This window comes from Humulus lupulus, chromosome 5 (genome assembly GCF_963169125.1).
Source record: "Humulus lupulus chromosome 5, drHumLupu1.1, whole genome shotgun sequence".
NCBI classification, from domain to species: Eukaryota; Viridiplantae; Streptophyta; class Magnoliopsida; order Rosales; family Cannabaceae; genus Humulus; species Humulus lupulus.
This window is the reverse complement of record NC_084797.1, coordinates 229,466,078-229,538,166: the sequence shown is the minus strand read 5'-3', so window position 1 is coordinate 229,538,166 and position 72,089 is coordinate 229,466,078. Positions and strand designations below refer to the sequence as shown.

The window sequence follows — 72,089 nt, the reverse complement described above, 5'->3', positions numbered from 1 at the left end:
ACCAGACAATCTTAGCTCATGAATCTGGTTGTATCCAGACAACTTTAGCTCGCGTATACACTTATAACCTCTATGTCGGGTTAATGATCTAGACGTTATTAGTTTACGTGTATACTTAAAACTTTTATGTCGGGCTAATGATCCAGACATTTTGATTATATGTTATTTATTTTTTTGAACTTATGGTATGATTGTATACCACTGATACCCCCTTAATATCCTATGAGTGTGACCATAGGTTATTGAATTAAGAGAGTTTGCAAAAACTACAACATATAATAAGGAAAATATTGTTTGAGCAAAGTTTAACATTTTATTAACAAATTTCTGAAAATTAAACAAGCTTGGTTACAACAAAAACACCATTCCTACATTATTGATAATAAGGTTGTAGATGTTCACTGTTCCAAGCTCACGACACCAACTCTCTGTTTAGTCTCGCCAATTTATATACCCCAGGCCGGATGATAGACTTGATCTAGTAAGGTCCTTCCCAGCTAGATCCGAGTACTCCAACAGACGGATCTCGTGTAGCCAAAAATACACGTCTTAATACCAGATCTCCCAATTCGATTTTGTCATCTCGAACCCTCTTGTTGAAATACCTGGTAGCTCGTTGTTGATATGCAACATTTTTCAATTAAGCTTCATTCTGTCTTTCGCCAATGAGGTCTAGACTTTCTTCGAGTTGGGATTGGTTCGAGGCCTGATTGTAGGCATGTCTCTGTATTGTGGGTATTTCGACTCAATCGGCAACATGGCCTCGCATCCATATGCTAGGGAGAAGGGAGTATGCCATGTTGAAGTTCGAGCTGTGGTTCGATACACCCACAAATCCTGAGGTAACTCCTCGGGCCACCTCCCCTTAGCTTCCTCTAACCTTTTCTTTATGGAGCTTTTTAGGGTTTTATTGACTGCTTCAACTTGGCCATTTGATTGGGGATGGGTGACGGAGGAGAAGCTTTTTATTATTCCATTCTTCTCACAGAAATGGGTAAACAGGTCACTGTCGAACTGGGTACCATTGTCCAACACTCTCAATGAAAGCACCAAATTGTTGGTAGCAAGCCTATAAGATCGATTCCCCATACTGCACATGGCCATGGGGAGGTAAACATGGTAAGCTCAGTCGGTGGAGCTCGTGGAATTGAGGCAAATCGCTGGCACTTACCACATCTCTTGACATATTCGAACGCATCTTCCTTGACTGTGGGCCAGAAATATCCTTGTCTTGTCACCTTTTTGGATAGACTATGCCCCCCGGTGTGATCTCCACAAAATCCTTCTTGAATCTCTTCCATAATTTTCTTTGCCTCGGGCGGAGTTACACATCGGAGTAGTGGCATAGAATACCCTCTTCGATATAGCCTTCCTTCCACAATAGTATACCTCAGGATCTGATACATCCGTTTTTGAGCCTCGTTCTGTTCTGCTGGGAGAATTCCAGTTTCGAGGTAATCGACTATTAGGGTCATCCAGGTAGGTTGAGAATCGATCATGCATGCGTCTTCTTCGTCAGGCTCGTTGATACTGGGGGTTGACAGAAATTTTACCGGGACCACGTTCAATGTATCGGCCTCGCTGGTGGTAGTGAGTCTGGCCAACGTGTCTGAATTTGAATTTGGTTCTCGGGGAACTTTCTCTATAGTGTAGAATTCGAATTGTCCGAGTGCAGCCTTGGCTTTCTCTAGATACGCAACCATTTTTATGCCACGAGCTTGATATTCCCCTAAAACTTAGTTGACCACCAGTTGTGAGTTACTATAGCAGTGTATAGCCTTTGCTTGGAGTTCTTTGGCTATTCGAAGTCCTGCTAGTAATGCTTCGTATTCAGCCTCATTATTTGACGCTTCGAAGTTGAACCTTAAAGCATAATGGAATTGATTTCCTGCTGGGGTGATCAGTATAATGCCTGCCCCCGATCCATTTTCGTTGGAGGATCCGTCGACGTAAAGCTTCCATAGCTCGCGGGCTGGGGTTACAACTTCATTGTTAGATACTCAGTGAATATCTTTCCACATATTTCGAGGAGTTATGATACAAATCAATTAAATAAATGCAATTAAATTCATACAATTACTACGTACGCGTATATATCCCATGATATTTGAGATTTAATAACACATTACATCTGATCCCTTAAACAAAGGGATTTTACAACAATAAACACGTTCACACACAGCTTACAAGCTGGGACATTAGACTTTCACGCCTTCGAGACCGTTCACCCATTTCGAACTCGACACCTCGGTTCGCCTATATTCTCAACAAGTGATGTTATCGAGATCATCCTCTCCGAGCTCACAACGCTCGAGCTTGAACCGTATTGTCTGATGGTAGGAGATTTATACAAGTGTTTAACTATTGTCATTGTGGCTTCGAGCTTGACTTATAATCTCGGAACTCCTCCGAGACCACATAGTTTCCGAGCTCACCAATTCCGATGTTATCGCTTTTACTGCTTAGCGAGACTGTCCTTGACTTTCTTATTAATGTTGATTTTCAAAAGCAGTAGCCACATAAGATCTTAGGTTTTGGCTCTAAATATTCTTTTGTTGCCAAATTTTTGGTGCTCAAATATTTATATATATACTAGGTGAAAGTAGTATAAAGTCCCAAATTTGCTAATAAGGCTTAGTGCCTTAATTAGTCTGTCGGGAGGGTATAAATGGATTTATATGTGAAATTAATTGAACATATATGTGATTAAGTGGCATACATGATTTATATGGTAATATGAGTATATATGCATCTTTATGTGTATTAAATATGCACGTGGGCCCGTTTTTGTTAAAAATGACATATTTGTAATTTTGACCCGTTGAAGGTATAAATGTAATTATATGTGTTTTCTGAGTGTTTCTCAAGGTTTCCTAAGCCTATCCCTTAACACCAAAAGGACTAAAGGGCCCCTAGATCAACACCTTGCTCTTTAATGCCCCCAAGGGCAATACTGTCATTTGCCACATTTCCCGCTAGTCCTCAAATAGCACTATAGATTCCCAATTAATCTCGACATACCCAAATAGCCACCAAATAACTACCCATTGCCCGATAAACCCCGAATATGCACTAAATTTCCCAAAATACCCTTACTCATCCTGAGCTGGGTATTTAACCTCATTGTGACCTTTCAGCTAACCCGCTCACTAGGATCGCCTTGAGCAGAATATTGAAAATATATCCACATAATAATGTGATCGCAATCATATAACATATATTTACAATTATACCTTTAACGGGTCAAAATTATGAAAATGCCCTTCTAATAAGAAACGGGCCCGCATGCATATTTAATACACCTAAACATGCAAGCATAATCATATCATAATACAATTCACATAATTCACATAATAACATGCTCAAAACACATAAGCACTCAATTAATTCAATTATGGCCTCTCGACCCCCTAATCCAAGCATTAAGCCATATTAGGGAATTTGAGGCGTTACAACCCCTTTGTTTTTGTTGGTACTATGCATGGACCTCACATTCTAATGATATCAACATTGAGGGTTAGAGACCTATTACAATGAGGTTGTATATGATTCCTAGCTAGTGTGGTGGACACCACTAGGGTCATGCCAGTGGGACTAGAGGAGACCAGATTGGTATGTGAGTTCTTAGATATGTTCCCTGAGGATTACCGTGACTGGCACCGTACCAGGAGATTCAATTCGTCATTGAGTTGGCACCAGGTACAAAACCAGTGTCGAGGGCACCATACAGAATGGCTCTGGTACAGCAGAAGGAGTTGAAGGTACAGTTACAGGAGTTATTAGACCTAGGATTTATCAGACCTAGCTTTTCACTGTGGGGTGCTCCAATTTTGTTTATGAAGAAGAAGGATGGGACCCTAAGGATGTGTATAGATTATAGGGAGTTGGACAAGATGACTATCAAGAACAAGTACCCTCTACCAACCAAGGATAGACGACCTATTTGATCAATTGCAGAGTCAGATAGTGTTCTCAAAGATTGATCTTCGATCTAGTTATCACCAGCTGAGGATCAAGGATGATGATATTCCAAAGATGATCTTTCGCATGATGTATGGAATTTTGAGTTTCTTGTCATGTCATTTGGGTTGACCAATGCCCCAACAACATTTATGAATCTGATGAATAGGGTGTTCAAGGATTATCTAGATCAGTTCGTAATTGTCTTAATCGACGACATCATGGTTTACTCTCGCTCAAAGGTAAAGCATGAGCAAAATCTCCGGTTAGTATTACAGAGATTGTAGTAGCAACGATTGTATGCCAAGTTCAAAAAGTGCGAGTTTTGGTTATCGCATGTGACATTCCTTGAACACATTGTCAGTAGAGACGATATTAAGGTGGATCGACCAAAGTAGAAGTAGTTAGGGATTGGCTGAGGCCAAGGAACACCTCGGAGGTTAGGAGTTTCCTTGAGTTGGCGGGGTATTATAGATGATTCGTGGAAGGATTCTCAAAGATTGCTACACCATTGATGGAGTTGACATGGAAGAATCTGGAGTTCGTGTGGTCAGACAGATGTGATGATAACTTCCAGGAATTGAAGCGACGGTTAATTACTGCTCTGGTTCTCAGTCTCCCTTCAGACGGGGATAAGTTTTTGGTGTATTGTGACGCCTCGAGATTGGGGTTAGGATGTGTGTTGATGCAGGGTGGGAAAGTCATTGTCTACACATCGTGACAACTAAAGGAATATGAGTAGCGATACCCTGCTCATGATTTGGAGTTAGCTACAGTGGTATTTAAACTGAAAGTGTGGCGACACTATTTGTATGGAGAGAAGTGCGAGATATACACTGATCATAAGAGTTTGAAGTATTTCTTCACCCAGAAAGACTTAAACATTAAACAGAGACATTGGCTAGAGTTGATAAAGGATTGTGACTGTGAGGTCCTCTATCATCCAGGGAAAGCCAATGTAGTGGCAAACGCTTTGAGCCAGAGGGGCCCATGACAGTTGTTTAGTTCGAATAATATTTCAAAGGAATTGGTAGAAGACATGATCAGAGCAAAGATAGAGGTTGTAGTGGGCCAGTTGACCAATATTACTTTGCGGTCAACTCTCTTGGGGAGAATAGAGGAGGGCCAAATGGGTGATTCACAATTGATGAAGCTTAGAGATGATGTCCTAGCCAGAGTAGCTTAGAGGCAGGTTTGTTGAGATATAAGGATCTGATTTGTGTTCTGATGGGCATGGGTATTAGACAAGAAATCCTTGATGAATCTCATACCACACCATATTCAATACATCCAGGCACCACGAAGATGTATTAGGATCTAAGATCATTGTACTGGTGGCCTGGGATGAAGAAGGACATGGTCGACTATGTGGCAAAGTGTCTAACCTGTCAGCATGTGAAGGCTGAACACCAACGGCCATCGGGGTTGTTACAGCCTTTAGGTATTCCCCAGTGGAAACAGGAAGACATTACTATGGAATTTATAGGAGGCTTGCACGGGATAGTGGGGCAACATGACTCGGTGTAATGCCCCAAATTTCCTAATAAGGTTTAGGACCTTTATTAAGAGGCCGGGAGGGCCATAATTGATTTATTATAGTATTTAATGATTATATGCATGTTTTTGTGAATTATATTACTGTATGATGGTGAATGCATGCATATGGGCTCATATGTTAATTATGAGGGTATTTTAGTAATTTGGCCACTATGAGCGTAATTGTGTATCTTGGGTGCATGATTGTGATTAATTAATATAGCCACACTATAAGGTGGATTGGTTCGAGCTATCGACATGAGACGATCATGAGATGTAAGTGTTCGGTCTAGTCATAACGGGTTTAAGTTCGGGGCTCGGGGTGAGTCTCGGGGTGAATTTAATAATTAGAGCATTACCGGGAATTAAAGGGTAATGGGATATGGATTATTGGTGTTTGAGGTTATTGGGAATAACGGGAATTGGAGCGTGTTAACTGTGATTAATGAAATAGGTGCGAAAGGACGGTTTTGCCCTTGGTGGCTGTTAAGGTTTTATTTTAGACCTAAGGGTATTTAGGTCTTTTTACCCTAAGAGATATATATCAGCCATTAAGGCTATAGAAGAGTAACAAAAACAGAGTCTCTCCTCCTTCTCTCCCGATAGATTTTCTTCCTCTTTTCTCTTTGGATTTTCAAGCTCAGTTTGAGGAATTAAGCCAAGGAACCAAGCTTAGCCAAGCTAGGGTTATGCTCCACCGTTGAAGAGGGAGTGTTTATGGGATTAAGGTGAGTTTCTAGCCACTAGAACTCTTGATTTTTGCTCTGTTTTCTAAGTTAAGTTTCAGGTGGTTTTTGGGTTGGAAACTTGGGAATTGGTTGGAGTTTTAGCTAAGGTTCTTGGGGTTGTGGTCCCTAGGACATGTGGAGATGGTATTTGGGTTCATTTGGGAGTTAATTTGATGTTTGGAAGCTTTTGGATTGGGTTAGAAATGGTAGAGTCGAAAGAAGGAAAATCTGGGAATTGGCTGGCTGAAGGTAGCGCTACAGCGCCCAGTGTAGGGCGCTACAGCACTACCTGCAGGGAGGTTGGGCGGTTTGTGGTTCTGCCTTAAGCGCTGGGGCGCTAGAAGGGCAGCGCTGTAGCGCTACCCTGTTTCCTCATAACCCTGTTTTGGGTGTTTTTAAGGGCTTTTGTCTTGGGGTTTCAATCCTTAAGGCCCGGGATCGAATCTACTCACTATGTGGGAATGTTTCGAGGTCCCGAGAGTGGAGTTTAGGTTAAGACCCTATCTTTGGTAATTTTCATTAATTGGAGATTGTTTTGGTTATGACTAGGTGACCGCTAAAGGACTAAAAGTTGATCATTCTCAAGGGTCGTTCTTTTAATCGTTCTAGCTCGACTTTGAGGTAAGAAAACTGCACCCTGTGTATTTGTGACATGCATGGCTATTATTGATGCATGGCTATTCTTGATGCATGTTGGTTGACTATTAAACGTGACATGCATGGCCGTTATTGGTGCATGATGGACTTGTGGATATATTGCATATGATGCATAAGAAACATGTGATTAGGACATGCTTTGTATACTGGGTGTAATATCGTTCAGAGATTGGGCCTCTGTGCTAATGCATAGTCCTAATTGTACTAATATCTGTTAAGTAAGCATGCTGAATACCTTGTTTATGGATATTGGACATGTGATATATGTTTGGTGGCATGGCTTACCTGTGTATGGCGCTGACTTATTAGTCAGAATTGACAATGGTGTCAGATCCGTCTGTGAAGCTGTGACTTATTAGTTAAGTTCACCACGGGCTGAGCACTGGTCGTGTTTTACCGACCTAAGGGTCAGAGGTGGCAGTGCGTTGTGAACGCCGGGCCAAATAAAGATTAGATCTAATCAAGGTCGGCATTGAATGACTCATATGGGGTATTAATGCTGGACCGACCGGAAGGTCAATGAAAACTATAAGCGCTTTCCTGGTCTAAGACCAGATGATTTCAGCCAAGGTATATGACCCCGGTGACCGTTTGTCACATGGCTAAGGGACGTTGTCCATAGTTTCGACTCTAGAGTCGTGAGGAAGGTTATGCTGGTGACTAATCACCTTGCACCTGTCCTAACCGAGCTTATGAACGAAACACTTATCAGTTGAGCCATGGTGACCCTATCGTCACGTGGCTAGAGGGAGCGATGCTCATTATTGTGACTTTTGGCTATTGTCACCTAACTGGATGGACCATTGGTTCCGAATGGTTACTATGGTTATAGTTGATATTATATCATGTTATATTGTGTTTTCTTGCTGGGCTTTGGCTCACGGGTGCTACGTGGTGCAGGTAAAGGCAAGAGGAAGCTGGACCATCCTTGAGTTGGAGAGCTTAGGTGATGACGTGTACATATGCAGCTGCTCGTCCGCCAATGCCGAGGTTTAAAGTGGAACTAGGGTTGAACCTTGTTTTGCCGCTTAGAACGGTCTGTTGTAAATATTTTCTGTAATAAACTCTGAAACTTTATTTTTGGGATCCCAATGTTTATATTAAACGTTCTAGTGAAACGTTACATCTTAACCAAAATGTTTAAACCCTAAACCGCTAATCATACTTAGTTACACGTTTTGGCCAAATGACTCGATTAGCGAGATTAGCACTATTTACAAGGCACACCATAACGGTCCCTGGAGTTTGGGGCGTGACAACTTGGTATCAGAGCGAGCCAATGTTTATGGTTCCTGAAGACAAGCTGGGCATGTACACTAATCACTGAAGATAGCTTCACTCAAGGAATGGTAACTATTTCTGTAGCTATGTGCATAGTTGTTTGAATAAAATGTGAATGCTTTACCTGCATATTGTATTAGGGAGCATGAGATTGTGATAAAGCCTGGCTCTTGACTATATGATTATATGCTCCGTGAATATATATATATATGTATATATGACTGTGATCATATGGTTGCCTGCTCCATGAATATATATAATTGTGTTATTGCATGCTGGGATTAGAAGCATGGCGGAATGTTGGAAGAGCAGGGAATATGAGAAAAGTATGAATGCCATGGGCATGTTTGTAGCACTGCAGTGGGTTTATGATTGTGGTGTGGTAAGATTTATTCCGTGGGAAAAGCCCTTGATATGGTTATTGTGACTAATGGGTCAAGTTATTGACTGCAGATTGAATCAGCAGGTTTATATTCAAGGCGGATTATGAGGCCTGGTGATAATTATACAGGGGCTGGGAGTCATAGCCAGGGTATCAACGCTTCGTCTGCATCTCTGAATGTTCAGCAGACACTTACAGACTTGCAAGGGATAGACTTAGGAAACCTTGATAAACACTCAGAAAACACATAAACACACTTAGCCTCTTTTTCTCTCTGGTTTTCTCTCTCTCTCTCTCTCTTGGGGAGACTTTGGAAAAATGGAAAGGGGAAGCACTGAATCCTTGAATTTTGGGGTAAGGATTGCTGGGGAAATTGAAGCTCAATGGAGCTGGGAGCTTCTAAGCTTGAGGGAGCAGCTAGGATCGATTCAACCAGAGGTAATCTGAAGTTTAGGTTGTGAGTTTTTTTTTTTTTTTTAAGTTTTTAAGCTTTGAAAGCTCCACTGAATTTTAGTTTCTAGGAGGTTTTTGGTTAAGTTTTCAGATGTTTGTTCTGCTCTGAACTATCTTAACGTCGCGGCACTGGATAGGTCACGCTATGACGCGTGTCTAGGAAATGGACTTGGGAGGCTCTGTGACTTGTAGAGGGTCACAGTGCCTCTGAGGAGCGTCGTTGCTCAAATAGAGAATTTTAGCCTATTAGGGTTTTTGAACTCGAGAACTCAAACCTAAAGGCTCGGGAAGGGTTCTACTACCCAGTTTTGTAGAATTCGAGATCCCGAAGGCTAGAAATTTACCTTGACGCTCATAAATAGTCTAAATGATTGATGGTTATCCATTATTGCATTGTGACTAGGTTATACTGCTAGGGCTCGAGAATAGGGATCATTCTCAGGATCTCCTTATACTTTCTGCTCGGGACTCGAGGTAAGAATATTGCACCTTGGTTGTGGTCGGGGATCGGACCCTTGTTATTGGATATGACTGTGATTACTCATCTGAGCATGCTTGTATATGCTGCATTTGGTTGTGTGTTATGCAATCTATATGTTTGATTATGTCTAATCTGAAAGCTCAGCCTAAGGGAGTCGGGCCCAACAGCAAACGTGTGGAACGCAACTCACACTCAGATAGTCGGGTTTGACAATAAGACATGAGAACTCAGCCTAAGAGTGTCAGGCCTGAATGCCACTTAAATATTCAGAAGTGCCTATTGCACTTGTCTAACTCATTGATTGTTAAATTGGATTATGTGTTTGATTGAGCAGATTTCTACTGCTAAGTTTGTTGTTTATATATTGTTGTTTATTTGAATCTATTGATTTAAGTTTTCTTGTTGAGCATTGGTTCACAGATGCTATGTGGTGCAGGTAAGGGAAAGGGAAAGTTGGACCAGACATGAGTTGGAGAGCTTTAGGGCGGCGTGTACATTCGTAGTTGCTCGACCGCCACAGCCGTGGGATCAACAAGGAATAGAGCCAAAACTTTGATTTTGCCGCTAAGGCCGGCTTACGTTGTAATTATTTTTTGGAGTTGTTGATGCCTTGTAAACACTTATTTTTTAGATCCCATGTACAGACTCAAACTTTTTAATGAAAATAACTATTCCTATAATCAAAATTTTAAACCCTAATCTAGTAATTATACTTAGTTACACGTTTATACCCAAATGACTTGATTAGCAAGTCCAGTCTTATTTAAAATACACAGTGTAATGGTCTTCGCTATCCAGGGCGTTAGAAGCAACATGCAATGCAAATTTGTTTAGTTTTAAAGTCTTAAATATACATATTCAAACATGTATTTATTTTTAGGGATTACACATTTTTGGACCATATGTTTTGTCCCATTACTTGTTTGGACATTGTGATTTGACAAATTACTTTTTGGACCCTGTTGTTTAACCCAAAATTGGACATGATGACGTGGCATATGAAGAGTACACATGGCAATAAAAAGCATCGAAATTCCCAAGAGCTGGTCGAGATGAATAGGATACTCGAGTATGATCCATCACCATGAAGAAAGTCACGTGCCTTGCTGGTATTGAAGTTAAACAAAGCTTATTGCTCAAATAGGATGAAGCTGGTCGAAGAAACAATAACATCCTAAAGCTGCTCAAATCAAGACCTGCTCGAATGAGGATTTATTCAAACAAAAGGATTTGAATTTCATGAGATATTTATGTAATCGATATTTAAATGAATCTTTTGTATTATTTTAAACATGTATTAACAATCTCACACTACACATGTATTGCCTAGATCACGCTTGTACGAACCATAGCCCACTAAGAGACTTTATAAATAGAGATCTCTCAAAGTGATTGTTTTTAATGCACACTTTACATACATAATCATTATTGAATTGTATTCTCTCGCAGGCTTAGGAAACTCAGTTCAACCCTGTTCTTCATAATCTTGAGTCTAAGACCTTTTTTATTAATAAAAGTTCAAGTGGACGTAAGTCATTACAAACTATTGGGGTCAAACCACTATAAATCTCTTGTGTCGCTTTACTTTAATTTAGCACTTTAAATTATTTATTATTGTTCAATTTTCTCAGTGTCGTTGACAAAAACACTGGTCAACACCTGTGTTTTGTAAAATTGTTCAAATAGACCTCTAAACCTTATTTTGATCATAGTTTTTGGAACTAAAATCACAAATAATTCACCAAACTTATAACTAAGAACAAAAACATAAATATTCTGCCTAAAAATTGTGTTGTTATATTCAATATTAAGTTCATCAAAATTGAGTTTATAGTTCTATTTGAACTATTTTACAAAATGCAGGGTTCAAAAAGTAATTTGTCTAAACACAGGATCCAAAAATATATTATATATTTTAATTTTCATATGAATAAACAATGTCATAAAAAACAAATAAAAGATGTTTAATATAATGTATGAGCTAATCTAAGCCAATAATTTTTTTTTTAAAAAGTTGCTTCACTTTTTTTATAAAAATATAGGATGTTGATGCAATATGCTCTCAATCTTGTGTGACCGAGTGGAGAAGATAATGAAAGGTTTGTATTTTGTAGTGAAATAATGAAATTATCAATTATAGGGTTTTACATTAACTGTCCATTACTTGAGAGCAAGAATGAATTTTGGTGAAGCTGTCTACTGTGTTTTGATTACGATTTTGTTTATCATATCATCTTTCTATTTATTTTTCTATTATTCGATGAGAATGAATTTTTAATTATATGACGATGTTTAAATACAATAACGAACCAAAAATAATAAAACTTGATGTTTTCACACCAAGAAACCGCTGCACCTTAATAGATATACGTGTATAGCAGTTGAATTAATAATAATCATTTTGTACCACTCGTCATTTTATAATTTTTTTCATCCGAATTATATCAAACTCTTTACAATCTCATATTTATTAGTTCTTCTATTTTCAAAATAATACCTAAAATCTTAACCTTACACATTTTTAACATTATAATTTAGAGTGTTTCTATTTGGCACCGTATGGTTTGTTAGCAATATCCTATAACATTTATTAAATTTTAATGTGCGGGATTCGATAATAATTGGATTGCACCAATAGCGGTATGTCACATCCTTATAGTGTTGGCACCCGTAGTGCCCCTTAGCAGTTCTCTATAATTTTATTAAATTTATATTGTTTGCTTTTATTTATTTATTTTTCATTTGGTAAGTCATAATTATATAGATATCTAGTTATTATATAAATTATAATTAATCAAAATTTTATTTTAAATGAGATATTTCTAAAAAGTATATATATATATAAATCGAATTATATATGTTATATAAATTCTAGTTAATTAAAATTTTGTTTTAAATGAGATATTTTTAAACTAATTTATTTAATAAAAAAAAAGCAACAAAACGTTAAACTTAACAGTAAAAAATAAAATAAAAACTATTAAATTAAGAATCTGTTAGATACATGCTTTTTAAATATAAAGATGTCTCTCCTATATAAAAAATGTGTAATTAACTTTTTTAGTTTTAACGATTTTCTTGTTATCTTTAACGGAATATTCAAATAATTAACAGAATATACATTTGAAATCAATCAAAAAATGTGATACTATAAATATTTAGTAATTATATTAATATAAATTCAAATATTATAAAATATCATTATTATAATACTATTTTGTATAGTCGTGATTCTCTTACTGTGGATGAGGTTTACGATGCTTTAATTTCAAAGGAAAAGATGAAGCAGATTGTAAATAGTTATGAGGATCAAGCATAAGGCCTTACTGTTCGTGGACGAACTCAATGGAGAAATTTTAGTAGTGATACTAGAGGGAGATCGAAATCTAGTAAAGGAGAAATTTTTTGCAACTATTGCAAGAAAAAGAGGCATATTAAAACTGACTGTTATAAGCTTTGGTGCCAAAAAAACTAGTAAGTTTATAGTTAGCAAAGATGGTATTTTTTATGAAACTGCTATGCTTAATGATTTACCTCCTAAAGATTTATGTGATAAAGAACAACAGAGTTCTAGCTTGCAGAAGGAGTTACAGTTTGATTCAGAAACTGTTTCAGGAAGTTCTTCTCAATCCAATCCCAAGGTACAAAGTGATGATACGTCTCCACCAATTCAAGCACAACCACAAAATTATATAGCAAAAGACAGAGCTAGAAGAATTATTAAGCCTCCACAGAGATATGCTGAGCCAGATTTGGTGGCTTATGCTTTAAATGTGGCACACAATATTGATTCCAATGAAGAACCTTCTACTTATTCTAAGGCAGTTAGTTGTAAGGATGCTGACAGTTGGATTAGAGTTATGCATGAGGAGATGGAATCACTTCAAAAGATTGACACATGGGATTTAGTGCATTTACCTAAGGGTAAGAAAGTTAGTCGTTGTAAATGGGTGATTAAAAGAAAAGAAGGCACACCAAGAGTTGAAGAGCTCAGGTACAAGGCAAGGCTAGTTGCTAAAGGATACAAACAAATTCCACGTGTTGATTACAACAATGTATTTTCTCCTATTGTCAATCATAGTTCAATTCGCGCCTTACTTGGTATAGTAACATTGCATGACTTTGAGCTTGATAAGGTGGATGTGAAAACTGATTTTTTGCATGGAAAGCTTGAAGAAGATATTTATATGCAGCAACTAGAGGGCTTTACTATTTCAGGAAAAGAGGATTATGTGTGTTTTTTGAAAAATTATCTTTATGGCCTGAAACAATCACCAAGACAGTGGTACAAGAGGTTTGACTCATTTTTTACTAGTCGTGACTTTAGAAGAAGCAGTTATGATAGTTGTGTTTATTTCAAGAAGGGTGAAGATGGGTCTTTTGTGTATTTGCTCTTGTACGTGGATGATAAGTTGATAGCAGCCAAGAAAACTGAAGAGATTAGGAAGGTCAAGATACAACTTTCTAAGGAGATTGAGATGAAAGATTTAGGAGCTGCAAAGAAGATACTTGGTATTGAGATTCAGAGAGATAGAAAGACAGGTAAATTGTATCTGAGTCAGAGAGGATTTATTAAGAAAATTCTTAAGATGTTTAATATGCAAAATGTCAAACCTGTTAGTACTCCATTAACAACTCATTTCAAACTTTCATATCTCTTTCACCTCAATCAGATGAAGATGTTGATTATATGTCTAGAGCTCCATATTCTAGTGCAGTGGAATCTTTGATGTATGTTATGATTTGTTCACGCCCAAATTTATCATACGCAACTAGTGTTGTCAGTAGAATCATGGCCAACCTTGTAAGGAACATTGGAAAGCAGTTCAATGGATTATGAGATACTTGTGTGGGTGTATTGATGTTTGTTTGCATTTTGGAAGTATTAGAGATGGAGTTTTGGGATATGTTGATTCTAATTATGCTAGAGACCTTGATAAAAGAAGATCTCTTACAGGCTACGCTTTCACTGTTGGTGGTTGTGCTATTAGTTGGAAAGCTACTCTTCAGCCTACAGTAGCTGTGTCCACTACTGAAGCAGAGTATATGGAAATTACAGAGGCTTGTAAGGAAGCAATTTGGTTGAAAGGTTTTTTTTCAATGAGCTCAATGATGACTTGAAGATGTTCATAGTCTTTTGTGATAGTCAGAGTGTTATTTATCTTACAAAAGATCAGATGTTTCATGAGAGGACGAAGCATATTGATGTGCTCTTTCATTTTGTGTGTGATATCATTGATCGTGGGGACTTAGTTGTGAGCAAGATCAACACCGATGATAATCATGCTGATATGATGACCAAGACTTTACCTGTAGCCTAATTTGAGCAGTGCTTGAACTTGGTTGGTGTTTGTTGAGTTAGCCCTTTGGGGATTTATGAAAGAGGAGGATTTTGTGTATGTTGAAATCAGTTCTTATTCTGAGTATCAGAATTTGTGTCAAGGTGGAATTTGTTATGTTAGTAACCCAAATTCTAAAGGTCCAGTCCAATAATCTTTATTATATTAGAGTTTCTCTTTTATGTATACTCTCTGAGTGAGATGAATACTCTCTAAGTTGTATTGCTAAAACACTCTTCTATCATTATCTGACATAGTGAATTTCTTTCTGTTGCCCGTAGTTTTTTCCTTTCAGGGTTTCCACGTAGATTTGTGTGTCTTTATTGTTCTCTTCATTGTCTAGTATAATATTTTCTACAGTTGACATGGCATCAACCTCTGAAAAATACCCGAAACAATTAATTTTCCAATTAAAATTCTACATCATTAAAAAAAAGTATAGGTTTTGCTTCCTTTTTATGTTCAATTGAATTCTCACTTATTCATTATTTTATTTTTAAAAAATTATATTTTATATTTAACATTGTTATCCAATAAATTAGCATTTGTGACGTGGCAAATAATCTCTTGACACGTGGCTGACACCTGGAGCGTCTGCTGGAGTATCGACCAGGAGACACGCCAGAAGCAGGACAGACCTGTTTTACCACGACCAGACTGGTCGGTGGTTCCGCTGGCAAAGCAACATTTATGGAAAGATCTTATGTATCCCGAATTTATTTCATGCAATCTTCTGAATATCCCATGATTCAGGGGATAATATCTGTAACAATATTGGGCAACCCTCCATGAGCCTATAAAAAGCAGGAGATGGCTCATGGGAAGGGACCTTTTGGAGCCCGGAAATCATAGAAATATAGAAATTATCTGTGAAAACTAGTATTGTTTATGAGGAGTGTTGAAACTCATTGAGCCCAAGCTCTCTGATCACACTTTTGTTCCCATATCAATATCATTCTAAGTGGACGTAGGTCATTACCAGATTCTGGGGCCGAACCACTATAAATTACTGTGTTTTCTTTACTTTTGTCATTACGTTATTATCTATACATATTCGTCTATATCATTCATATTTTGACTCCGTGTCAGTTGGCTAAATCGAGGGTCAACAAACATCATAGACTACCTATAAGTTGACAAATACTTCTCATCCCTCAAAAGTTTATTTGCAATTAAATAAATAGAATAAATATTCCGTTGTTTACAGACATGTGTAATCTCCTTTATTAAAAAAAAAAAAAAGAAATTGCCAAATTATAAATTTAAGGTGTGTTTGGAAAGTCACCTTATAATTGAAATTGAGTGTAATTTAAAATAATTACTTGATTTGTCGTGTTTGTCTGACCATGTAATTATAAAGTAACCATGTAATTTGAGGTAATTTAGGGGTTCGAATTACACTCTCAAATTCTTAAAGCCCCCATGAGAATGAAATGTAATTATAGCGTGTAATTACTAAAAACAATTAATTTTAAATAATATTTATTACTTGAAATAATTTTTCCAAGTAATTACTAACTGTTTTGCCAAACATGACAATAAAAATTCATAAGTAATTATCACTTGACATCAAAACACACATTGTATTTTAAAATATAAGGTAATTACAAAGATATGTAATTACTACCCTAGTAATTATGCGGCCTAGTAATTACACAGTGACTTCCAAACATACCCTTAATAAACTATATATTAAATTAACAATAGGTATAATAAAATGTAACGTTTTAATGCAAAATAACATTAGACCATCTTCAATACAAAATGTCAATGAGTTAATGCTATATTTGGCTCAATATTTATAATTGTGCTCCAATGCACAAGATATAAATTAACACAAAAAAGTAAATAATTCATTTAATATTGGAAATTTTACATTATTCACCGAAAAATAAAAAATATTTCATTTATACGGTGGAGCGGGAATTTTATCATTTTTACAATTAAACTATTCAAACAATTTTATTTCATTTTTTCGGTATCAAAAGTATTGAAAGTGTGGCTGGTATCAAGTCACAAAGTACAAATGACAAAAATTCGGGTAGTCGAAGAAGCAACCGATCCCTCGCCGTGAAGAATACTAAGACGTTTTCCAGTGGGTTTGCTCCGAACCATCGATCCCATTGGCACCATCTCTTCCCTTGGGTGGTCGCGAAGAAGCGACTTGCTTCACAAATTGCTCTTCATCCACAGTCCCATCAAGACTGTTGCATGTGTGCTACGAAAGCACTCTGATCCAAACTATTAGTTAAAACCACTTTTTATTCTTTTGCTGCATTTTCTTGTTGGTTACCAGAAAATTTTCAGCGATTGAAGACATGTGTGCCCTGAAGCTTAGCTTTCCCAGGAAAGTTTCAGCGATTTTGGCATGAAAAAAGGGAAAAAAAATGAAAAACAAAAACTAGTTAAAATGCTGAAATCGAGACAAACTTTCGCAAATGATTGAAAATAAAATAAACAGAGAAGATTTTTATATGAGTTGTGGCTTTGCAAATCTGAGTGTGGAGTTTTAGTGATTCATTCCAAAGAGGGCCCATATTTTGGGTGCATGCCTCTAGCTTCTTACACGTTTTCAGTAGAAATTAATATTACACTGTATTTACATTGACACGCTCTACATCTTTACCATTTACTCATACTATTTACAAAATACATATATTTTTTTAAAATATATAATTTTTTTATATAATAAATCTATTGAATATACTGAGAATTAAATGATTAGATTTAAATTAAATTAAATTAGTGAAGATGATGAAGAACATTTCCAAGGCAACAATGGATCAGCAAGGCAGTAGAGTGCCGACAATTCTCATAAAAATCTACACTAAAAGAAAAAGTGCTAGAAAAAAGTTCGCTCTATATATCTAGAGAGATAATAACCAAAAAGATGTTATTTTGGTGTTGGTTTTTAGATTATGTTAGGTTGATGCAATGTATTAATTTTATTGTTGTAAGATTGATGTCTAGGTTGGTTTAAGTTATTTTTTCAACACATCATTGTTTAGGTTTATGTATAGTTGTTTAATATTATTTTGTTTTTGTGTTGTTTAGATTTATATATAGTTGTTTTCATATTGTTTAAGTTTATGTATAGTTGTTATGTTGATGTCTAATTGGTGTTTAGTTGTTTTCTGATATATTTTGAGTTTTTTTTAAACGTGTTAGTATGCAATAAGTTGACTTCTAGTTGTTGTTCAATTGTTGTTTTTTAGTTGTTTTTTAATGTGTTAGTATGCAATGGGTTAATATTTAGTTGTTGTCCAATTGGTGTTTTTCAGTTGTTTCATTGGCTCTATATTTTTTTAAATAAAAAACTTTGAAAATCATATTTTTGAAAACTTAAGGTAGTATTTTTTTTTAAGAAAAACAATCAGGGACCATAATATTTTTTGAAAACATATAAAAATTATTTTTTTTATTATTTTTAGTATCCAAATTATGTACTCCAATAAATTTGCCATTAAACAAATAAATAAAAAAATTAAATATGATTGATCATTAATTGACAACTACTCAATTATAATAATTAGTGACAATATGATAAATAAAAAAGTAGTATTTATTGATGTGTCAAATTTGGCACATGCTATATTTTAAGCCAAATTTGGCACAACTTTTAGTATGTGCCAAATTTGGACCAACTTTTTGACACTCCATTAGAGTTGCTCTTAATGTCTTAAATCAATAAATATTTTTACAAAAATTATACCATAGTGTAAAATGTCCTAAAATTTAACTATAATTTTTGTGTATCTCAATTGTGTATGAGTACCAGCTTTGAATATTATTTAATTTCAAAAAATACATAATAGTTGTTGAAATTTTGTTTCTTAAGATTACCAACTGAATTTACAAACAATTTAATTAATCCGGAATAGTTAAGCAATTGTTTGATCAGACAGATATCTTGATATATTAAGACAAAATGCTAATGAATCAGAATATACGAACAGAAAGTAAATAAACTAAAAGTAACGTGACACGAGAAGTTTTGTACGTGGTTCGGAAAACCTAGTCTACGGGGTCACGCCCAGAGATAAAATCAATTAGCAAAGTCTCAAGAATACAATAAGAAATTTACTTATACAAGTTTAGACTCCCTCTAAATTCTAATCGCAACCTTGAAGTACTCCACTTTAATAATCTGATTTTGATAAACACCAAGAACACGAAATCCCTTCTAAACTTGATGAGTGTTCGTTTCCTCCCGAAGTGAGAATTATTGAAATCTTCTCCCGAAGATTGTATGTCATGTTCACAAGTTTTATGACCTAATTAAGAATACACAACACAAAGAAAAACAAACAAACAAAGAGATAGTTGAAGAAAGACTACTCTTTACATATAAAAGAACTCTTCAAAATATAAAACGTTTGAGTGGTGAAGAGATAAGATTAGTTGGTGCTTAGGTCTATATTTATAGAGTTTAGGAAACCCTAAGCCAGCCAATCTCATTTATGATCCCAATCAGACCAAATCAGGAAGTTACTCAAAATAGCTTCCAATTACATTAACTGGAGGATTTTCCAAATGAGATAGAGAATCATTCTATAACATCAGGAAAATGGATGAACCTGGACGTAAATCCCATCCAGGTTCATTTCGAAATTTCCTTCCTTGGGCACAAAGCATCATTCAATTTTCTCTTTTTAAACCAAATAAAATCAAGAAAATTATGTAGAAAATAATTCTATAATATACATACTTATTATTGACAAGGTTACCATAAATAAATAAGAAAAGTTGACTATATATAAAATGCACTTAATAAAGAATTTATTCTTACCAAAAAGAAATACAATCCACTTACTTACCCAATATATAATTTCAAAAATACCAATTAAATAGTAAAATATATTTATTAAATAGGATAGATAATTTAAGACTTTACAATCTCTCCATTTAGCAACTTTTTAGACAAAATATATTTTATCAATAAGAGCTCAAAAACCTGCAGCCCCCCCCCCCCCCCCCCCCCCCTTTGCAAACACGCATGAAGATAAAAAAAATGTCAACTTTTTGGAAAAAGTTTAACAAGACATACCACACAACTCCCCCTGAAAATAAGGTCCAGAGTTATACACAAATATATAATAATAATACCAAACTCAAACTCGGTTGGTAAACTAGTCCCCCTTTTTGTCTATCAAGTTGTCAAAGTAACGAAAAAAAGCAATAGACAAGAGACCCAGTTCTTTGGACACATTAAAATAAACAAGACAGAAAATAAAGCAAGATAAGAAACTAAACACCCGTGGATATGGCGAATAGCTGAGCAAGGATTGCTTGTTGGGTGGCCTCCATGGTTCCAAAGAGATTATTAACGAGTACCATATCAGCTTTGACAGCGAGAATGTCTGATGTCTCAGGAATAACACCAAATGGAGCAGAGGAGCTGGAAGCACCGACTGAGGGTTGGGGAGAACCGACGGTCTTGGTTCGAGTCATTGATTCCTGCACACTAGGAAGTAGGAGAAAGAAAAACAACAGAGAAGAACCAAGAAGAAATAACCAGAAAATTTGATAGAGTGATCGTGGGAGAGAGGTGTCAAACATGAGATATAGGCAGAACAAAATGGGTAGTTACCCGTTTTTGACTATCAGAGAAAAAAACAATTTTTTTCTTAATTGTGACCAAACTAGAAAATGCAACAAATATTTTTCTTCTTAAATTTTTTTTTAAACTATCATTTTTCACACGAAACACGATTAATATTTAGCAACCTTAACTTTAGAGAGAAAGATGACAAAATATAACACAATCAATTTGGACCAAAAAATCGCAAGCAAGATTTTCAAATACCCCACAAATTCATTCAATTTTCTCCTCCCATTTTTTATTATTTAATTTTTTTTGATATTTCCCATTTATTTATATAATTTTATATAAAATGACCATAATAAATCTCTGCTAAAAAAATGTGAAGCCTAAAAAACAATGACCAACCAAACAAAAATTAAGTGAGTACTCATAATGTTAGAAAAATTATTTAATCTATATAACATGTTTGAGAGTGTTAGAATAAAAATAAAATTTTCAAGAGCACAAAATATTTTTAGGTAAAATATTAACAAAGAGGATGAGAGTTACAATTTTTCTATTTTCTTCATTCAGAACAGGTATTAGTGTGTGAAGTGTAAAAATAGGGTCATTGCCCATGTTGCCAATTTTGGAATTTTTATGTAGTACTTAATGGAGACGCTGTCACACTACATGAGTGGTAGCCCTTTTTAATGGTAGTGTATCATCTACATACGTCTAATTACACATGCTCAACTTACTCAAAGCTGGCTTTCACACACTGGCATAGTTGGCATTTTTCCAAAAATAAATCATGAAGAATTTTTTATGTCGAAACCAAAAAACTCAGCATGTCATGTATAAAAAATAATTAATCTAACAGAAAGTACTCACAAAATCTTTTAAAAAAATTTGAAAATTGTTTTAGCAGGTATACAAATATTTGATAAGTAGCTGGATGGTCAAGACTAAAACAAAAGTTACATGCTATAAACCCCCAAGGATTTCCTGAGGGAACCAAACCGAACTGAATCCAGGGACTTTGTGAAAATATCAGCAATTTGCTTGTTAGTCTCAATGTATTCCATGATCTATGTCTTATTCTCAACAAGCTCTCTAATGAAATGGTGTCTAATATCAATATGCTTTGTGCGTGAGTGATGAACATGATTTTTAGAAAATTTTATTGCAATGGTGTTGTCACAAAAAACAGTTAAAGTATCCAATTCAAACCCATAGTCAGTCATCATTTGTTTCATCCACAATAATTGAGTACAATAATTTCCAGGAGCAATGCATTCGGCTTCAGCAGTAGATAATGAAATTGAATTTTGATTTTTGTTGTGCCACGACACCAAGTTGTTCCACAAATAGAAACATCCTCCACTTGTGCTTTTCATGTCATCCTTTTCTTTCATAGCTTTAATCCAAGACTCATCAGTTAAAGATTCTTTCACATTTTTTTGTTCAAGTGAAGAGGTAAAACACACATATTGGACGAGATTTACAGACATTTTCCTTGTGACCATGCTTTCTTCTAAATCTCCCAGAATGTGATAAACTAGATGATTCTTTTTAACCCTGGCTAAAGGTTCTCTTTGAATTGGATCAATGACAATCTTAGACATTTGCATCTCTGTCTATTCAGATGAGGATCTATCAGATGTGTCGGGTGATGATTCTGTTTCAGTTCCTGTGGCAACATATAATTGTTGATACATCATTATGGACTTTTGATTGATAAGGAGATTTTTCTATCTTGTCTTCTGTTGAAAATTTTAAAAAATCTTTGCAATCATTAACAACAACATTAGCAGACTCCATAATAGTTTGGATTCTCATGTTGTACACACAATATGCCCTACTGTTTATGGAATAACCAAGCAATACACCTACATCACTTTTCGCATCAAATTTTCCAACATTTTCTCGATCTCTCAATATGTAGCACATACACCAAAAAATGTGAAAATAACATACATTTGGACGCTTTCCTTTCTAGATCTCATAAGGAGTTTTAGCAGTACCTGGACACAAAAACACTCTATTTATTGTGTAACAAGCAGTATTAATAGCTCCTGCCCACAAACTTTTGGATAGTTTCTTGCTATTTAATATTACTCTTGCCATTTTCTGAAGAGTGTGATTCTTTCTTTCAACAACTCCATTTCGCTCAAGAGTTTTGGGAGCTAAAAATTCATGAGATATTCCACAAGATTTATAGAATTCATCATACACAACATTCTCAAATTCTTTTCCATAATCACTACAAATCCTAACAATCTTGCCAATATTACAATCTTTTTCAACTTTTAATTTTAAACAAAGAGTTTTAAAAGCTTCAAAAGAGTCACATTTTTCTCTTAAAAAATCAATCCAAGTAAAACAAGAGAAATCATCTACACACACAAAAATGTATCTTTTTCCATTTAAGCTTTCAACCTGTATTAGACCTATTAGATCCATGTGAAGCAATTCTAAGACCTTGGTGGTATTCAGATTTGTGATACCTTTGCAAGTGATCTTTAATTGCTTACCAAGTTGGCAAGACTCACACTTAGTAGTAGACTCTCTACCCAGTTTGGGTAAACCACGAACAATACTTGCATTTGACAAGTTTTTCAAGTTTTTGAAATTAATGTGACCAAGTTTTTCATGCCACAGATAAGTAGAATTGCTTTTGGCCGAGTGACATGACATATTTTTAGAGAGAGAGATTATAGCAATTATCAACTGATTTGAATCATTTTAGAACACAATTTCAATTTTAATCAATCACACTACAATCATCGCAAGAAAAATTAACAGTGTATCCTTTGAAGTTGGATTTGCTACTTTAATGACAAATTCAGATTACTTGTGATTAATGAAAGAAACGTAATCACTATGAAAGTAAGTGTTAAAACAAAGTAACATCAATTTCTTAACTCAAGAAAGATTATCATAGGTCTGAAAACATACAAGAAATTGTTAAGAATACTTGTACAATCTTTTGTAATGTAACTATTCAAATTGTACAACAAAAGCAAGAATTAGTAAAGAACAGTGAAAGAACAATTCTAAAACAGCAAGCTTCAAAAGAATACTCCCTTTGAACTCCCTTCAAAGACCTGATTGAAATCCCTTCAGTTACTGTCTGATCTAAGTTTTTGCTTCCTCTATGATCTTCAAAACCCAGCTAGATTTCCTCAGCTTATTCTTCAACCTATTCTCTTGTACTTGCAACAATAAGGCTAAGACCAAGAACTGAAATATAGGGTTTTCTATCAGAGTTAGTTCGGTCTGATCACCTCACTATTTTATTTATAATAAGTATGTGAGGACCAAGTGACATCACACAGTCACGTGTGAACTTGCCAGTTGGAGAAAACAAAGCCTGATAAACAAAACTAACTATCTCGTCTATTTAACAGTACAACTCATAATATCGAGATAAAACAGACCTTAACATAGACATAACAAGATGCATAATTTTCACCAAACAATAGCAGATTCTAAAACAGACAGTAACATCCTTGATCACAAATTTGACTTATGTTAATTAGATTAGCTTTCAATCCATCAACTGACAGAACATTTTTCAATTTAGGTAACCCTTCAAATTTAGAGTTCCCTTTCCAAGAACTTTACCTGCGGCACCATCACCAAAAGTTACTATACCACAATTTACAGTCTTGAAATTGATGAGAATGTTTTTGTCACCTGTCATATGTCTATCGGAAAGGGCATTGAGGATATGACCCCTACAAAGGAGATTGTCCTCCTCCCTCTTCCTTCTCTTCTCCACCTCCTCGGGAGTGTCCTTGTCGGATGGCGTTGGGAGAGGTTCTAGAGTGGATTCTAGAATGTAGGCGATTTTGAGTGTGGTCAAAAGGAATCTCACCTTGTCTTGCCACCTAATGAAATTGGATCCATCAAACCTATCCAACCTCACTAGGTCTTGCTTCATGATTTTGATGGTCTCACCTTCCATTGAAACAAACAAAGGGATAAGCTTTTGAATGTTAGGAAAATATGTATTTGTCTCAATGGAAATAGGTAAGATAATTACAACTCTAAACTAAATATTACAAATAAATATTATTGGTTAAAAAGTGTTACAACTCTATGACAAAAATTACATGTAAATATAGAAAAAGGGGTAGAAGATGATAGAAATAGAAGATACAACTCTAAGACAAAAAGATACAAATAAACTAGAAGTAGTAGAATGAAAGATATAGATGAGATTACAACTCTAAAACAAAATATACATATAAAAGAGTAAATATAGAATAATAGAAGAAATGAAAAGCAATAGAATAAAAAAAACAAGAATAAGAACAATGAACTAAGAACTCTCACTCACACAACCAAAGTGAAGAGTGTTGGGGATCACCAACTTGAACAAGGTTTGAAACCTTTGTCCAAAAGCTTATTTCCCCATAACTCAAGCACCAAGGGATCTCTCACACATATTGGAAATGCTTTCTGGAATAATCAAGCCTCAAGGTGTTTCTAGCCAAGTGCTCTAATGGATAGAAATGTTATGTCTTACAAGTGAGCTATAGGCTCCTATTTATAGAGTTTAGAGATACCCTTTGAATTTCAAATTCCACCAACCCCCATGGCTGTTACCAATGTTTAATTGGATTAATATGGAATTAAAAATGAGATTTGGGAGTTATTTTGATTTTTTGAGCCGCTCAACAAAGATTGAAAAACTGAAAAATTGGTCAATTTTTGGCCTGTGGCCGCGGCCACCGCCCAATTTCAGCACTTAAAAATGTGTTGTTTTTCCAAACGGTTCCAAACCCTCCCAAATGATTTTGTAACTCCCAAAACACATTATTGGGGTTAAAATCATATCTCTAATAGCCATTTCACATACGGCTTTATGAAATTCATCTCAATATTGTATAACAACAAATTTACACAATAAAGGGTAATATTTGGAAGTTACAAATTTGTAACACCAAATATGTTACATTATTTGGATATATCTCATATATCTAAATATTGTAACTCTCTATTATATGTTACAATATGTGACACTCTTTGTCACATTTATTTAATATAAAACAATATATTATAATATAATATTACATTATATTATAAAATAATATAACATTCCCCCACTAGATTAAATAGTTATCTATTGTAACACTTATTTAATCAATCATTATATTTTGAAATATAACATATCCCCCACTTCATTAAATAAGAACTCTCTCTTATAGGAGTCATTGCATTAGTGCATAAAGCAAAGTGTTTTTCAACTTGAACTTTACTATAGTGTAATTATCACAAAATTTGTCGAAAATTTGGTGCACTAGGCATTGAACCATCTTTTCATGATAACAAATAAGTGATAACACACACACCTTTGCGATGTTCACTTGAGACCTCTATGTCTCGCTTTGCACCGTTAATGGCCATGTGCACTTTCCATTCATGGACGTTCTTGAGAATACTCCCAATTCTCATGAGAGGCGGCACCACCCCTAGGTCCATATAGGTAGAATTCTTACAATATTTTGTTACCAAAAATACGTGTCTTCACAAGACTGAATTCTATTAAAAATCCTTTCGGTTTTAACCCTCCACTTGGTAACACACAAGTACTCAATATCTCAGATGGGACTTGTTTTGAGTACAACTAATATTCACTTGATTGACTTGTTGTTACCTATTGAACCTAACACTAGTTGAATAACTAGTGTTAAGATAGGTTACCATCAATCGTGAATCTCTCTAGGGAGTTTAAGTCTCATCCCTCGAGATGATGCAGCCACTAAATCCCTCGTTAGTGGCTTTGTGAAAGGATCCGCCAGATTTTCACTTGTTCTCACATAGGATATTGAGATGACTCCTCTTTGAATCAATTGTCTTACATATCCATGTCTTAGAGTAATATGTCTAGACTTCCCATTATACACTCCGCTGTATGCTCAAGCCAATGTCGCTTGGCTATCACAATGTATCGATATAGTAGTACATTCTCTTTGATTAGGGGAATCTCTATCAACAGATCCCTTAACCATTCGGCCTTTTTGCCGGTAGCAGCCAGAGCTATGAACTCTGTTTCCATAGTGCTATGAGATATACAGGTTTGTTTCTTGGAACCCCAATAAATTGCACCTCCACCAAGTGTAAATACCCAACCAATTGTGGACAAGTTGTCCCCAAGATTGAATATCCAACTTGCATCTGTATATCCTTCTAAAATTGAAGGAAATTTGGAGTAGTGAAGGCTTAATCCTTTGGTTTTCTTGAGATAACCTAGGACTCTTCCAATTGCCTTTCAGTGATCCACACTTGGATTACTGGTAAACCTACTAAGTTTACTTACCGCAAATGTTGTATCAGGTCTAGTACATTGGGCAGCGTACATTAGACTCCCTATAGCACTAGCGTACTCCAATTGAGCCACTGCTCTTCCTTCATTCTTCTCTAGTTTTACACTATGGTCGAATGGAGTATTAGCATCTTTAACCTTGAGATGGTTAAATTTTTTCAATACTTTCTCAACATAGTGGGCTTGCCCTAACGCAAAACCCCCCACTATGTTTCTTTACTTTGATACCAAGTATGGTGTCAACTTCTCCAAGATCTTTCATCTTGAAGGTTGATGATAGAAACCTCTTCGTTTCTTCTATCCCTTTCATGCTATTACTTAGAATAAGCATGTCATCCACATATAAGCAAACAATGGTCACATATCCCTTACAAGTTTTGGAATACAAACACTTGTCTCTATTGTTATGTCTAAACCCATTAGACATGATGGCTTGATTAAATTTCTCATGCCATTGCTTAGGAGCTTATTTCAATCCATATAAGGATTTTACAAGTTTACAAACTTTATGTTCATATTTTGGTAGGACAAACCCTTCGGGTTGTTCCATATAGACCTCCTCATTAAGGAATGTCGTTTTGACATCCATTTGATGAACATACAAGTTGTGTATAGAAGCTAAAGCGAACAAAATTCTTATAGAAGTTGTTCTTGCAACAGGCGCATAAGTATCAAAATAATCGATACTCTCCTTTTGCCTAAACCCTTTAGCTACTAGTCTTGCTTTAAAGGTTTGGATAGTGCCATCAGTGTGGTATTTTCTCCTAAATACCCACTTACACCCAATTAGCTTAGACTCTAGTGGGAGGTCTACCAATTCACAAGTGTTATTGGAAATAATGGAATCCATCTCATCATTGATCGCTTCTTTCCAAAATGCACTATCTCTTGATTGCATAGCTTCTCTATAAGTTTTAGGATCATCCTCAACGAGAAGTACAATAGGAATTTTCCTAATAACTTCCTCTCTATTTCCTTCTACCATGTAGAATGAAATTCGTTGAGAATCTATCTCATCCACTACTAGTCTTTTATGTTTTTTAAGCCTTTGACTTATTCTAGGTTCAAAGGGTTGCTTTACATCCTTTTGAGAATTCTCCTCTTGAGAATCAACCTTGGATGTAGAAGCTTGAGAATTGTTCTCATGTAACAAATTCTCCTTTAGAGATGTTGAAGCTTGAGAATTGTTGTCACATAACATATTCTCAAAAAATTCAACTTCTCTAGATTCAATCACAATATTAGACTCTAAGTCTAATAGCCTATAATCTTTACTATTGTTGGCATAACCAACAAAAGTGATGGCTCTTGAACCTAACTTTGTTCTATTAGGTTTGTTTTTCTTGCAATATGCAAGACACCCCCACACTTTGAAGTACCCTATGTTGGGTTTTCTTCCTTTCCATAACTCATATGGAGATATCTCATTTTTCTTCATCGGTATTCGATTAAGAATGTGACAAGTGGTTAAAAGCGCTTCACCCCATAAGTTGAAGTTCAACTTAGAAAACACCAACATAAAATTTATCATCTCTAGATAAGTCCTATTTTTCCTTTCAGCAACACCATTGTGTTGTGGTGTATAAGGTGCAGTGCACTCATGAATTATACAATTTTCTTCACAAAATGTATTGAATTCATTAGAGAAGTACTCTCCCCCTCTATCACTTCTTAGCACCTTAATCTTTTTATTTAGTTGATTTTCAACTTCTAATTTATACAATTTAAAACCATCAAAAGTTTCATCTTTATGCCTTAAAAGGAACACATAGGTATATCTACTAAAATTATCTATAAAAGTAAGAAAATCCATTTTACCACCTCTAGTTAAAACACAATTTAATTCACAAAGATCACTATGGATTAAATCTAGTAAATTAGATGATCTTTCAACACTTGGAAATGCTTTCTTAATCATTTTTGCCTTAACACATGTTTCACATTTACCAGAGTTTTTAATATTGCATGCAATCATACCACATTTTACTACTCTTTTCATGGTTGAAAAACCTATATGCGATAGTCTAAGATGCCACAATAATAAAGAATCATACTCAACAATATAGGCAGAATTAGCATTTTTATTGATAACATTGAAAGTTACATCATTGGTGCACAATTTAACCATTCCCTCACAAGAGTACCCTTTTCCCAAGAATACATTTGATTTGGTAAGTATAAGTTTACCGGACTCAAAAACGGCTTTAATGTCGTGCTTGCCGAGAAAATCACCACTTACCAAGTTTCTACTCATTTCGGGAACATAAAGTACATTCATTAATGTAACTTTCTTGCCGGAGGTGAAGTAGACTTCAATAGTACCTTTGCCAAGTACCTTGGATTTGCCCTCATTGCCCATTTGTATCTCATGGTTGCCCTTTGACTCTTCAAAGGTCTTGAACAATGATTTGTCATAGGTGACATGGACGGTGGCACATGTATCATACCACCACTCTTTCACCTTGCCTTGGACCGCATTCACCTCACTAAGGGTAGCAACTATGTTTTCCTCTTGAGTTACGTTCACCATAGGTCCTTGTTGGTCTTTTCTATGCCTACACTCTCTAGCCTAGTGACCCTTTTTCCCACACACAAAGCAAGGACCTTTCTCGCCCTTAAACTTGTTTGGGTTGGTTTTTGGACCCAAAGGTTTCTCGTTACCCTTTTTCCCTTTGTTTTTGGGATGTTTTGGTTGTGACACCGCATTTGCTTTGGAAGTCTCTCTATTAGACCCCTCCATAAGTTTATCTCTACATATCGAATCCTCTTCGATTCGAATATGCTTTTGGATCTCCTCCAAAGAATAATCCTCATTTTTATGAAGGATTCTTTTCCTATAGCTCTTCCATGTTGGTGGTAATTTAGCCACTATAGCACCAACTTGAAAGGCCTCGGGAAGCTCAATCTTTAAAACTTTTAGTTTGTTAACAATTATTTGCAATTCATGAATTTGAGGAAGAATAGGTTTATCACCAAAAAATTTGAAATCGAAGTATTGAGGTATCAAAAACTTTTTGGTACCTTCCTCTTCCGCCTTAAACTTTTTCTCAGGTGCATCCCTTATCTCCTTGGCCGATTTGGTTTCGGTGTAGAGGTCATAAAGACTATCGGAAAGGGCATTGAGGATATGACCCCTAAAAAGGAGATTGTCCTCCTCCCTCTTCCTTCTCTTCTCCACCTCCTCGAGAGTGTCCTTGTCGGATGGCGTTGGGAGAGGTTCTAGAGTGGATTCTAGAATGTAGGCGATTTTGAGTGTGGTCAAAAGGAATCTCACCTTGTCTTGCCACCTAGTGAAATTGGATCCATCAAACCTATCCAACCTCACTAGGTCTTGATTCATGATTTTGATGGTCTCACCTTCCATTGAAACAAACAAAGGGATAAGCTTTTGAATGTTAGGAAAATATGTATTTGTCTCAATGGAAATAGGTAAGATAATTACAACTCTAAACTAAATATTACAAATAAATATTATTGGTTAAAAAGTGTTACAACTCTATGACAAAAATTACATGTAAATATAGAAAAAGGGGTAGAAGATGATAGAAATAGAAGATACAACTCTAAGACAAAAAGATACAAATAAACTAGAAGTAGTAGAATGAAAGATATAGATGAGATTACAACTCTAAAACAAAATATACATATAAAAGAGTAAATATAGAATAATAGAAGAAATGAAAAGCAATAGAATAAAAAAACAAGAATAAGAACAATGAACTAAGAACTCTCACTCACACAACCAAAGTGAAGAGTGTTGGGGATCACCAACTTGAACAAGGTTTGAAACCTTTGTCCAAAAGCTTATTTCCCCATAACTCAAGCACCAAGGGATCTCTCACACATATTGGAAATGCTTTCTGGAATAATCAAGCCTCAAGGTGTTTCTAGCCAAGTGCTCTAATGGATAGAAATGTTATGTCTTACAAGTGAGCTATAGGCTCCTATTTATAGAGTTTAGAAATACCCTTTGAATTTCAAATTCCACCAACCCCCATGGCTGTTACCAATGTTTAATTGGATTAATATGGAATTAAAAATGAGATTTGGGAGTTATTTGGGTTTTTTGAGCCATTCAACAAAGATTGAAAAAACTAAAAAATTGGTCAGTTTTTGGCTTGTGGCCATGGCCACTGTCTCTATCCCACAGGCCGCGGCCACCGACCAATTTCAGCACTTAAAAATGTGTTGTTTTTCCAAACGGTTCCAAACCCTCCCAAATGATTTTGTAACTCCCAAAACACATTATTGGGGTTAAAATCATATCTCTCAAAGTCATTTCACATACGGCTTTATGAAATTCATCTCAATATTGTGTAACAACAAATTTACACAATAAAGGGTAATATTTGGAAGTTACAAATTTGTAACACAAAATATGTTACATTATTTGGATATATCTCATATATCTAAATATTGTAACTCTCTATTATATGTTACAATATGTGACACTCTTTGTCACATTTATTTAATCTAAAACATTATATTATAATATAATATAATATTATATTATATTATAAAATAAAATAATATAACAAAAGCTGTCTTGGGAATATCCTCTTCCCATACCTTGAGCTGATGATACCCGGACCGTAAATCAATATTTGAGAACACGGTCGCTCCTTGGAATTGATCAAACAAGTCGTCAATCCGGGGTAGCGGGTACTTGTTCTTAATCATCACCTTATTCAGATCCCAGTAATCTATGCACATCCGCATACTCCCGTCCCTCTTCTTCACAAATAGAACCGGTGCTCCCCATGGCGAATGGCTCGGTATAATGAATCCCAAGTCTAAGAGTTCTTGTAGTTGCGTCTTTAACTCCTTGAGTTCGATAGGTGCCATCCGATATGGTGCCTTGGAGATAGGCTCAGTGCCCGATACTAGTTCGATTGTGAAGTCAATTTCCCGAGATGGCAACAATCCTAGAAAGTCGTCAAGAAATACCTCTGGAAATTCCTTTACAATATGCACATCTCCGACCTTTAGTGGTGTTTCCTTTACCACATCTGTAACGCTAGCTAAGAATGCTTGAAATCCTTTTTCTATCATCTTATGAGCCTTAAGTGACGAAATAAGTGGTGTGCGTAGACCTGGAACCTTTCCCATAAAGCATAGTCTCTGACCGTCAGGAGTTTCGAACATTACTTTCTTACGTCTGCAGTCGATGGTTGCGCCATTTCTTGCTAGCGAGTTCATTCCCAGTATAACGTCAAAGTCTTTAATCTCCAGTTCTATCAGGTCTCTTTCTAATTCTACATCCTCAATATTGATCGGTACGCCTCGTACTACCCGTGGTGATAGGACTATTTCACCCAAAGGTAATTCTGTTTCTAACCTAGTTCTAAATCTTTCACAAGGTTTGTCTAATTTCTCTATCATTCCTAACGAGATATACGAATGAGTGGCTCCCAAATCAAATAATACATAACATATATTATTGAGGATAGAAACTTGACCCGTGACCACTTTATTGTTAGCATCAGCTTCTCCTTGGGTTATGGCAAAAACCCTGGCAGGAACCATCTTGTCGTCTCTTTTCCCTTCTGGCTTGCTCTGAGGACATTCTCTTTTCTGGTGTCCTTCTTGGCCACAATCATAGCATTCCTTGGTGTTTGCCCGACATTCACCAGGATGTTTCTTCTGACACTTAGCACATTGCGGGTATTCTACATAACCCGTCTTATTACTTCAATTATTCATCTGTGCCCTTTTGTCATTGTCGAAGTGCTTGTTTTCAGGATGCCTTCTTTTCTGACGGTTATTGTTGTTCGATAGCTGGTTGTTGTTGTTGTTGTTGTTGTTCCGACCATTCTGGGGTTGACCCTGCTGCTTAGGCTCAGGCTTACTGGCCTCCTATTTACTAACATTTGCCTGAAGCCTTTCCATTTCTATTGTCGTTTCTATAACATCGACATAAGTAGTATTTCCCGGGTTTGCTAGCTTAACCCCTAGCTCAATCTTTGGTCTAAGTCCTCTAACGAACTTGGTCACCCTCAGAAAATCAGTTGGAACCAGCTTTGGAGCAAATTTAGCTAATCGATCAAACTGTCGAGCATATTCTGCTACTGCCAAGTTTCCCTGCTTCAAACTAGCGAACTCCTCAACCCTAGAAGCGATGACAGCTGAGTTGTAGTACTTTTTGTGGAACAGCTCCACAAATCTGGTCCAAGTCATGGTGGCAACATCGTGAGTCTACTGTACTAGGTCTTACCATATTCTTGCATCCTTCTTAAGTAGAGATGAAACGCAGGATATGCGGTCCGTGTTGCCGAGGTTCATGTGCATAAGGATCGGCTCCACATTTCTGAGCCATTATTCTGCCTCGAAGGGGTCGGTTATCCCTTCAAATTTGTGGAGGGTGTTGCTTATGAAACCGCTCATAGATAGGCTCCACATGTTGAGCTGAGTATGGCGCATATTTCTCCATTGGCCATCCCCCATATGGACCAAATGGATGGGGTGTTGGGGCCATTTGCTGAGGCTGTGGTTGCGGCGGAGGCGGAGGCTGAGGCTGAACCTGCTGTCACTATTGTTACAGTAAATCCTCAACTTGTTGACGTAGTCTAGCAATATCCGCAGTGTTGTCAACCGGCGGCGGCAGTGGTGCATTTTGGTTGGCATTAGCACGCCTTCCCCTTCTTCAAACTGGAGGGGATTCATTCGTCTCAGGAGTGACATTGGAGGCATTTCCATTGTTGCGAGCAGATCTTCTGAGCGACATCTTCAACAGAGTTCTAACAGTCGAGAAAAACATGTTAGAACTTACCTTAATAGGCTCTAAAGCAAAACTTAATCTAAGCAAACATAACTCGGACCTATTAATTATGACTTCTTATGAAAGGAATTGTATAAGCCTTCTTTATAATTAGGGTGTGTTTCTAAATTTAGAAAAATAAGCCATCTTTATTATTTTCTAAGTGTGTTTCTAATTATCCTATATGACTTAATTCTCAGGCTCGAAACTCATCGTTGTTCCAAAGTTAACCATATTGAGGGAGGACTGGGATCAGTAAAATCGTTCACACTACTATGGCCCCCTAACTCTCAATATAGAACCCTGGTTCATTGATTTGTATCCACCCTCACCAAACTTAGTCATTATTTATTATGATTGCAAGATAAGATCAAACTCATACATGTCATCAAAATAACAATGATATTAATTTAGAAAAACAGCTTTCACTAAGTACAATCATAAAGGCAAAATAATAAATAAAATAAATAAAAAAACTAATCTATTCTAAAAATCGGGATCTTCTACATTAGATCCTTCATCTAACATGCCATCATCTATCTCTTTATAATCATCATTTTCGTGAGCCTCAAAAATTCCTCTTGGAAGATTCGTAAAAATTATATTCTTTTGTTCTTGTGTGAATTGGAATTCCATCTTACAGATAAACCTAATTATGAGAAAATAATATCTCATAGCCGGTGGTATTTCATCTTCAACATCTATTGTCTCCCATATTTCTTCCAAAGCAGCAATTACAAAAGGAAAATCTCTAAAAAGCCTAATTACTAAAAAATATTGCTCTGTAGCTCTCATCATTATTTGCTTAGTTGTTTGGAGATGAACTATGTGATTATGGAATAAAAGAAATCTCCGAGTGATTCTTTCCAATATTCCTACTGTATTTCTTGGTTCTCTAATCATTTTTAAGGCTTTAATGGCTTGGATATCGTTATATGATAAAGCTCCATTCATATCTTTAACTGAAAACATAAGACTAAAATGTTAGCTAAAACACAGAAACATAATAACTAAAACATAAATACTTACATTGGCGGTTAGATTCGGAGCTTGAGCGTGTGTATCAAGAAGAACTTCATGCAAATGAACCGTTGTTCTGATACCAACTGTAATGACCCAACTATTCTAAGACTTAGATCATTAAACCTACTAGACGTAACTACTACTTTAAAGAACAGACATGAGAAAAAATCCTAAATTTTTTGAAAACTTTAATAATAATAATAATAATATTTTAATACATAAATGTGCTCATTGTTTTTAAAAATAAAACATAACTTTAAATGAAATTGTTTACAAAGCTAAATGCGGAAATACATAAAACGTAATTTTAAAAGACTAAATAAAATAACGTCGTCCTCGAATCGACACGCAGCCCATTCACTCCATTCATCTCAACACACACGCCAAGCTTCCAAGAATCCTTCTGCCTTTGTATCTATTTTCCTGCATCAAACTAAAAATAAAGGAGTGAGCTTAATGCCCAGCAAGGAAAAACTACTAACAGCATAAAACATATACATAAATCATATCATAAACATATGTCATATACTACTACAATAGCCATCATACTACTTGGGGCTTGTTTAACTAAGCAAGTAATGTGTCCATTAGATTTGTGGGCTTGCTAGCCAAGCAAGTCATATGCCCATAAATTATTGGGGCTTGCTAACTGGACAAGGCATGTGCCCAAGGTCTATAAACATACTATACATAATGTTAACATACAACATATGATAACATAACATATCATACAAACATACAAGATCTATCATATTTTCCTTACCAAAACTGGGATATTTGAGAACAAATGCAGGACTTAGAACACTCCTAAAACCAACAATAGAATGATGAGTATTTCTAAAGAGTAAAGAATAAATGTGGAAACTAAACCTTCAAGACAAAACTTACCAAGAAAGATCTTTAAGTTTCAAGAGCCTAATCAAAAACCAATATCACAAGTTAGGATCTTAATAAAAGGACTAAAATTACTAAAGAGTTGTAAAGGATGGAACTTAAAGAATAAGAGTACCTTAGTTGACTTTGTGGATTGGTCTAACTCCAATACCGAAATATACTAAACCTCACTTCCCAAGTATTTGATAAAACTTAACAATGGCAAAGCTTTTTCCCAACCCAAGTGTTTATCACTCTTGTGGTCTCACTAACACCTTGGAGTCTGATCACAGCTGAAGAGTAAGTGTAAGGGCTGAAATCTAAATCCTATTTATAGAGTTCTAGGAATAAAAATCTTCTTTTTGGCTTTGAATAAAAATAATGAATTTAATTGAAAATATTTAAATATTCGTCAGTCAAAGGCTTATGACTTGGTCAAATTGTTCAGAGGTAGGTTTAAGGAGTCAAAACTTGATTTTTAAAATTAAAAACAAAAATAAATAAAAAAATAGAATCCTAACTTCTAACTTGCTAAATCTCGTAACTCTAAACTCCACTGCAGTAAAATCAATATAACTGGAGTTGTAGGAGTTTGATTTAGACCATCTGTATACCGTTAGAAAGGTAATTCAATTATCTACAACTTTATAGAAATACTATTTTTCGATATTCATAATAAAACAGGGTCAAAAATAGGTTGGAAGTTACAGTACCCTAAAGTTACGGAAAATCTATTTAATTATCTAAATAACAACCTAACCATAAAATAACATACTCTAATTCCCTAATAATCATACTTATGACAAGTGTCATATTCGCTTCATCTAAACCTTATGTTATAATAAATAATACACCTAGGACCAACAATATAATTCAAACCTTATGTTATAATTAATATTCTTAAACTATAGGTTAAACTTATAAAATTCATAATTATTGCTATGAGTTTCCAACTAAGTCCCGGTTTGAACCAAAATCTACGGAATCTAAAATATTACAACTACTACTAACTAGCTAACTAAGTAAACATTCTGGGACTCTACATTTTCCAAGCTTCTTTTGTTGAATCATAAAAGGATATAAGTTTAATAAACCATTCACCAACACCATTGTACAAAGCATGTAAGGCCTTGTTATAGTAACTGGACAATAAATCATTGGCAGTTGACCAACTTAACTCAGATTTTACCGTTGTTTCACCAGTTTTTGCATCAACCTCAGTCGGTGTTGACCAACATGTCAAGACAGATCTCCACGCCTTCTCATCTTGAGATTTGATGAAGGCTTTCATTCTAACCTTCCAGTAAGGATAGTTTGAATCATTAAGCAATGGTGGACGAGTTATTAGGGGTGTGCAGAATATATCAAATCTAATTACAAGACCGCCAAAAATTGGATATCAAATTACTATTAGATCGGATCGGAAGTAATTTTTAAAAATCCAAATTGGATCGGTCGGTTGTTGGATGGGGGTCCAACATCCAATAAAAATCGGCCGAATCGATCCAATAATTATCCAATTACATATATGCTTCTAATTTATATGAATTTGTGTTGTATGCTTCTAAATTATTAGAACTAAATAGTGTTTTCATTTGGATGAGTAATTTGTGCGTTTTATAATTGAAATATACATGAAAATTAGATTTAAAAAGACTCTAAATGATTGGATGGATCCGATCTGATCCAATAAATAACCAGGAGATGCATCCAATGGATGAAACCGATCCAATCCAATTATCCTTTGGATCGGATCAGATCGGTTGACTCAATTCAATTGGATTGAATCGATTGGGATTTAATCCATTGGATGTAATCCAATGAAAACCCCTACGAGATATAGAACTCTCTTCTGCAAAAAACGCACGTTGCAAACAAAAACACAAACAAACGGAAAGAAAAACACAAAATTTCACTAAGAGTTTAGTGAACCGCTCTAATACCAATTGAAATTCTGTTTCTTAAGATTTTCAACTGAATTTAACAATCAATTTAATTAATGCGGAATAGTTAAGCAATTGTTTGATTAGACAGATATTCTGGTGTATCAGGAAAAAATTCTGATGAATCAAATGTAATGCCCCGACTAATTCTAAGACCTCGGACAATCAAAAACTACTAAGTCATAGCTACTATTTTGAAATACATATATAAAATAATAGAACTTTATTATAAAAATCCAAAATACGGGATCCCTTTGTTTAATACATAAAGAAAATATAAACCTTTAATTACTTGTTCAAAGACTAAATACGGAAAATAAATTCATAAATTGAAAAGACTCAAAAATATAAACTTCATCCTCGATCTTCCAGCAGTCCATTCCTAATACACATGCCAAAGCTGCCATGAATCCGTCCCGCCTTCCAAGCTTATTTTCCTGCAACATTTAAAATAAAATGAATGAGTCTAATGTCCAGCAAGGAAAATCTACTAAAACATAACGTAAATAATAAGACTAAAAACATATAACGTAAAAACGTATATCATATAAACATAGGACGACAATATTAATGGTCATTAACTCATTACCGTAGCATGTGATAAAACCATCTAGGTTCTCAGTCTACTAATCGAGGTAGGTTAGATTACAAAATAGTATACGATAAACCATCTAAGTCCTCATTCTACTAATCGAGGTAAGTTTAATCATAACTCTAATCCACGATAATGATAAAAATCTTGGGGTTTGATTTGCTATCTAAGAAACTATAATACCCAAGTGACTATAACATAGAACATATTACAATACATATATAACATAGCACTATAACATATCATATCATATAAACATATCATAACACATATAATCTAACTTATTTTCCTTACCAAAAACTGGGATATTGGAGACAAGAACGGGATTGGAAAACTCTTAAAACCAAAAGTAAGAATCATGAGTTTCTAAATAAATGGAGATGAATAGGAGATCTAAACCATCAAGATAGAAACTTACCAAAAACCTTAAGTTTCAAGAAATTTAAATACCAAACCAAGAAGCCATAAAATCAAGTTAGGATCTAAAAGAAAATAAAAGAACTATGATAGATTAAACCTGAGGATAAGAATACAATGATAGGCTAGAACTTCAATCTACACCTCAATACTGAAATATCACTCTATCTTACTTCCTAAGTGTTTAGAAAAAACTTAGATTGAAAAGCTTTTAAATCTCAAAACCCTAGTGTTTTCTCTCTAGAATAAACTTAGCAGCTTGGAGTCAATGAAGAATGCTTGAATGATGAATGAAATGACTGAGTACTAGGTGATATTCATAGAGTTCAAGGAGTGAAACTAACCCTTTTTAAAAAGAATAAATAAATTAATATAAATTGAATAAATTTGCATTTTTGGTCAACAGATGCCCAGAACTCGGTCAAAAATGTTCAGGAGCAAAATCTAAGTTGTTAAGGGTTGTTTCTAATTCGTTTCCACGAAATTTCAAAAACATCACAAAGGGCCGATATATCTCCCCCTATAGGCGATATATCGCCCACCCCTATGCCCCAAGTCTTCGTGGTTTCGTTCGTGCGAAGTCGACGTGTTTTCCGTATCAACCTTAGGTGACATATCAGCCCCTATAGATGCGATATATCAGCAGACGTTGACATTTTAAACATGTTTCCGCACACTTTCAGCATATTTTGAATTCGATACAATAACTTTGACTGAGTAAAACGTGATCCTAACAGTTGCTGGAAGGTTCTAGAGCTTCTAGATCTATCCTTTATTAAATTATTCATCTAAAATCCTTAATAAACATGCATGTGACAAGTGTCACGCTCTTAATTATTCTATATAAACTTTAGGTTATAATAAATAATATTTCTAGGACCAGCTATATTAATCAAACCCTTATGAAAAATTAATATTTCTAAACTATAGGTTAAACTGGTAAAATCCATAACTATTTCTATGAGTTTCCAACTAAATCCTGACTTAAACCAATAATCACGAAAACTAAAATACTACAAGCTATAACTAAGTAAAATTCGAAGACGCTACATCAAAATATACGAACAGAAGGTAAATCAACTAAAACTAACGTGACACAAGAAGTTTTTTACGTGGTTCGGAAAACCTAGTCCACAGGGCCACACTCAAATATAAAATCAATTAGTAAAGTCTCAAGAATACAATAAACAATTGACTTATACAAGTTTAGACTCCCTCTAAATTCTTGTCGCAACATTGAAGTACTCCACTTTAATAATTTGATTTTGATAAACACCAATACGAAATCCCTTCTGAACTTGATGAGTGCTCGCTTCCTCCCGAAGTGAGACTTATGGAAATCTTCTCCTGAAGATTGTATGTCACATTCACAAGCTTTATGACACGTTTAATAATAAACAACACAAAACAGAACAAACAAACAATGCGATAGTTGAACAAATACTACTCTTTACATATATAAGAACTCTTCAAAATATAAAACATTTGAGTGGTGAAGAGATAATATTAGTTGTTGCTTAGGCCTGTATTTATAGAGTTTAGGAAACCCTAAGCTAACCAATCTCGTTTATGGCATCAATCAGACCAAATCAGGAAGTTACTCAAAATAGCTTCCAATTAAATCAGCTGCTGCAGGATTTTCCATATTAGACAGAGAATCATTTTGTAGCATCAGGAAAATGGACCAACTTGTTTCATTTCGAAATTTCCTTCCTTGGGCACAAAATATGTAGAGAATGATTCTATAATATACATACTTATTATAGATAAAGTTATCATAAATAAATAAATAACTTGACTATATATAAAATACAATTAATAAAAAATTTATTCTTATAAAAAAAAAGACACAATTCACTTATTTACCTAATATATAATTTCAAAAATATCAATTAAATAATAAAATATATTTATTAAAAAGTTTAGTGAATTTAGTACTTTACAGTTATTGATATATAGGGCCATTAACAATGATTACCATATCTGATATAATACCCCTGATTGAAATGTTGCAGAGATACTACTTTTCCAAAACCAGAGAATATTCTAAGGTCATGAAAAGAGAAAACAATTGAGAAAATTTGTCTCCTCAACGCGAAACAAACATTATGAAGGAATAATTATTGGAATCAAATTTCTTTTGTTACCAAACTTATTAATTTCTGAGTTTTAATCTTTCTTAGTTTTTCTTCGAGCCAAAAAAAAAAACTAATATTGATGATTTTAAACCGCTATAGTCATGACATGTGAACTAAGACACATTAGCAAGCAGAGTAATGCTAGACAATATATTTTTCTACACACAGTGACAAATTTTTAATTATATAATTTTTTAAGATAGTGTCTTGTGTGACTATTAATGAGTAATTGTTATGTATAAAAAGTTTCTCTTAATTATTATTCCACATAGGCTACTATAGCTCATACAATTTTGCTTGAGTGTTAATCTCTTACCAATTATTATTAGTAGTAGTATATTGGGCATGCGTTTCCGCATTGTTTATTTTTTTTCCAGGTCTCAAAATTTGAAACATTGTGGCTGAAATAATAAGGGTCTACACAATTTAATATAGATGAACCCCTTCCTCTATTTAACTCCTTTTTCTTTATTTCTCAGCAAAGCTTTGTCAGACTTTTCCCTCCCTTTTTTGTTTTAGTTTCAAATGAAAAATGTCAGATACAAGACTCTTGCTGATAAATTAAAGAAAGACCATTCAATACAATGTCTTCTGAGTACAACTCCAACCTAACTGAATAACATCAAATTTGAGGTAATTTTACACCAAATATCATTCCAATCAAGTAATATATTATACAATTATATATGCTGATATATACAGTAAACTTTCAAATTTGAGATGGCACAATAAATAACGGCAAAATATTATTTAGTATATTTTTTTATTGTTTAAATATAATACTAATAAAACTTGTTAAATGTATATATATTATAATTATATATTTTTAAAGAATAATATAATAATAAAAAAATATATTTTTTGGTGCTGTGATCAAAATGGAAAAAAAATATGATAGAAATTTTTTTGATAATATTATAGATAGGAGATGCCATAAAACATCCAATTTACTAATTATTCAACCTCGCATTAGAATGCTCATATATCATAAGCCGAACTCTGTAAATTAATTTCATGCACAGTAGAAGCACTACGTACCCCACTCCAATTGTTATTTAATTATAATTTTCTGTAGGGCTACTCTACAATATAGATATAGGTATACTTCATTGATCATAGAAATGTACTAGGCACTTTCAAAACTCAAATTAGAATACCAATGTTGTTTTTCCTTTAGCATACATTATTTTGAAATGTAATCATTCATCACCAACCACGGCTGCCCTTATGCTTCTGACAAAATACACATAAAAAGAATAAGAAAGGAAAGCATGTGTAAAACCATTCAAAATCAAAATCCCCCTCTTCTACTATTTTGAATCAATGTATATTTATATTTATTGGTACTTGGTCGAAGATGGAGTACTCTAATCTCTAATAATAATAATAATAATCTAAACTAGTTTTTAATTAATTGTCCGTACAAAGTATTTATAACTTAATTATTTGCCAAACGGACAGAGTTGAGTTAATGGTCAAAGTTGTGTTACTTGTTCCTAAATAATAATCCTACCTAAAGTACAAATTAGTGGTTTATTATCAAGGTCCAATCGATCTCATGATCATCCTCAACATTGCATCTGAAATGATTGGGACATTAATGTATGTATATACACTGCTTCAGCAGTAGCCAAAGCAAGATGCTCTTAATTAATCCTTCACTATGATTTGTTTTTATTATTACTAAAAAGAAATATCAAAATCGCCACCTATTATCTTATCTAGATTAGATTACCGACCATGACTTATTTTCTATTCACCATTGTACTACTAAGCAATTAGAATCCAATTTTCTTTTGATAATATCAAATTTTCTATCTGTATAGTTATAAAATTTTAACTTTATTATAAATCACTCAACTAAGCTTGTCACTCAAAACAGCTGGAAGCAATAACGAATTTAACTCGGTAAATTAATTTTTTTCCCATAATAATTTGAGAGAGAATCACTTAATTACAAACTTTATAATAAAGTTAGTAACCAAAGCTATCTTATCAAGATAATTATAAGAAAAAAGCAACCACACATATAAGTTTACGAAAGAACATTAAAAGCTTTCTTTCTCACTTGAAATGTCACTCTAAATAGTAAATAACATAGTGTGTTTGAGTACTTAGTACCACTGTTCACTCTTATTAAGAAGCTTTTATTTTATTTTTCTTGCTCGTAGTCCACCAAGTGAATCATGAGTCAAAAAGGAATCCCTTGTCAGCAAATTTGTAATTTCACACAAGTAAGAGAGACAAAGGACATGCATGCACACGTGGCTTAGCGCGTGAAAAGGAGGGACAGTTTCTGCATGAAAGAGCTACAGTTCAGATAGTATCTCTTTCTCTCTCTCTATTCTTATTAATATTATTATTGCTAGTTTCTCTCTCTGTCTCTTTATTGATTTTATTTTTAAAAAATTTAAATAAAATAAGTAAAAAGGTCAACTAGAGGTCTATTACTAGTCCAAAGTCCAAGCTTTCCACAAAAGTCGCCACAGCAATAAATTCTAGCACGTAAAATCCCATTTTAAATAATTCATATTCAAGTTAAATTCAAAAAACTCTCACATTCAATAAAATAACCAAACTTAAGATTCAAATTTCACTAGAAGAAGCATCCAAGCCACCTTCTTCTTCTTCTAACTCCTCTGTTCTTTTTAGACCCTTTTCACTCTCTCTTATACTCATCTCCTCTCTTTGTCTTTTCCTGATCTGCAACATCTATAATATTTGTTTTTTCATTATAATCTCACTGTCATTTCCTGTTATTATTATTATTATTATTATTATCTTTACTCAAATGGCCGGTTTTGATTTTCTCTGATCACCTTGAGATCTTCAAACTCTCAGAACTTACCTCTCTCTTTCTTTATTCCTCAATATATAAACCCCTTAATCTTTTGTATTTTTCTGTATACATTTTCTTATAATTATATAGCTTTCTTCTTCAGCTCTGTCTCTGTCACTTTCTATCTGATGATCAGAAGTTGAATTTTTTTTATATGGGAAGTTCTGACTCTTCAGAATCTCAGTTTTCCTTCCCATAGCGAGCTAGGCCGCTTATTCCAATTATTATTTTTCTTAATCTTACTATAATGGCTGATCAAGCTTTGGTTTCTTCAAATGATCATCACCATCTTCAAAAGGCGGTGGTCAGGAAATCATCCATCATGATCGAACGTAAGCCGTTGATGCTCAAGGACTATCTTCTCGACGATCTAAGTTCATGCTCATCCAACGGCTTCAAATCTTTACCAAGGCGTCAGTGCTGCTCAACCGTCAGATTTCTCCTCGAGATCGATCTTAAACAGAATCACCAACACCGTCGCCCACATATTCGTAAAGATAAACCAAATTTCGTTAAGGCGAAGCGACTTTTCCGAAGTAGCAGAAGCGGTCGCTTCACCATCTCAGTCCTGCAAAGAGCTTCGGACGCCGTTATTAACGCCGTCAAACAGTTGCCGTTCCCTTCCGTCGTGACGTCCGTACAGAACAGAGCCAGAAAAGGACTCCTTCCCAGAAGCCTTTCGAGAAAGCTATTAAATAATCGCTTTTGGGGTAGAGCCACAGATAAAGATAATGCTAGTAATGACAAAGTTGAAGATCATCACCATGAAGAGATCATCAGAGACAATATCAACCGGTGGAGATTGTATCCTCAGCTCCCAGACAATGATCACCACAAGCCTTCGAATCAAAATACTACCACGAAAACCATTGTTTCAAGTAGCTCAAGCGGTAATAGTAAGAGTAACAGTTGGTGCGAGAGTGAGTTTACTACTACTACTACTACTTCGTCTAGCAGACAATCCGAGACGACTCCAACAATTACATCAGCTCATGAAAACGACGTCGTTGGCTTAGCTGGTAGTGAAAACGACGTGTCGCAAAAGGTCAAAAAGAAAGTGGATCATATAACTGTCGGTGAGGAGGGTACGACGGAGTTAGGACCAACAACAGCTACCTGCTCTCATCAACACGCAAAGGTAATCATGGAGGATTTATTATTACTATTATTCGATACTTTGCTTGCGTAAACTAATATAATACCTCTGACTGGGACTCCTTTTTTTGATTGGTTAATTAGTAATTAAACTTGTTTTAAAAATATCTTTTTTGTCTTGAGCTGACGAAAACTAGTACTTCCAACTTTGATTTGAGATAAAAGTGGGGTGTAAAAGAGAGTGTTGCAGTCACTCCTCTTTATTAATTGGTAGGTATTTTGAAAGTGTTTGGTAAACGGGAAAGAGAGAGAAAAAGATAATGATAAAAAAGAAGAAAACCCACGGCTAGCTGGTCCTAGGGATTGCATGATCTTTCATGTGTGAGTGACTGTGAGAGGGTACTTCTTGGGTCTTCGAATCCGCTACTGTTGCTAACTAGCGGGATCCTCGGCGTCAAATGTCGCAAGACTATCTATCTAGTACTATAGTATGGGCGATACTAGATCGTTCTATGTTTAATATATTTTAATATTTTCAAATTTATTATATTATTTAATAGTCACATTTAAATGGTTATTCTTTTAACTGTTTATATTGATTTCAAGTGGACTGGTTTCTTATCGTTCAAATTTTATGAGTCGTATGAAGATATTGATTGGGAAGGAGCGGTAGCTGTTTACGTTGCTATATTTATTAATTTTATATTCGTGGTACTACAGTAGGAGTAGATTGGAAGATATAATTAATTATTTTCCTTTCTAAAGAGGGTCACGAGAGAATTATTATTTTTTGTCGGTAAGGCCATTTGGTAGCTTGTTGTTTAAGAAGAGTGTGTACTTGGATTTTTATTCTAGACACTGTAAAGTTTAGCATATCAATTCTTCTATCTCTTACTAAAATTCTAATCATTGAATAACATAATTTGTCATGTACAGTATTAAGTAATGATCATTGAATAACATAATTCTACAGTATATATGTTTTCTGCACGCTCGTGAACTATTTTTAAGACGATTTTTTTTTAGATAGTGTATATTATAATTATTTATAGCATTTTATAAAGTTTTTAAGAAATTTCCAAATAATTTTAAGTATCGAAAATTAGATTCAAACATGTTGTTTTTTACACGCATAAAAAAAAATTAGTTATGTCTGCAACAACTTGTTTGAACCTAATTTTCGGCAAAATAAATTATTATGAATTTCTTAAAATTTTGCAGGATGCTCTAAATAACTACAATAAACACAATCATAATAAAATGACATCACGAACCGAAAACAAATATATGCATCGGTGTGTACCTTTTAAAGTATGCATCATAGAAGTATCCTAAGTTACTATGAGAAAATACTAATAATGCAGCTTAATTCTTTATATGGAAAATTATATTTATTATTTGTTGAGATAGATGATATATCCAATTATTGTGAATATTAAATTAAAATTATAAAATTAATTTCCTTAATGTATTTATTATTATATAATTGAGTGATGAAATTTAGACAAATGTCTTTTACTAGGTCTCTTATGTCTGACTGAAACTAAGTCAAACAGTCTTGGTATCTACTTTGTCTCAAATAATATGTAAACTTCACTCAACTTAATTATAAACAGTGGGATTTTAAAAAAAAATATATTATATTATATATTAAACTTGTTTATATATAAATTAGATTGTCTGACTTTACATTAGACCAATATAATGTAAAATATTAATCATATAAAAATTGGAGACGCATGCCCTCTTTCTAATCAATCTATAAATATCTATAAATATATCTTCTGTTATGGATTTGTTTTTAGTTAGTCTATCTATAAAAAAATCATTCCCACACTACCTACCTAGATTAGAAGAAAGAGAGTTGCTATAAGACAGGAGTATTGCTACAAGACATCTATGTATTTTATCTTTGGTTAAAGTAATTAAAACCACTTATTAAATTAAATTTTAATAAATAATACACACAAAATAAAAGATACTAGTCAAATTGTTATTCGAAAAAAAAAACTCTAAAAGTCAAATTGTCCACCCTACCCCAGTCTATTTTGGCATTATGGTGGTCTAAGGCCCATTTAGAATAAATGTTGGGCCCATACGACATTGTTCAACATTATCATCTCATCACAATGAAATTGCTGAATCTAAATTGATATAAAAACGACAATCAACATATTCTCTATCTCAAACTGCAAATTTTCTTCTATACTTTCTTCCTTTCATTAATTTTGATTGATTATGATGAATCATATCAGGAGTGGCCAAACGAAGAAGAAAAGGAACAATTCAGTCCCGTCTCCGTGTTGGATTGTCCATTCGAAGACGATGATCAAGATGAAACTAACTCTCCTTTCAATAGCAGACTCGCTCGCTTGGAAGGTATTGTACTTTTTATATGTATGTGTATATATGTGCATGTGCAAGTGACAAGTAATTAAGAAAAACTTATCGAAAATCTTGAATTTGCAGGAACGAAGCAGAAGCTTCTGCAAAAGATTCGAAGGTTCGAGAACCTCACTCAACTGGAACCAGTAGATCTGGAGAAGAGAATAATCGCAATGTCAGATATCAAAAACGATAACGATCGATATCAGATTAAAACATCAAGCGATGATGAAATCGAAGATCAAAAAGCGCGGGAACTGGTTACGAAAGTCACCAAAAACATCAATACTGCGGCATCGTCGAGTGCGACCAACAAATTGTTGTTCGATTTCTTCAGAGAGCGAGTGGCAGAGGAGAGAGGATCGAGAAAGGGCTTCGCGGAGGCGGTGAAATCGGCGGAGGATTGGACGGTGGGAGCTCCTACGAGAGAAGTTTTGCTGAGATGGGAAGTGAATGAGGGAAGAAAAGCTTACATCAAGGAAATGGAAAAAGGTGGAAGATGGAGAAATTTGGATGAGGAAAAGGGGGAGATTGATTTGGAGTTGGAAGCTCTGGTTTGGGATTCTTTAATTGAAGAAATCTTACTTGATCTGTTGTGAGTTATAGAAAGATTTCCCTGTTTTTAATTTGGCGCCTTTTTTTTCAAGGGTTTTGTTGCAAATATTGAAACAACTCAGGGTTGTTTTCGTCATTCTGATGCAGGCATTACGACTCGGCGGCTAGTCATTCGGCTTGAATGACTATCTATAGCCATCTTGAGAGTATCTCCTAGATTAATTATTATTATTACATTAAATCAATATTCGTCTTATTTTATTTTCTTTTATACTAAACTATGACTATAATTATAATACTCCATTCAAAAAATATATATATCTTGAGTATATTCTAATTTTCAAGTGTAGAGATTTAATTCACAATTTTATATAGTGAAAATTACACCTAGTACCCAATTTAAGTTAACTTCTTTAATTTTTATCCACTTTTTAAAACTTTTTGATTAATACCCAAACTATTAATGACTCTACCCATTATACAGTAGTCTAGTGGAACTCATAGTGGAATATTATTTAAAGAGAAAAATAAATGACACGACAGAGGCAAAGATTGAGATTTTTACATTGGATTTTTAGCAGTGTTTTAAGGATAATATAGGAAATGTGCTTAAAAAAGTGGGTAATATTCAACTAAATATTATTAGTAGCTATTTTTAGTTAACTAATCCTAAAACTGGGTATTTTTCAAGTTATCCCCAATTTTATACTACTTCTATCTTATTTTAATTTTGTTAGATTTATGGATAATCTCAATTACATATTAAAATATAAATCTCAGAACAACAATCTAAATACATCTTTAAATATTACTTATCTGTAAAAATCATTACGTGAACACCACCACTATAAGGGGAACATACATACAATAAATCTCTACATGGAGAATTGAACTTTTACACTCCTGCTATCAAAAATGAGAAATATTATATATTAATTCAAAATTATTTACATGTAAGGTCATCTCCAACGTTCGTGGTCTCCTAAATAGTTCTCTGACAGGCTACCGAATATGTTGATGGCTTACCATTGGAGTGGAAAATGTAGTTCTACACAATGAAGATGAATCAAGGCATAAATGTAAAGTCAAATGGAGCAAGGAAGCCACTATACTTCTGATAAGTGGATCGCTTAATACATCTAAGGATGCCATTGTGGGGAATGACCAAACTTCTACACATTTCTGGGCTCGGATTGCAGAATACTACAACACTAACCAAAAAGGCGATGTAATGACCCAACTACTCTAGACTTTTGGACCATTAACGAAAACTATACATACTAATCCTTAATATAACTTACAAGTGAAAATACCATAACTTCATTAAGAAACTTGTAAAAATAAGAGTTAAACTTACATAAAATCTCAAGTAGGATATGGGATCTCATTGTTTTAAAAACAAAACATAACATAATTCAAAATAAAAAGGGATTACATAATAAGTGCGGAAAAATACATGTAAAAACCATAAAAACAAAACTACATCCTCGAATCGAAACGCTCGGCTCTTGAATCCATTCCGCCTCAATACACATTCTCCAAGCTTCCAAGAACATTTCCCGCCACTAAGACTATTTTCCTGCACATATAAACAAAAAGGAATGAGCCTAATGCCCAGCAAGGAAAATCTAACACATAGTTCATATACATAAATTTCATAAGAAACATAAAAACATAACATAACACTTATATCATACACATACTATAATGGCCATTATTACTTGGGGTCCCATAGACTAAACAAGTCATATGCCCATTAGATTAGTGGGGTCCTACTAGCTAAGCAGGTCATATGCCCATAATCCATTTGGGGCTTGTTAGTCATATGGGTCATATGCCCAAGCCTACAAACATACATAACATAACATAACATAACATATTTCATAACATAAAAACATAAGATAACATATAAAAAACATATAACATATAAATTCTATCCTATTTTCCTTACCAAAATTACCGGGATATGATGACAGAGTTGGGACTTTGGAACACTCCTAAAAACCATTTATGAAAGGGTGAGTCTATTGAAGAAAAAGAGATGAAGGAACTATACTTTTAAAAATATACTTACCAAAACCTTTTTGCTCAAGAACTTAGATTTCCTAACCAAAATAAGAATAAGGTTAGAATGAGTAGAAGACTATGAGAACTTTTTAAAGAAAAAGTACAGAAACGAACTAGAGTTTGGGTTACCTTGAAGACTTATAAGACCGATCTAAACCTTGAACCGAAATGCTATAAAATCTTACTTCCCAAGTGTTTGATAAGCTTATGATGATCAAGCTTATGATTCACAACCCAAGTGTTTACACTCTCACACTCACCTAGCAACTTGCAGCCTCTGAACTTAGAGTAAAAGATGAATAATGGCTGGGTACTAGGTCCTATTTATAGAGTTTAGGAATGAAGAGATCTTCATTTAACTTGAATAAAAATAATAGCTTTTTAAGTGAAAATAATTTGAATTATGGTTCAGCAGAGGCTGAAGACTCGTTCAAAAAGATGCTGGACTTATCAAGAAGTTGAAGGGTTGAATGGAAAATGATTTCAAAAACTTTCAAATTATGCTGAGAGGGGCAATATATCGCCCCCTGTAGGCGATATATCGCCTGGGCCAGTATGCCCGAGGCAGTCGTGCATCGTTTCGTGTTTTTCGTATCTTCGTGCTGCGATATATCGCCCCCTATAGCTGCGATATATCGGCATACGCTGATTATTTAAACACGAAATTACACATTTTTAGCTTAATTTGAAATGAGTAAACAACCTTGACTAAGCCCTTAAACGTTTTCAAAGCTGCTGACTGACCTTAGAGCATTCAAATTTTAACCTTAATAAATTAAATCGTCAAAATACTTAATCATTATTAAACCCATACATAACATGTGCTATTTTCCTATTGGTTCTTATCTAAACCTTATAGTATAATAAATATTATCCTCAATATCAGTCATATTAATCAAACCTTAGGTTAAAATTAATATTCCTACACTATAGATTAAACTTAGAAAATCTACAAGTACTACTATGAGTGTCCAAATAAATCCCGGTCTGAACCAAAAATCCACAGTCATAAAGATAATACAATAATTACTATAATACTACTATCTAACTTAGCTAAGTAAAGTTCTTGGACTCTACAGGCGAGCAAGCAAGAACTGGAAGGCAATGCAAAGATCATTGGAACAAGATGAATCAAAAGGTGGCGCGTTTCAATGGGTGTTATAAACGAGTACAACAAGCACATCACAGTGGTTGGTCTGATGAGCAAATTCTTGAGAATGCACATCAATTGTACAAATCTGAAAATAACAACTCAAATTTTCTGCTTGTGGACTGTTGGAGATTGCTAAAGGATGAGCCGAAATGGAATACAATGTACCAACCAAAAGGTGGTAAGAGAACAAAGGTGTCAGATATAGGGGCATTTACTTCTTCTTCCACTGCAGACATCAGTGATGATGAAGTACGTGAAGTACGCCCTGCTGGCCAAAAGGCAGCAAAGAGAAAAGGGAAGGAAAAAAAAGACACACATGCTAGATTTATAGAGATTAGTGAACGGAAAGCATCTGCATTGGAGAAATTGGAGGCGATAAAGGAGAAAGAGGCGACGATAAAGGAGAAAGAGACAGAAGATAATAGGATGACAAAATACATTGATTATCTCATCATGGACACGTCGCATATGACTCCTGAACAAAAGAAAGATCATGAAAACTTGTGTACTTATATTAAGAATAATATCCTGAAGTTGTAATTGCTATGTATTTTTATCAACCGCATTATTATGTATTTTATTTTATTTAAATAAATTATCCTTTATGTTAATGGCTATATTTTAACGGCTATATTTTAACGGCTACATTTTAACGGCTATATTTTAACAACTATATTTCAACGGCTATATTTCAACGGCTATATTTCAACGGCTACATTTCAACGGCTATATTTCAACGGCTATATTTCAACGGCTACATTTTAACGGCTACATTTTAACGGCTACATTTCAACGGCTACATTTTAACGGCTATATTTCAACGGCTATATTTTATCGGCTACATTTTAACGACTATATTTTAACGGCTACATTTTAACGGCTATATTTCAACGGCTACCATGTCTATAAATACCAAATTTCAATATTCCTTTTACTCAACTCTCCATTCAATCCTTCATTTTACTCTTTCATTCATCTTTCATTCCCAAATATCATATACTCTAAGTTCAACAATGGATTCGCCAAATTCTCCGAATCCATACGACAATATAAGTCTAGAGGATATCATAATTGCAGAGTGTACTGACGATCATAATGATCAATATTTCAAAGCGCTCATGGATGGGGGTAGCTCAACAAGACAAGGAAGAAAGAGAGCCCACATTGATAGAGGTCATGTAGAAGGACACCAACGTTTGTTCGATGACTACTTTTCTAATGAACCAGTGTATACAGAATATCAATTTCGAAGAAGATTTAGAATGCGTAGACATGTATTCCTATGCATAGTGCAAGCTCTAGAAAATCATTCAGAGTATTTCCATACGAGGTTTGATGCAATCGGTAGAAGGGGGCTTTCGCCATTACAGAAGTGCAGCGCTGCTATGCGAATGTTGGCATATGGAGCGCCTGCCGATTATGTTGATGAGTATGTTCAAATTGGTGAAACTACCGCTATTGAATGTCTAGTCAGTTTCGTTCGAGGAGTGAATGATATTTTTGGGACCGAATATTTAAGACGGCCCAATGCTGGGGACATTCGTCGCTTACTTCAAATGGGGGAGGTGTGTGGTTTTCCAGGCATGTTGGGAAGCATTGATTGTATGCACTGGGAATGGAAAAATTGCCCAGTTGCATGGAAAGGTCAATTCACGCGAGGTGATCACAGCAGACCAACAATCATGCTCGAAGCAGTTGCGTCACAAGATCTTTGGATATGGCATGCATTTTTTGGTGTTCCAGGATCCAATAATGATCTCAACGTGTTAAATCAATCCCCAATATTCACTGATATCTTACAAGGGCAAGCTCCGACAGTTGAGTTTACGATAAATGGCACACAATACAACAAGGGGTATTATCTAGCAGATGGTATCTATCCAGAGTGGGGTACATTTGTTAAAACTATCCTACTTCCTCAAGGAGAGAAAAGAAAATTATTTGCCTGATGCCAAGAAGCGGTACGCAAAGATGTTGAGCGAGCATTCAGAGTACTTCAATCTCGTTTTGCTATTGTATGAGGACCAGCACGTTTTTGGCAAAGAGATGTTCTCAAAGATATTATGTATGCATGCATCATATTGCACAACATTATTGTCGATGATGAAAGAGATGCATATGAGAATTTGTTTGATTTTAATTATGATGACGGCCCCGCCGACACCCTAATGGTTGAAGTATTGCATGGACCTATTTCTGACTTCCCGACAATGCTTCAAAGAAATGTTGAAATTCGTGATAGAAACATTCATCGCAATCTTCAGACGGACTTGGTAGAGCACACATGGTCAAAATTTGGAAATCATTTTAATTAACATTTTTTTAATTATGTTAGATTGATTAATTATGATTATGTCATTTTATAAGCTCCTTTAAATTTCGTCTAATTTAAATTTGATGTAATATTTATTTATATTAATATATGGATTTAAAAAATTTAGTGTGACAATATTTATAATTACAAAATAATATATTAAATAATAATATGTGGGACCATAGTTGACAACTTTTGGGGTGGCTTAGCATTGGAGCATTTTTATTAAAAAAGCTGCCAAAAGTGATGTGGATGAGAGAAGAAATAAAAAATTATATTTTGGGATGATTTGGACATGTTAAGCCACCATTGGGGTAGCCACCATTGGAGTTGCTCTAATACAACAAGTATATTTTTTTAAAATATATTTTATACTATACAATCATTTATGCGATTTATTGACATAAATTTATATTTTTATTGTTGTGATTTATTCATATTTTTATTTGGGAATTTACTCATTTGGTACCTTTTGTTTTTACAAAGTATCATTCTGGTACCCTTTGTTTTCAATAATACTCATATGGTACCCCGTATTTTGAAAACATAGATATTTGGTATCATAATTGATAAAATTTTGTCAATATGACAAAACTGTCAGCAGTTATATATAATTTGTAGCTCGTATGATTGAGAGTAATTTGATTAAATTTGTAAAATTTTATTAATTAAATTTGAGTTTAGGGTATCAAATATGTACAATTTTAAAATACAGGGTACCAAATATGTACTATTTTAAAATGCAGGTACCAAATATGTACGATTTCAAAATGCAGGGTACCAAATGAGCATTATTTGTAAACACAGGGTACCAATATGATACTTTGCAAAAACACAAGGTATCAAATGATTACCTACCCTTTTTATTTTTTGGTTTCCTTCAGGATTGTTTGGTGTGCAGGAATCTAGAGACATGAATGGGAATCTAAATATTTTCTCATGATTTGTACTATGTTTGAATTTTTCTAACCTGAAAATTGTACTCCATAGATTTTAATTTTTCGTGATTCTGGATTTAAGTGAAACCCAGTCATTTTCAGATACCCAAGAATGTGAAACACTTCAAAATTATTATTATTATTATTTTTTAAATCTCAAATCAATAATATTTTAGTTAATCGCTGTTGTAATTCTTTCCTACAACACAGAACTCAGCAATGCACAAACACTCCAATACAATAACTAATAAAACTGTTAAAATAATGCAAGAAACAATCGAACAATAAAATTGCTAAGGTAATGCTAAAGCAATTAAAGTCAGCAAAACATAACAGTAAACAATAATGCAGTAAAGTAATCAAAGACACAAGAATTATACAGGTTCGGCCAAACCAAGGACCTACTTCCTGTTCACTCCCCTGAGTAGTCTCTTTTATTGATTTAAGGGATGAAATTACAAAGCTAACAATGTTAGGTGCATCACTAGTCTCAAAACTTCTCCAAGAACTCAATTCGAGTTCTTTCTTGATCTTCTTGAAGTCAATCGGCTGAACCCTTCTTCACAGCTTCACAATCTCTCTATCTAAGCTCTCAACTCACTAATTCAATATGAATTACTGTCACTTACAATGTGTATCCCGAGCCCCTTTTATAACTAAGACATAGAGACCGAAATGACTAAAATAACCTTGATGCACACTAACTAACTTTAACAACTAACTGTATAAACTAACAGTATGTTAGTTTATCCTTTTTTACTGTGGATTACAATTCCACAAATTCCACCTTAATCCATAGTAAAAAGATCAATAGCTTCAAACTCAGAGAAGTGATCCAGCTTTCTTAAAGAGAGGTTATATTTAGTAGTTCCAAGCAATGTTGGAACTTACTGACTGAGAGAACTTTAGTACCTGCATCTGCAGGATTTTCTTCACTAGGTACCTTTCCAAGTTCTACTTCTCCTTCTTCTATCTTATCTCTGATCCAAAACAATCTGATGTCAATGTGTTTTGACCTCTCATGATAAACTGGATTTCTACAAAGATGAATAGCTGATTGGCTGTCCGAGAACACATTCACCTTGCCTGTTAACAATTGAATCTCATTCAATAATCCTTTGATCCAAACAGCCTCCTTGAAAGCCTCAGTGGTGGCCATGAATTCTGCTTCAGTTGTTGAGAGTGCCACCACTTGTTGCAACTGAACTTTCCAACTGACACAACATCCATTCAGTAAGAAACAGTAGCTAGTTATGGATTTCCTAGTATCTCTATTTGATGCATAATCTGCATCAACATATCCTTCAAGATATACCTTTGTTTCTGACTTGACAAACTGTAAACCAACTTTGGCTGTAGCCTTCAAGTATCTCAGCAGCCATTTCAACCCTTTCCAATGTTCTACTCCTGGATTGGACATGTATCTACTCAACACACTCACTGCATAGGCAATATCTGGCCTGGTGCTAATCATGGAGTACATTACACTCCCAATGGCTTCTGCATAGGGTACTTCCTTCATATCCTTTATTTCTTGATCAGTTTTAGGTGACTGATCTGTTGACAAATTAAAGTGCCCTGCTAGAGGTACATTTACCTCTTTTGAATCTGACATTTTGAACTTCTGAATCACCTTCTTCAGATAACCTTCTTGTGTTAGCATAATCCTCTTTGCATTTCTGTCTCTAATGATATCAATTCCCAGAATTTTCCTTGCAGCCCCAAGATCCTTCATTTCAAATTCACTCTTCAACACATTCTTTAGTCGAGTTATTTGTTGCATATCCTTGCTCATTATGAGCATGTCATCCACATAGATCAACAAGAAAACAACTGAGCTTGAATCCAAATCTGAGAAGTATAGGCAGGTGTCATACTTGGATCTTGTGTACCCTACTTTAGTCACTACTGTATTGAACTTCTTGTACCACTGCCTCGGGGACTGCTTCAATCCATATAAAGACTTCTTGAGCAAACACACTAGTTCACCCCTCTTTGATTCCACCTTGAATCCTTCTGGTTGGGACATAAATATGGTCTCTTCTAATTGACCATTTAGAAATGCTGTTTTTACATCCATTTGCTCAATACTCCATTCAAACTGAATAGCCAAAGCCAGCATTATTCTGATTGTCTTCATCTTGACAACTGGTGAGAATATCTCAGAGTAGTCCACTCCCTCGACCTGTGTGAACCCTTTTGCTACAAGCCTTGCCTTGTAAACCTTTGGCTCCTTCTCAGTTATCCCTTCTTTTACTTTAAATACCCATTTGCAGTCAATAATCTTCTGTCTTTCAGGTTTGAATACCAACTTCCAGGTGTTGTTTTCTTTAAGTGAGTTCAGCTCTTCCATCATGGCCTGTTTCCATTTCTGAGAATCTCTGCTGTTTATTGCCTCTGAGTAGCTTCTTGGTTCTGGTTCTGTTGACTGGTTTGCAATAGAAAGTGCATATGCTATGATGTCTGCCTCTATGTATCTTTCAGGTGCCTTGACATCTCTTCTGATCCTGTCTCGAGCTAGCTGGTAATTACTTAAGTCTTCTTCTTGAGTTTCAGTCTCAATCTCAGGTTCAAAACTCTCCTGTTCATTCAGTTCTATGTTGGGAGGTTCCACCTCAATCTGAACACCAGCTTTGCTTGGTAACTTGTTACCAAGTTTGTCTTCAACACTATGTGCATATGCTGCACAACCAAAGGTTCTGAGATGTGCAAGAGATGGTGGTCTTTTACTCCACAGTTCCTCAGGAGTCTTCAGATTAATTGCTCTACTTGGACTCCTGTTTATTAGATAACAAGCAGTATACAAAGCCTCTCCCCAATATTTCTTGGGTAAACCAGATTCAAGTAAAAGACATCTCACTTTATTTAAAAGTGTTCTATTCATTCTCTCAGCAATGCCATTTTGCTGAGGAGTTTTGATTACTGTCCTATGTCTTTGCATACCATTTTTAACACATAAATCAGAGAATTCCTCATTTATAAACTCTAGTCCATTATCAGTCCTAAGTGTTTTTATTTTTAACTCAGTTTGAGTTTCAACATAAACTTTCCAGTTTTTAAACTTGTTTAAACACTCACTCTTATGTTTCAATAGTAGTACCCACACCTTTCTACTATAGTCATCAATAATGGACAAGAAATACTGGTTACCTCCTGGAGTTTTAATCCTGCTTGCACCCCATAAATCTGCATGTATGTATTCCAGCACCTTGTTTGCTCTATAATTGCTGTGAGAGAACTTTAGTCTATGTTGTTTACCCTGTACACAAATCTCACAGAAAGGTAGGTTAGCATGATTATAATTCTGTAATAAACCTTGTTTAGACAACTCAACTAAACCTTGTTCACTTATGTGCCCCAATCGAGCATGCCATAATTTTGAATCTGTTTTGCATTTGCTAACAGCAGCTGCCTGTGCAGGAGGTATGGTCTTTCCATCTAGGAAATATAATCCAAGTCTCTTAATGCCTTTCATGACCAATAATGACCCTTTTGTAATCCTCATAGTCCCTTTACCAGTTCTATACTCATATCCTTCATCATCCAAGGTGCCTAAAGAAATCAAGTTTCTTTTCAAATCTGGAATATGCCTGACTTTGTTTAAAACCTTTATTGTGCCATCTGCATTCCGAATAGCAATATTTCCAATGCCAACAACCTGACATTTATGATCATTGCCCATCATAACACTCCCACCATCTATCTCTGAGTAGTCCATAAACCAGCTTCTATTTGGACTCATGTGGTAAGTACAACCACTATCTAGAATCCACTCTTCATGGTCTCTAAGACCTGAACCTGTGCATGCATCTCCATTGCTCAATTCTGTATTCTTTCTTTGTATGTTGATTACAGCAAATACATCTCCATCTGAGCTGTAAATATCATTAACTACTGCATTCGAATCATTGCTCTTGCTTTCTTCTTCCTTGTCCCTTTTCTTTTTGTTTCTTAATTCCCAGCAGCTTTTGATCAGGTGTCCTACTTTGCCACAATGGTGACATCTTCTGGTCTCTTTTGATCTTGATTTTGATCTTGAATTCCTTCTGTTTCTTGAGTTGTTTCTCCATGGTTGTCTGCCTCGAGTGATCAAAGCCTCATCTATCTTTGACTCCTGTTTTGCAGCCTTCTGCCAGTTTAATTCAGCATCTCTCGATCTGAGAGTGCTCATCACATCTTCAAGAGTCAAGGTATCCCTGCTATACATTATAACAGTCTTCATCTCCTTGAATTGTTCGGGTAAACCATTCAGAACAATCACTGCTTGATCTTCCTCTTTTATGACCTCTCCCATGTTAGTCAATGATAGAACAATCTTGTTCAAATCATCTAAATTCTGTTCAAGTGAAACAGTAGCATTCATCTTGAAACCATAAAATTTACCTTTCAAGAAGATCTTTGTTGCAGTGGACTTTGCCATGTACAATTGATTCAATTTGTTCCAGATTCCTAGAGCCGTTTTCTCTCCAATAACTTGCCTCAGTACATTGTCTGCCAAATTCATGATGATTGCTGATCGAGCTTGTTTCATCACAGTGTCAGTCTCCTTCTTCTTTACTGCATCAGTTTCTTTCTCAGATTTCTCAGTGACCTCTTCCAATGCTGAATCGAGTTTTTGGTAGATCAATATGGCCATCATCTTTTCTTTCCACAGACTAAAGTCCCCTGATCCATCAAATTTCTCTAGGTCGAATCTTGTTGAAGATGAAGCCATCTTTATGCAATTCTTGAATCTTCACAGCTGAGTTCTTTTCTTTTCTTTGAATCTAGAACCTGGCTCTGATACCACTGTTGTAATTCTTTCCTACAACACAGAACTCAGCAATGCACAAACACTCCAATACAATAACTAATAAAACTGTTAAAATAATGCAAGAAACAATCGAACAATAAAATTGCTAAGGTAATGCTAAAGCAATTAAAGTCAGCAAAACATAACAGTAAACAATAATGCAGTAAAGTAATCAAAGACACAAGAATTATACAGGTTCGGCCAAACCAAGGACCTACTTCCTGTTCACTCCCCTGAGTAGTCTCTTTTATTGATTTAAGGGATGAAATTACAAAGCTAACAATGTTAGGTGCATCACTAGTCTCAAAACTTCTCCAAGAACTCAATTCGAGTTCTTTCTTGATCTTCTTGAAGTCAATCGGCTGAACCCTTCTTCACAGCTTCACAATCTCTCTATCTAAGCTCTCAACTCACTAATTCAATATGAATTACTGTCACTTACAATGTGTATCCCGAGCCCCTTTTATAACTAAGACATAGAGACCGAAATGACTAAAATAACCTTGATGCACACTAACTAACTTTAACAACTAACTGTATAAACTAACAGTATGTTAGTTTATCCTTTTTTACTGTGGATTACAATTCCACAATCGCTTATTTTGTTTTAAAAATTTATAATATAAAAATAAATATACATATATCAAACAATAAAATGATAAATAATGTTCGTTTATTTAAAGAAATTGATATGTAAAATCTTTTTATCATTACTTTAGTTTGAATTAACAAGTGAAATATTATTAAAAATTAAATAAGGCTATTTTTTATTTTTTAAAATTATACTTGATTTTAGTATTTAATAATTGTATTTTTTAATTATGTTAAAAAAAATATTTCATGAGTAAAATTGTTTATAAATTATAATCTAAGAAAAAATTTGGTAATATTTTAAAATGTCATTTGTTATATATGATTATATTATTTTGATAAAAATACATTATTATATTAATTTTATGAAAATATAAAAATTTGATAAATTAGTATACCTAACCAAACACAGAAAGTGATATCTATTCAAGTGCAAAAGCAAAGGCAGTGATGTAAGTTTTCAAAATCTCATATTAACCTCTTTAACTTTTGCAATAATATGAAAACTGTGAACTCTTCGTACCAAATGGTTCCGAAGTAACCAAATCTCTCTTATTTTACATGTTTTATTTAAACATTTTTCTCTATCTCTTTATTATTATTACTTATTTATTTTCTTTCCCGCGGTCAATCTCCATGATCGGTTTTAAAAAGTCAATGTTACGAATCACTTGTTGGGTATTCGTAGGGAAGAAGAGAAACAATGCGGCAAGGGTTTTCAGGTTATGACTCTAAACTACGTATATATAATCTTAACCCAACCGACATAGTTTTAAAAGATGGGTTTGAATAATCTTTGCCAAAATGATGCTGTTTTGGTAAATGATTTAATATAAACAATATAATAATTTCTTTTAATAAAATTTACAACATATATATACTAAATAAAAATTAAATTAAATTAAATAATTATTGATGAATTAAAAAAAAGTGACAACGTGTTAATAATAAGTTAACAAAATAAATTCTTTTTCCTAAAATCTTGATATTAATATTGTTGCTAAATAAAATGACAATAGAAATGATATTTCTCATTTTTTTAAATAAAATTTTCTCCTAAAAAATTAAACTATTTTTTCAACTTATTATTGACTTTTTTTTTATTTTTTTTGTTAATTTAATCATTTTTTTTATCTTGTCCTCATAATTTTTTTTAAAATAACTAATAATTTTTAAAAAAATTTATTTAAATACTAAAAGTGAACTTTCACTAACTTTAGTTGTGTAGTAAGATATCTTGATCACGGAGACTAAAATTGCACCATTGATCTAGTGTTTAGAAACTGCAAAATTAGTTGTGAAGCCACACAATTCGACCACTAGAAGTCAACTTTCTCACACTTTAGTGGTGCTGTAAGTGATCTAGATTGCCAAGACTTATATAGCAATGTTGAGCTAGTGTTTAAATACACCAAAATTAGTTATAAGGCAAGAAAATACGACATTAGCGTTCGATTGGAATTCGAAACTCCCTAATCGCACCCAATGACTACCAAAACTCAAGTTTCACTAACTTTAGTTGTGTACTTAGGGATTTTGAAGACCAAGACCAAGATCACATTAATGATCTAGCGCTTAGAGATTGCAAAATTAGATGTGAAGCAGCACAATACGACATTAGTGCATGATTGGAGGGCCAAAGTCTCTAATCTAACCATTTGACCACTAAAAGTCAACTTTTGCACACTTAAGTGGTGCGGTAAGAGATCTCAATCTCAATCTCCAAGACCAAGAATGCACCATTGATCTAGTATTTAGAGGCTTAGAAATCTATTTTGCAACAGGAAAATATAACATCAATATTCGATTGCAGGCTTAAACTCCCTAATGACATTGTATGAATAAAGTCAACTTTCACTAAATTTAGTTGTGCAGTAAGGGATCTTGATCCCCAAGACTAAGATCACACCATTGGTATAGTGTTTAAAAGCTGTAAAACTAGTTGTGAAGCGCATAATTCGATATCGATAATGGATTGGAGGACCAAAGTCCCGATTGCATCATTAGACCACTAAAAGACAAATTTCTCACAATTTTATGGTGTAGTAAGTGATTTCGATCGCCAAGACTTAGATAACACCGTTGATCTAGTGTTTAAAGACTCCAAAATTCGTTATAAAGAGAGGAAAATACAACATTATAGTTCACTTGCAATTCGAAACTCCCTAATCGCACCCAATGACTACCAAAACTCTAGTTTCACTAACTTTAGTTGCGTAGTATGGGATCTTGATAACCAAGACCAAGATCACATTAATGTTCTAGCGTGTACAGACTCCAAAATTTGATGTGAATGTGCACAATGCGACATTGGTGCAAGATTGGTGGACCAAAGTCTCTAATCACGCTACTTGACCTCTAAAAGTCAACTTTCGCACATTTTAGTGGTGTGGTAAGTGATCTTGATCGCCAAGACCAGGATCGCACCGTTGATCTAGTATTTGGAGGCTCAAAAATCTATTTTGCAATGGGAAAATTGACATCAATATTCGATTGGAGGCCGAAACTCCCTAATCTCATTGTTTGAATACTAAAAGTTAACTTTCACTAACTTTAGCTATGCAATAAGGGATCTTGATCATCAAGACTAAGATCACACCATTGATCTTGTGTTTAGAAGCTGCAAAATTAGTTATGAAGCGGCATAACACGACATTGGTAATGGATTGGAGGACCAAAGTCCTGATTGCATAATTTGACCACTAGAAGTCAACTTTCTCACACTTTAGTGGTGTTGTAAGTGATCTAGATCGCCAAGACTTATATAGCAATGTTGATCTAGTGTTTAAAGACACCAAAATTAGTTATAAAGCAAGAAAATATGACATTAGCGTTCGATTGGAATTCGAAACTCCCTAATCGCACCTAATGACAACCAAAACTCAAGTTTCACTAACTTTAGTTGTGTACTTAGGGATTTTGAACACCAAGACCAAGATCACATTAATAATCTAGCATTTAGAGATTCCAAAATTAGATGTGAAGCAGCACAATACGACATTAGTGCAGGATTGGAGGGCCAAAGTCTCTAATCGCACCATTTGACCACTAAAAGTCAACGTTTGCACACTTAAGTGGTGTTGTAAGAGATCTCGATCTCCAAGACCAAGAACGCACCATTGATCTAGTATTTAGAGGCTTAGAAATCTATTTTGAAACAGGAAAATATGACATCAATATTCGATTGCAGACTAAAACACCCTAATAACATTGTTTGAATAATAAAAGTCAACTTTCAATAACTTTAGTTGTGTAGTAAGGGATCTTGATCCCCAAGACTAAGATCGCACCATTGATCTAGTGTTTAGAAGCTGCAAAACTAGTTGTGAAGCCGCATAATTCGATATCGGTAATGGATTGGAGGACCAAAGTCCCGATTGCATCGTTAGACCACTAAAAGACAAATTTCTCACAATTTTGTGGTGTAGTAAGCGATTTCGATCGCCAAGAATTATATAACATCGTTGATCTAGTGTTTAAAGACTCAAAAATTCATTATAAAGAGAGAAAATACAACATTATAGTTCGCTTGCAATTCGAAACTCCCTAATCACACCCAATGACAACAAAAACTCTAGTTTCACTAACTTTAGTTGCGTAGTAAGGGATCTTGATAACCCAGACCAAGATCATATTAATGTTCTAGCGTGTACAGACTCCAAAATCTGATGTGAATGCACTCAATACGACATTGATCCAGGTTCAGAGGACCAAAGTCTCTAATCACACCATTTGACCACTAAACATCAACTTTCGCACACTTTAGTGGTGCAGTAAGCGATCTCGATCGCGTAGACCAAGATCGCACCGTTGTTCTAGTATTTAGAGGGTCAAAAATCAGTTTTGCAACGGGAAAATACGACATCAGTATTTTATTGGAGGACAAAACTCTCGAATCACATTGTTTGAATACTAAATGTCAACTTTCACTAATTTTAGTTGTGTAGTAAGGGGTCTTGATTACCAAGACATAGATCTCACCATTATCTAGTGTTTAGTAGTTGGAAAATTAGTTGTGAAGCGGCATAATATGACATCGATAATGTAGTGGAGTGCCAAAGTCTTGATCGCATCATTTGACCATTAAATGTCAAATTTCTCACAATTTTGTGGTGCAGTAAGCAATCTCGATCGCCAAGACTTAGATAGCACGATTGTTCTAATGTTTAAAGACTCCAAAATCTTTTATAAAGAGAAAAAGCATGACATTAGCATTTGATTGGAATTCAAAACTCCCTAATCGCACCCAATGACCACTAAAAGTCAAGTTTCTCTGACTTTAGATGTGTAGTAAAGGATCCTGATCACCAAGACCAAGATAACACTAATGATCTAGCGTTTAGAGACTCCAAAATTAGATGTGAATTAGAACAATACGACATTTGTGCAGGATTGGAGGACCAAAGTCTCTAATCACACCATTTGACCACTAAAAGTCAACTTTTGCACACTTTAGTGGTACGGTAAGCGATCTCAGTCACCAAGACCAAGAATGCACGATTGATCTAGTATTTAGAGGCTCAAAAATCTGTTTTGCAACGGGAAAATACGACATCACTATTTGATTGGAGGCCGAATGTAGAGTCCAAGAACTTTACTTAGCTAAGATAGATAGTAGTATTATAGTATGTATAGTATTATCTTTGTTACTGTGGATTTTTGGTTCAGACCAGGAATTATTTGGACACTCATAGTAGTACTTATAGATTTTCTAAGTTTAACCTATAGTTTAAGAATATTAATTTTAACCTAAGGTTGATTAATATGACTGATATTAAGGATTATATTTATTGTACTATAAGGTTTAGATATCAACCAATAGGATTTTAAGCACATGTTATGAATGGTGATTAAGGATTAAGTATTTTTTAGGATTAAATTTAATAAGGAGTAAAGTTTGAATGTTATAGGGTCAGTCAGCAGCTTTGAATACGTTGAGGGCTTAGTCAAGGCTGTTTACTCCATTCAAACTTAGCTAAAAATGTGTAATTTCGTGTTTAAATATTCAGCGTGTGCCGATATATCGCAGCTATAGGATGCGATATGTCGCAGCACGTACATACGGAAAACACGAATCGATGCACGGCTGCCTCGGGAACAGTGGTCCAGGCGATATATCGCCTACAGGGGGCGATATATCGCCTCCTCCAGCATAAATTCAAACATTTTTGAATTCTTTTCCTTTCAGCCATTCAAACTTCTTCATAAGTCCAGCATCTTTTGAACGAGTCTTCAGCCTCTGCTGAACGATTATTCAAATGATTTTCACCTAAAAAGCCATTATTTTTATTCAAGTAAAATCAAGATACTTTCATTCCCAAACTCTATAAATAGGACCTAGTACCCAGCCATTATTCACCTTTTGCTCTAAGTTCAGAAGCTGCTAGTGCTAAGTGAGTGTGAGAGTGTAAACACCTGGTTTGGGAAATCATAAGCTTAAACATCACAAGCTTATCAAACACTTTGGGAAGTGAGGTTCTATAGTATTTCGGTTGTGGTATAGATTGGTCTTTCAAGTCTTTGAGGTAAACCAAAACTTTAGTTCATTTGCTTTATGTTATTTCCTCTTTCATAACCTTCTACTCAGTCCTCTAACCTCATTCTTATTTTGGTTAGGGAATCCAAGTTCTTAAGCACATAAGTTTCGGTAAGTATGTTTTTCAATGGTTTAGTTTTTCCATCCTTTTCATTTCTTCTTCTTCATAAAGACTCACTCTTTCTCATATGGTGTTAGGAGTGTTCCAAAAAGTCCCAACTCAGTCCACATATCCCGGTAACTTTGGTAAGGAAAATAGGATAGAATCTATATGTGTATTGCTTATGTTATCTTATGTATATGTTATGAAATATGATATGTTATGAATATGCTATAAATGTGTTATGTTTGTAGGCTTGGGCTTATGCCCTATTTGACTAACAAGACCCCAAAAAGATTATGGGCATATGCCTACTTAGCTAGTAGAACCCCACTAATCTCATGGGCATAAGCTTGTTTAGTCTATGGGACCCCAAGTAATAATGACCATTATAATAAGTGTATGTATTAAGTGTTATGATATGTCGTTACGTTTATTATGAAATTTATGTGTATGACTATGTGTTAGATTTTCCTTGCTGGGCATTAGGCTCATTCCTTTTTGTTTTATGTGCAGGAAAATAGGTTTAGAGGCGGTAAGATTCGTGACGCTTAGAGGATGTGTATCGATGGTGAATGGAGTCAAGGGGCCGAGCGTTATTCGATTAGAGGATGTAGTCTTATTTTATCTTTTTTATGGTTTTATATGTATTTTCCACATTTCTTATGTAATTCTTTTCATTTAAATCATGTTTTGTTTTTAAAGACAATGGGATCCCATATCCTTCTTAGTATTTTATTTTGTAAGTAACTCTTATTTTTACAAGTTACTTAATAAAATTATGGTATTTTCGCAAATGTAAGTTCTATTTAGGATTTTATGTATAGTTTTGTTAATGGTCCAAAAGTCTAGATTAGTGGGTCATTACACCGAAACTCTTGAATCACATTCTTTGAACACTAAAGGTCAACTTTCACTAATTTTAGTTGTGCAGTAAGGGATCTTGATTACCAAGACTAAGATCACACCATTATCTAGTGTTTAGTAGTTGCAAAATTAGTTGTGAAGTGACATAATATGACATCGATAATGGAGTGGGGTGCCAAAGTCCTGATCACATCATTTGAACATTAAAAGTAAAATTTCTCACAATTTTGTGGTGCAGTATGCAATCTCAATCGCCAAGACTTAGACAACACCATTGTTCTAATGTTTAAAGACTCCAAAATCTATTATAAAGAGAGAACACACAACATTATAGTTCGCTTGCAATTCGAAACTCCCTAATTGCACCCAATTACTACCAAAACTCAAATTTTACTAACTTTAGTTGCTTTGTAAGGGATCTTGATAACCAAAACCAAAATCACATTAATGTTCTAGCGTATAGAGACTCCAAAATCTTATGTGAATGCGCACAATACGACATTGGTGCAAGATTGGAGGACTAAAGTCTCTAATCACACCATTTGACCACTAAATGTCAACATTTGCACACTTTAGTGGTGCGGTGAGCGATCTCAATTACTTAGACTAAGATCACACCGTTGATCTAGTATTTAGAGGGTCAAAAATCAATTTTGCAACGGGAAAATTTGTAACGACCCACTAATCTAGACTCTTGGACCATTATCGAACTATACATACAAATTCTTACTAAAACATACATTTGCGAAAATACCATAATTTATTATAAACTTGTAGAAACAAAGGTTACTTTCATAAAAATAAGTAGGATATGGGTACCCATTGTCTTTAAAACAAAAATAACTTAAAGTAAAAAGAGTTACATAGAAAATGCGGAAAATACATTTGAAACCCTAATAAAAACATAAACAAGACTACATCCTCGAATCGAATAACGCTCGGCCCCCTTGACTCCATTCACCATCGATACACATCCTCTAAGCGTCACGAATCTTTCCGCCTCTAAAGCTTATTTCCTGCACATAAACAGAAAGGAATGAGCCTAATGCCCAGCAAGGAAAATCTAACACATAGTCATAAACATAGATTTCATAATAAACGTAAAGACATATCATAACACATAATGCACTTATTATAATGGCCATTATTACTTGGGGTCCCATAGACTAAACAAGCATATGCCATGGGATTAGTGGGGTCCTACTAGCTAAGTAGGTCATATGCCCATAACCCATTTGGGGTCTTGTTAGTCATATGGGTCATATGCCCAAGCCTACAAACATACATGCATACATATACATAACATATTCATAACATATCATAACATAACACATAAGATAACATAAACATAAACATATAGATTCTAGCCTATTTTCCTTACCAAAGTTACCGGGATATAATGGACTGAGTTGGGACTTTTGGAACACTCCTAAAACCATAATGAGAAAGAGTGAGTCTTATGAAGAAGAAGAAATGAAAATGAATAGGAAGACTAAACCATTGAGAAAATATGCTTACCACAACTTATGTGCTTAAGAACTTGGATTCCCCAACCAAAATAAAGATTAAGGTTAGAGATTGAGTAGAAGACTATGAGGAAGAAAATAACATAATACAGAAAGGAACTAGAGTTTTGGTTACCTCAAAGACTTGAAAGACCAATCTACACCTCAACCGAAATACTATAGATCCTCACTTCCCAAAGTGTTTGATAAGCTTATGATGTTTAAGCTTATGATTTCCCAAACCCAGGTGTTTAACTCTCACACTCTCCTAACACTTGCAGCTTCTGATCTTAGAGTAAAAGGTGAATAATGGCTGGGTACTAGGTCTTATTTATAGAGTTTTGGAATGAAAGTATCTTGATTTTACTTGAATAAAAATAATGGCTTTTTAAGTGAAAATCATTTGAATAATCGTTCAGCAGAGGCTGAAGACTCGTTCAAAAGATGCTGGACTTATGGAGGAGTTTGAATGGCTGAAAGGAAAAGAATTCAAAAACAATTGAACATATGCTGAAGGAGGCGATATATCGCCCCCTGTAGGCGATATATCGCCTGGGCCAGTATGCCCGAGGCGACCGTGCATCGTCTCGTGTTTTCCGTATCTACGTGCTGCGATATATCGCCCCCTATAGCTGCGATATATCGGCATACGCTGAATAATTAAACACGAAATTACACACTTTTAGCTAAGTTTGAATGGGGTAAACAGCCTTGACTAAGCCCTCAACGTATTCAAAGCTGCTGACTGACCTTAGGGAATTCAAACTTTACTCCTTATTAAATTAAATCCTCAAAAATACTTAATCCTTAATCACCATTCATAACATGTGCTTAAAATCCTATTGGTTGATGTCTAAACCTTATAATATAATAAATATAATCCTTAATATCAGTCACATTAATCAAACCTTAGGTTATACTTAATATTCTTAAACTATAGATTAAACTTAGAAAATCTATAAGTACTACTATGAGTGTCCAAATAATTCCCGGTCTGAACCAAAAATCCATAGTAACAAAGATAATGCTATAAATACTATCATACTATTATCTATCTTAGCTAAGTAAAGTTCTTGGACTCTACAAAATTCGACATCAGTATTCGATAGGAGGTCGAAACTCCTTAATTACATTGTTTGAATACTAAAAGTCAACTTTCACTAACCTTAGTTGTGCAGTAAAGGATCTTGATCACCAAGACTAAGATTGCATCATTGATCTAGTGTTTAGAAGCTACAAAATTAGTTGTGAATCGACATAATACGAAATTGGTAATGGATTGGAGGATCAAAGTCCTGATCACATCATTTGACCACTAAAAGTCAAATTTCTCACAATTTTGTGGTGCAGTATGCAATATCGATCGCCAAGAATTAGATAGCACCATTGTTCTAATGTTTAAAGACTCCAAAATCTATTATAAAGAGAGAAAACATGACATTAGCATTCGATTGGAATTCGAAACTCCATAATCGCACCCAATGACTACTAAAAGTCAAGTTTCACTGACTTTAGTTGTGTAGTAAGGGTTCTTGCTCACCAAGACCAAGATAACACTAATGATCTAGCATTTAGAGAATCCAAAATTATATGTGAATTAGCTCAATACAACATTGGTGTAGGATTGGAGGACCAAAATCTCTAATCGCACCATTTGACCACTATAAGTCTACTTTCACATGCTTTAGTGCTGGGATAAGCGATGTCAATCGTCAAGACCAAGATCGCACTGTTGGTCTAGTATTTAGAGGCTTCAAAATTGGTTGAGAAGTGGGAAAATATGATATCGGTGTTTTATAGGAGACCAAAACTCCCTATTCACATCCTTTGACTTTCGATAATCAACTTTTGTTGACTTTAGTTGTCCACTATGGGATTTTGATCACCAAGAGCAAGATCACACCGTTGATCTAGTGTTTAGAGGCTCCAAAATTAGTTTTGAAGTGTTAGAATACGAGATCACTAATGGATCGAAGGCTCAAAGTCCATAATCGCATACTATGAGAACTTAGAGTCAACTTTTGCACACTTTAGTAATGCAATAAGTGATCTTGATCGCCAATAGCAAGATCTCACCTTTGATCTAGTGTTAGAGACTCTAAAATTTATTGGGAAGCGGAAAAATATGACATTGATGTTCAATTTGGTGGCCCAAACTGCTTCATTGTATCATTTGCCCATAAAAGTCAAATTTCACTAAGTTTAGCAGTGCGGTGATCGATCTTGATAACCAAGACCAAGATCGCATCATTGATTTAGTGTTTAGAGGCTGCAAATTTTTTTTCAAAGTGACACAATACGACATTAGTGTTAGATTGGAGGACAAAAGTCCCTAATTACTTTATTTAAACATTAAAAGCCATGTTTCGCGCACTTTAGTGGCACGGTAAGCGATCTCGATCACCAAGATCAAGATCGTACATTTGATTTAGTGTTTAGAGGCTCCAGAATCTATTGAAAAGTGGGAAAATACAATATCATTGTTCGATTGGGGGCCGAAACTCCTTAATCGAACCCTTTGACTACTAAAAGTTAACTTTCGTTGACTTTAGTTGTATAGTGAGGGATCTTAATCACCAAGAGCAAGATCACACTATTGATCTAGTATTTAGAGGCTCCATAATTAATTTTGAAGCGGCACACTATGACATTCATGCTAGAATGAAGGCCCAAAGTGCTTAATCACATCATTTGACCACTTAAAGTCAACTTTTGCACACTTTAGTAGTGTGGTAAGGGATCTTGATCGCCAATACCAAGATCCCACCTCCGATCTATTATTTTGAGTCTTTAAGATTTACTGTGAATCAGAAAAATATGACATTGATGTTGGATTTGGTGGCCCAATCTCCTTAATAGTATCATTGAACCCCTCAAAGTCAAACTTCACTAACTTTAGCGGCACAGTGAGCAATCTTGATAACCGAGACAAGGACCACATCATTGATTTAGTGTTTAGAGGATAAAAGTTTATTTTATAAAGTGACACAATGCGACATCAGTGTTGGATTGGATGACCAAAAGTCCCTAGTCACTCTATTTGACCAAAAAAAGTCAAGTTTCGCGCAATTTAGTGTTGCGGTAAGCGATCTTAATCAACAAGATCAAGATCGCATAGTTGATCTATTGTTTAAAGGCTCCAAAATCTATTGAGAAGTGGGAAAATGAAAAAATGGTGCTTAATTGGAGGCTAAAAATCCTTAATTGCACCATTTGACTACTAAAAGTCAACCTTCCCTGACTTTATTTGTACAATAAGGGATCTTGATCTCCAAGAGTAGGACCACATAATTGATCTAGTGTTTATAGGCTCTAAAATTATTTTTGCAGCAACATATTATGACATTGATGTTGGATTGAAGGCCCAAAATCCATAATCACACTATTTGACAACTAAAAATCAACTTTTGCATACTTTAGTCACGTGGTAAGTGATCTTGATCAACGATACCAAGATCTTACCCTTGATATAGTGTTTAAAGACTCCAATTTTTTTGGTGAATTGAAAAATAAACCATTGGTGTTTGATTGGAGGCCAAAACTCTCTAATCGCATCCTTTGACTGTTAAAAGTGTACTTTCGCTCCCTTTAATTGTGCGGAAAGGGATCTTGATCACCAAGACCAAGATTGCACCTTAATCTAGTGGTGAAAGACTCCAAAATTTGTTGTGGTCCGAGGAATTTCATCATATATGTTTATGTAACTAAATATATGAAAAATATGATTAGCTAAAATTTTGCACATGTAATTTTTACTTACACGTGGTCATATTATGTGTAAGGAAATATATATTTATTTATACATAATTAAGTGTAAGTAAAATTATGATTTGCCACATCATCAAAATATATAAATGTTTTATTAGTTGCACATATAGGCGTTGCTATAATTTTATACATATATAACTTTTACTTACACATATTTATCCTTACAAATGTTCATATTATGTGTAGGCAAATCTATATCTACTTACACATAATTAAGTGTAAGTAAATGTTTAAATTGTCACGTCATCGAAAATATGTAAACTTATTATTACTTACACATATATGTGTAGCTAAATTTTTTTACGTATAACTTTTATTTACACATATGCGTTCTTACACATGCCCATATTATGTGTAAGAAATGTTTTATTTATTTACACATAATTTAGTGTAAGTAAAAGTATACTTTGCCACATCATCAAACATATATATACTATTTATTACTTACACATATACGTGTAGCTGAAATTTTGTATATATAACTTTTACTTACACATAAGTGTCCTTACACATGCCCATGCTATGTGTAAACAAATCTTTCTTTATTTACACATAATTAAGTGCAAGTAAAAGTGTAATTTGACACATCATCAAATACTTTATTACTTGCTCATAATTACGTGTAATTAAAAGTATAATTTGACACATCATCAAACACTTTATTATTTACACATATATATGTAGCTATAATTTTATATGCGTAACTTTTCCTTACACATATTTATTATTACAAATGTTCGTATTATGTATAAGCAAATCTATATGTACTTACACATAATTAAGTGTAATAAAAAGTTCAAATTACCACATCAACAAAAAAATATAAATACTTTATTACCTACACATATATGTGTAGCTAAAATTTTGAATATGTAATTTTTACTTACACATATTTTTCCTTACACATATATGTTAGTAAATATATATTTACTTACACATAATTAAGCGTAAGCAACAATTTTTTTTTTGCATGTTATTAAAATTATGTAAAAGTTTTTACTTACGCATATATGTGTAGCTAAATGTAGTGTTTACTTATACATAATAATTTTGACATATATTAAAATTATGTGTAAAAAAATATATATTTACTTACACATAATTATGTGTAACTAAAAAATGTGTAGGTAAAGACCATATTTTCTTGTAGTTTCAATATATAG

At 34.5% G+C, this 72,089-nt stretch overlaps 2 protein-coding genes across 3 annotated transcripts; both read left to right on the top strand.

Moving 5' to 3' along the window:
• The first annotated feature begins 42,992 nt into the window (after window positions 1–42,992).
• On the top strand, window positions 42,993–47,566 carry LOC133778321 (uncharacterized). Of its 2 annotated transcripts, XM_062218209.1 has the most exons (4): window positions 42,993–44,398; window positions 46,611–46,734; window positions 46,825–47,335; window positions 47,443–47,566. In XM_062218209.1, the coding sequence occupies exons 1-4, from the start codon at window positions 43,508–43,510 to the stop codon at window positions 47,474–47,476; spliced, it is 1,560 nt and encodes a 519-aa protein (XP_062074193.1). In that variant the 5' UTR covers window positions 42,993–43,507; the 3' UTR covers window positions 47,477–47,566. The 2 variants fall into 2 exon arrangements, with proteins under 2 accessions (XP_062074193.1, XP_062074194.1); XM_062218210.1 differs by having other exon boundaries at window positions 42,994–44,398; window positions 46,825–47,566.
• A 2,922-nt stretch (window positions 47,567–50,488) lies between these two features.
• Window positions 50,489–52,464, top strand: LOC133780041 (uncharacterized). The gene is made up of 2 exons (XM_062219925.1): window positions 50,489–51,018; window positions 51,522–52,464. The coding sequence occupies exons 1-2, from the start codon at window positions 50,489–50,491 to the stop codon at window positions 52,462–52,464; spliced, it is 1,473 nt and encodes a 490-aa protein (XP_062075909.1).
• Window positions 52,465–72,089: the final 19,625 nt, after the last annotated feature.

What these genes read in the sequence shown, in the direction of transcription:
- LOC133780041 (XM_062219925.1), top strand. Translation starts at nt 50,489, where the DNA reads ATGAATCAAAAGGTGGCGCGTTTCAATGGGTGTTATAAACGAGTACAA. An exon ending in AAGAAAGATCATGAAAACTT is followed by an intron (nt 51,019 to 51,521) that starts GTGTACTTATAT and finishes ATATACTCTAAG; the next exon opens with TTCAACAATGGATTCGCCAA.
- LOC133778321 (XM_062218209.1), top strand. Translation starts at nt 43,508, where the DNA reads ATGGCTGATCAAGCTTTGGTTTCTTCAAATGATCATCACCATCTTCAA. An exon ending in GCTCTCATCAACACGCAAAG is followed by an intron (nt 44,399 to 46,610) that starts GTAATCATGGAG and finishes GAATCATATCAG; the next exon opens with GAGTGGCCAAACGAAGAAGA. An exon ending in GAAATCTTACTTGATCTGTT is followed by an intron (nt 47,336 to 47,442) that starts GTGAGTTATAGA and finishes ATTCTGATGCAG; the next exon opens with GCATTACGACTCGGCGGCTA.